The sequence below is a fragment of the Scleropages formosus genome, chromosome 25, assembly GCF_900964775.1.
Source record: "Scleropages formosus chromosome 25, fSclFor1.1, whole genome shotgun sequence".
Taxonomy (NCBI): Eukaryota; Metazoa; Chordata; class Actinopteri; order Osteoglossiformes; family Osteoglossidae; genus Scleropages; species Scleropages formosus.
In genome coordinates this window covers 54,510-126,598 of record NC_041830.1, presented here as the reverse complement: position 1 = coordinate 126,598, position 72,089 = coordinate 54,510, and positions in this window count along the sequence as shown.

The following is a 72,089-nucleotide window of genomic DNA, read 5'->3' as shown; positions in this document are numbered from 1 at the left end:
GTTGTATAGCAATGAGTTATCTGAAAGAAAAAATATGCACTGCAATCACTGAACTTAATTGATCGTGCCTCTCATTCACATCTGGCCAGAGAATTTCATCTACATCACAGCATCTATTCACGCGAGCCATGCATCGTGGGAAAAAACGTTGTGAATGTTGAATCCATGCTTTACAAGCTACTGCCTCAACATCTCCACAGGCCTCTTCCATTGCTTGAAAAAGGCTTACTTGACTGTAAGGGTTGCGATCATATACTTTCCATCTCCAACAGGAGAAAAACTCCTCAACTGGATTCAGGAAAGGAGAATATGGTGGAAGGAACACCATCTTGAAATGTGGGTGATGCTCAAACTACTCCTGCACCAATGCCGAATGGTGGAATGGCACATTGTCCCAAACAACTACAAAATTTTGCTCGATTTGCTTCTGGTCAATCTGCGGGAAGAGGATTTCATTGAGGGAGTTTAAAAAATTTTGCATCCTTTCGGCATTGTATGTGTCATGGTTGCGCGTAGCGATGACGGACTCAAGTGCAGAGTTCTCGTACCGAAGTTTAATGAAGCCGAATCAGAATCCAAAAAGCAAAGTCGAGGGGCAGGCGTGGGTCAGGCGATCAGCAAACGTAGTATAAAGGGTTAGGCAAAGAACGTGGTTGGGAAAATACAGGCAAAGGGTCGATGTTGGAGTAGGTTCTCTGAAACACGGCTCGCAGGGAAACAAGGAGGCAAAACAAGGTTCCGCGTCTGGGCTTCCTTGGTTTCCCTCTTTATTGCCGTTGTCGCCGATGTGCCGGCTTCGGGGGACGTGACAATACCCCCCCCCTCCACGGGCGGCCCCGGACGCCCTGGGCCAAGAAGGAGGACACCCTCGGGGGCGTGGGGCCGGGCACTCTGGATGGTCCCTGTGGAACGCGGCCACCAGGTCGGGGTCCAGGATGTCCGAAGCAGCTACCCAGGAACGCTCCTCCGGGCCGTACCCCTCCCAGTCTACCAGATATTGCAGCCGACCTCTCCGTTGGCAAGAGTTCAGCAGGGCCCGGACCGTATAGACATCGTCTCCTGCGAGGAGTGGCGTAGGCGGTGGTGTGGTTTCTACTGGTGGCTGATGCAAGGACACCCCTACCGGTTTCAGGAGGGAAACATGGAACGTTGGGTGCACTCGGAGGTCAGGAGGTAACTGAAGGCGGTAAGTAACTGGCGTGACGTGATGCACCATCTTGAAGGGGCCGATGTAGCGGGCCCCGAGTTTCTTTGAGGGGACCTTCAGGTTAAGGTCTCGGGTGGAGAGCCAAACTCTTTGCCTAGGCATGAACGAAAGGGTGCACCGGTGCCAGTCCGCCTGACGTTTGTGGCGTTCTGCACTGCGGAGCAGGTGGGACCGGACCGTCCTCCAGACGCGGGTGCTCTCGTCGTGCCAAGTTTCCACGGCCTGAAGAGGACACGGAGAGGTCTCTCTAGGGAACAAGACAGGTTGGTAGCCTAACACACACTGGAAGGGCGACATACCTGTGGATGTATGAGGCGCAGAGTTGTGGGCATACTCTGCCCACGCCAGGTAGCGAGCCCATTGGTGCGGTCTTTGGGAACAGTAGGCTCGGAGAAACCTTGAAACATCCTGCTGTAAGCGTTCTGCTTGGCCGTTGGCCTGCGGGTGGTATCCCAATGTAAGGCTGACCGTTACTCCGAGCCGGCCCCAAAAGGTCTTCCATACCTGAGAGGTGAACTGGGGCCCTCGATCGGAAACAATGTCTTTGGGGAGTCTGTAGAGTTTACATACTTGCTCGAATAGGATCTCCGATACCTCGAGAGCTGTAGGCAGCTTCGGAAGGGGCACCGGTCTACAGGCTTTGGAGATACGATCTATGACAGAGAGGATCACGGTCTTACCCTCTGAGACTGGTAGGTCCACTAGGAAATCCAGCGCCACATGGGTCGGGTCGGCGTAGGCAAGGGTTGTAGGAGACCAGCTGCCATTTTTGGTTACGGTCCTGGTCTGAGCGCAGGTGGCACAGGCCTGGACGAAGTCCCTGACGTCATCGGACAGTGAAGGCCACCAGAACCGTCCTTGGACCAGGGAGAGGGTATGTCGGATCCCGGGATGCCCTGCCTCCGGAGCCTCATGGGCCCATTTCATCACCGCTGTGCGGAAGGAACTGGGGACCTACACACGGTTGGCTGGTCTCCTGGGCGGTTCTGGCTCGCTGTCCTGGGCTTCTTGGATGTCCTGGAGGAGTTGCCAGTGGACCGGACCCACCACACATCCCTGGGGTAGGATCTCCTCTGGGTTGGGGGGCATTGGTTCTGGGTTATGAATCCACGATAAAGCATCGGCTTTCCCATTCTTGGTACCTGGTCGATAGAAAACAGTAAAGCGGAAACGGGTGAAGAACAGGGCCCATCGGGCCTGGCGGGAGTTCAACCGTTTTGCGGTCTCAAGGTATTCTAGGTTTCGGTGGCCCGTGAGTACCACAAAGGGATGGACAGCACCCTCCAGCCAGTGATGCCACTCCTCAAGCGCAAGCTTGATAGCAAGGAGTTCCCGGTTCCCAATGTCATAATTACGTTCGGCAGGGGTCATCTTCCTGGAGAAGAAGGCACAGGGGTACAACTTTGGAGGGTCCCCTTGCCTCTGGGACAGGACTGCACCCACCCCTACCGAGGAGGCGTCGACCTCCACCACAAACGGCAAGGAAGGGTCCGGCTGTTTCAGCACTGGGGCAGGGGTGAACCGTTTCTTTAAATCCTGGAAAGCCTTCTCCGCCTTCGCCCCCCCAAGGGAGTCTTCGATCCTTGTTAGCCGTTAATGCGGTAAGGGGTGCGGCTACTGTGCTAAAATTTCGTATGAATCGACGATAGAAATTGGTGAACCCAAGGAAGCGCTGGAGCGCCCTTACCATGGTGCGTCGAGGCCAGGAGGTCACTGTACCCACCGTCTTGGGGTCCATGGAGACTCCCTCCTGGCTCAGGACGTAGCCCAGGAAGGAGATTTGGCATTGGTGGAATTCACACTTCTCTGCCTTGACATACAGTCGATGTTGCAGGAGCCGCCTGAGGACCGCCCGGACCTGCTGGATATGCTGCTCTCGGGTCCTTCAGTAGATCAGTATATCGTCAAGGTAGACGATGACGCAGTGATGAAGGAAATCTCCCAACACATGGTTCAGAAAGGCCTGGAAAACCGAGGGGGCGTTAGCTAGGCCAAAAGGCATGACCCTGTACTCATAGTGACCTAGTGTAAAGGAGAAGGCCGTCTTCCATTCATCCCCCTCACGGATCCGGATAAGGTTATACGCACTGCGGAGGTCTAATTTGGAAAACCAGGTCGATCCATGAATCCCTTCCAGGGCCGAGGTGATCAACAGTAAGGGGTGTGGGTATTTGATGGTTATGGCGTTCAACCCCCGGTAATCTATGCACGGCCTCAGTCCCCCGTCCTTCTTACCAATAAAGAAGAACCCTGCTGCCGCTGGTGACGTCGACGGCCGGATCATACCAGCTTTGAGGGCCTCCCTGATGTACTCCTGCATAGCCTGTTGTTCCGGCAACGACAGGGGATACACCCGACCCCTAGGTGGTGTGGTACCTGGCAGGAGGTCGATAGCACAGTCCCAGGACCGGTGAGGAGGCAGTTCGGCGGCGCGGACCTTGCTGAAGACCTCTTGTAGATCCTCATAGTCCAGGGGTATGACCGGTGGGGGAAGGCCCTCTACCCCTTCCACCAACGTGGCCCGGCAAGGAAGCGTGAGGCAAGACGCGTGACAGGATCCTCCCCAAGAAACCATCTCATTGGTACTCCACCTGAAGATGGGGTCATGACGTGCCAACCAGGGGTAACCTAAAATGATTGGGGTGTCTGGAGCTCGGAGCAAAAAGAAGTGCCGGCTGCGGGGGACGTGACAGTATGGCCCAAATATAGCATTGTGTGCCACAACACCAGTAGTTGAAATTGCGGCAGACATGGTGATGTTGCCTCCCTGTTGTCCAGGGACATTGACTGTGGCATGATGGCCAATCACATTCCTCCCTCTTCTCCTTTTTTTGTTAAGACTGAAGCCAGCTTCATCAATATACAGGTACTCGAAATGAGTAGCACTGCTATCCAACTCCAGAATCCTCTAGAGTAAGAACACAAGGTACAATAAGTGTTTTTTAAAGTAATTCCATTGATTTCAAAGTTTATACTGTAACTGTTGCAGAACAGTCTGGGTTCCCCCTTTGACACAACACTATGCCCAGAGATGCCTGAATTTTTCCACTTACAGTGGAATAGTATATAGACAATATCTTTGTATTTACAGTAAAAGTGCAGTAATTGTGTGGCTTACACGAACTTGAACAAACTGGAATCACAACTCCTTCACTCTGATAGAGTTTCTCTCAAAGGGCACTTTGTATACCTACTTCATCCAGATGGCATTTCTCCTTACAACACGATCAGTTGTAGCAAGACTGCATTGCTGAATATTCTGGAATACTTGGTTGTCCTGTATTTTTCTTTGCTTTGAGGCGGATGGTGTTGTTCTGGACCACTGTGTCAACAATGGCATGCTCTTGTTCAATCGAAAAGAGTCTTGCTCGTCCACCTGAATGTCGTTGAACTTCCATTCTGACAAATGTTTGGATGAGTATGAACATTTATAGTCGAAAACTAGAGTACTAGAATCTAACCATAGCAGTACAACGGTATGGTTACTTATGAGTTTTCAGTCTGAAATGTGAGGATAATTGAAGTCACTGTGAATCTGTTTATGCTGGGCTGAATTCTCTGCCCAGCTTCTCCGAAGGAGAGACCATGATTTATGACCTGGTCAATTAGGGTGGCCCTCATTTCATTTGAAACCCATCTATACCCAGTCCTTCTGCCTCTCCTCCCTTCTCTTTCACCCTGCTGTCCCCTTCCTCTCTGCTCATGTCTTGTTACATCTTCTTCTCTTGCACTTTCCACTACACCATTGCCCTCCACTCTACCAATCTCTTCTCCCTCTACTCCTCTCCCTTCTCCTCTTCCTACATCCTCGCCTCCTCTCCCCTTATCTCCCTCTACCTCTTCCACTCTTCATCTTCTTCTATCCTCTCCACCACCTCTCACTCTTACATGTCTTCCTTTCCCCCTTCTCATTCTTGTTCTTATTCTTTGTCTTTTTTCTTTTCCCCTTTTATAGCTGTAGGAATTGTGATAACTGTGTAATCAATTTGGAAATTTGCATTTTCTGTGTTGTGTGTATTATTAAATCAGCAGATATCAAGTTGGGGCACATTGAGAACATATCATGTGTAACTGAGCATTGAACAAATGACAGAGTCTTGCTTGTTGTGGTTAGCAAAATGGTACATAAATGTTTGTAATTTGTGTTAAACCAATGAAAGACATGCAATTGCTTTTTTCCTGATATCTTACAGTTCTGGTTGGCTGTATGAACTGTTGTGCAAACATTGCAGAATTTTGTGCACAGTGTTTTGGGACAAGTATGCATGTCATTTGTAAGTAGTATGAGATAGACAAAAATTTACAGTCTATTTAGGACAATGAATGAAGTGTTCAGATGGCTGTGTTAATTGTTTTGAGAGCAGTCACCGGAGTTTGGAGTAATGTGTCAAATCGATCAAGAAAAATTGTAAGTTCATGTAAGGTGTTTAAATGTTCATGCGCTATAACTTTGAGAGCGTACCTGTTAAACAATGGATAAACCTTCACGTGGCTACTCCTGTAATGTAACAAATGTTAATAGTATATATATATCCACATATATATTTAATACTAGAAAGGTGATTAGGAATCATCAATACTCGGATGAAGTTTTGTGCAGCTATTTGTGTGATGTACATTAGTTTATATGGTGGAAAGAAACTAACTGTTCTTAAGAATCACGCATCTACATCTAAGTCTCTCTTTCTGCTAGTACAATGTGTACATAAGTAAGATGTGTCTCTTAGCTTGTGCCAAGCCCACACCATGGACACAAGGGGCACAGCAAGGGGAGAGGCATAAAAGGCTACAGAAGAGAAGTAGCAACTGCGGAACCTCGTTCAGCCAGTCTACTTGCTACTGTGCACTATTGCTTACCTTTCCTGTTCTCCCGTCCTCATCCTCGTCCCTGTTCCTTTGCCTCACTCGTGACTTCCCCCTCTTTGCTTAGTGTGTTTTGACCATTGCCTGTACTTCGACGACTTTGTATTACCCTGATAAGTGTTCTCACATTGACAACCTTGCCTGTCTTGAGACCACGATTCTTGGATTCCCCTCAAAAAAATCAGCTTCTCTGCAGTTGTGTCCGACCCTCTACATCCGGCTGGGAACATGGCAGCTTGAACAAATGCAGCTGCCTGGGAAAGTTCTGTAGAATGAGTGAAAACCTTCATTTTTTTTTAAATAAGGAAATCATTTCCCAGCTTTGGTTGGGAAAGTTGGTTTTTGTTCTGGCTACTGTTTTGTTTAGTGTGGGGTGTGTGGTATGAAGTGTGTGTCCATTATAAGACTGCTTGCCTCCCGCCATAGCCCTTTGTTGCACTAAACCATCAAATCTATTTTGCAAACTTACCATTTTTTACTATTATTAATAGTATTAATAAATATCAGTAAATGACACAATGTTGGGCCCAACTATTCAGAGTGGTAAAGACGGCAAGTATACAATCACATCAACAGTGAGAGACAATACAAAAAGTCGCCAGGTACAGAAGGACCCCAGTCTTACCCCCCCATCTCTGTTGCAGCCCCCAGAGGTTTTTATAACCCGCGAGAACCCACGGCTCTCCCTCGGCAGGTCCGTGTCAGTTTGTCCACCAGAAGAGATTGTAATCCTCGTGTGTCCAGGCATGCCTTCGCTGCCTCCTTCAATGCGTGGTCCCAAGCCGGTCTGTTCCGACCTGCGTCGGTCTCCAGGTTGTCCCTCGTCGATGCGTTGTCCGTCTGCTTGTCTCCGATCCCCGTCGGTGTCCCCCTTGCGTGCGGTGAGGAGCATGCACCTTTGCTTAAAAAGTGTTCCCGAGTTTTCCAGGTCCGTTGTTGGTGCAGCTTTGTGCGCAAGTGCTTGGTTCAAAGTCCCAGGCACAACTCCGCTGATGTAGTGTTCTTTCATCAGTATCAGGTTGTTTCCATTTGATGATGGCGGAACCTTGGTTTTTACACTGAGCACTTTGTTGGGTTGTTATTCAGAACAGATATTGATGTTCAGTGTACCTTTCATAAAGGTTAAGCAGGACTCCTGATGTTTTGCACCTAGCTGGTCCTTCAGAGGAGAATCTGCTGGCTAGGGGGCAATGCAGTCTTTCATATCCCAAGGGGTGTGTGTGTGTGTGTGTGTGTGTGTGTGTGTGTGTGTGTGTGTGAGACAGAGAGGTGTGAAAAAGGGCCATGTCCCACCTAAAGTGGGATAGGGAGCTGTGGGCCACCTTCTTTATTCCCGAGGAAGCTGTGTGTGTGTGTGTGTGTGTGTGTGTGTGTGTGTGTGTGTGTGTGTGTGCGCGCACATATGTGCAAGAGGTGTGAAGAAGAGCCCTGTCTCCCCAGGGGGGGGGGGAACAGAGAGCTGTGACTCTTTCCTTAGAGGTATGGGTTGCTTATGAATAGTGGCTGCCGTCTTCTTCTTTGGTTGATTCAGAAGTTTGTTTCTTTTTTGAGGGGCATGTTACTGGGGGGATTGTACCGTGGCTCTGGCAGGGTTAGACTGAGGAGCGTTATAGGCTTCGTACACATCGTTGTTTCGGTTGTTCTGGCAACACCGTGTTCTCCTCCAGATTGTAACATGTCCTTTTTGTTTTACATGTGTTTTTGTGTGGTGGAGTGATGCTGCTGAAGGAAGCATTGCTGGGAGGTATGTAAAAGCGTTATGTATGTGTGTGTTTGCCTATGGGGTGTCCAGTTGTGGGAGAGTGGTGGATCAAGACTCCCACGTGTTGTCAGACAATTTTTTAGTTTCTTTGTTGCGGAGTGATGGTTCCCCCTTGTGGGTCTACTGTGAAATTGCAGGTGGGGTTGAAATTTCTGTGGTGAATGTGATGTGGTTGAGGTTTAGGTGTCCAGGGCAGGTTTGTATGCTTGGATCGGAGTAGGTTGTATATGGGAAATTTTTTTTTTTTTTTTTTTTTTTAGGAAAAAAAAATTTTTTTGAGCGCGTATGAGTGATGTGTGGTCTGGGGAGAGGGTTAGGATGAGGACAGGGGTCAGGGTGAGGGCTAGGGCTAGGGTTGGAGCTTAGGTTAGGGTTGGAGCTAGGACCAGGCTTAGGGTTTCGAACTAGGCTTATGGTTGGAGCTAGGGTTAGGGGTGGAGTTAGGGTTGGGGTTGAATTCATGAATGGGATTGGATGTTCCTGGCCGGAAGCAAGAAAACGGGCATTGCTCCTTCACTGCTTCGGAACAGAAGATCAGAGACTGTTATACACATTGCTTAACACCAGTGATGATCTGGCTGCTGCAATTAAAGCTTGTTAAGACCACTTCATTCCAAAAAGAAATGTGGTTGTGGAACGACATGCTTTTAGAAAACGTGTGCAGGGAACTGGTGAATCTCTTCAAGCCTTCTGCTCACCCACACCTGTGCTATCGCCTGTGTTTCTGTTCCCTGACTCCTGTCCCTGTCCTGACAATTTCCCGGTGTTTTAAGCTTTCGCTTCATTTCATGGATTACGGTTTCGGATTTTTCCTTTGCTTCAACGTTTGCTCATCGGTGACCCCTGCCTGTGGTTGACAATTCTTTCCGCATGTCCCTTGTCAGTCCAACTGCAAAATAAAATGGTGCAACTGTACTTTGATCCGTGGTCTCTATGCAGCCATGACTGAAGGTTCCGCCTCACCTTTTGACCCAGCTATAATGAACAGCCTTCAGCATGCGCTCTCGTCTCAAAGGCACGCTGTTAGGCTCCCACGAGCAGACCTTTTTGAGGTGCCGAGGCGTTTCAGGGACTGGTTCAAGTCCTGCAGAAAAAGGGAGTGGTGGATCTTCAACCTCATACCCCCAGCCACCAATTTTGAAGGTCTAATCATCTCCATAGCCATGGTGAAAGCTAAAGGTGAGTGTGCATCCGGCCATTGTGCCGAACCCCAACCGCCGCCAAGATGTGGTGTACTGTTTGGTGCAAAAATAAAAATGAATGTCCGCAAAATACACCTTAACTATTCTTGTAATGGACTCTGGAACTTTAAAGCCAAACCAAATGCCTTCCACAAGAGAGCACGTGGCACTGAGCAAAAACATTTTCCAAATCCAAAAATATCATGTTCAGGTCTTTACCTTTTGTCTTAGATACCTTAGTCTGATGCCAGATCATACTGAAATGCTCTAGACATCTTGAAAATCCTGGGGTTCCTGCCTTCTGCACAATTACAGTTTTTCTCGAACGATTTGACACGTTACTCCAAACTCCGGTGACTGCTCTCAAAACAATTAACACAGCCATCTGAATACTTCATTCATTGTCCTAAATAGATTGTAAGTTCTTGTCTATCTCATACTACTTACGAATGACATGCATACTTGTCCCAAAACACTGTGCACAAAATTCTGCAATGTTTGCACAACAGTTCATACAGCCAATCAGAACTGTAAGATATCAGGAAAAAAGCAATTGCATGTCTTTCATTGGTTTAACATAAATTACAAACATTTATGTACCATTTTGCTAACCACAAAAAGCAAAACTGTCATTTGTTCAATGCTCAGTTGCACATGGTATGTTCTCAATGTGCCCCAACTTGATATCTGCTGATTTAGTAATACACACAACACAGGAAATGCAAATTTCCAAATTGATTACACAGTTATCACAATTCCTACAGCTATAAAAGGGGAAAAGAAAAAAGACAAAGAATAAGAACAAGAATGAGAAGGGGGAAAGGAAGACATGTAAGAGTGAGAGGTGGTGGAGAGGATAGAAGAAGATGAAGAGTGGAAGAGGTAGAGGGAAATGAGGGGAGAGGAGGCGAGGATGTAGGAAGAGGAGAAGGGAGAGGAGTAGAAGGAGGAGAGATGGGTAGTGTGGAGGGCAATGGTGTAGTGGAAAGAGGAAGAGAAGAAGATGTAACGACATGAGCAAAGATGAAGGGGACAGCAGGGTGGAAGAGGAAGGAGGAGAGGCAGAAGGTTTGGGTACAGATGGGTTTCAAATGAAATGAGGGCCACCCTAATTGACCAGGTCATAAATCATGGTCTCTTCTTCGGAGAAGCTGGGCAGAGAATTCAGCCCAACATAAACAGATCCACAGTGACTTCAATTATCCTCACATTTCAGAGTAAAAACTCGTAAGTAACCATACCATAGTACTGCTATGGTTAGACTCTAGTACTCTAGTTCTCTACTATAAATGTTCGTACTCATCCAAACATTTGTCAGAATGGAAGTTTGACAACATTCAAATGGACAAACAAGACTCTTTTCAATCAAACAAGAGCATGCCATTGTTGACACGGTGGTCCAGAACAACACCATCCACCTCAAAGCAAAGAGTAATACAGGAGAACCAAGTATTCCAGAATATTCAGCAATGCAGTCTTGCTACAACTGATCGTGTTGTAAGGAGAAATGCCATCTGGATGAAGTAGGTATACAAAGTGCCCTTTGAGAGAAACTCTATCAGAGTGAAGGAGTTGCGATTCCAGTTTGTTCAAGTTCGTGTAAGCCACACAATTACTGCACTTTTACTGTAAATACAAAGATATTGTCTATATACTATTCCACTGTAAGTGGAAAAATTCAGGCGTCTCTGGACATAGTGTTGTGTCAAAGGGGGAACCCAGACTGTTCTGCAACAGTTACAGTATAAACTTTAGAGTCAATGGTATTACTTTAAAAAACACTAACTTAATTGTACCGTGTGTTCTTACTCTAGAGGATTTTGGAGTTGGATAGGAGTGCTACTCATTTTAAGTACCAGTATATTGATGAAGCTGGCTTCAGTCTTAACAAAAAAAGGAGAAGAGGGAGGAATGTGATTGGCCATCGTGCCACAGTCAATTGCGGCAGACATGGTGATGTTGCCTCCTTGGACAGCGGGGAGGCAGCATCACCATGTCTGCCGCAATTTCAACTACTGGTGTTGTGGCACACAATGCTGTCTTGGGGGTCATACAAGACCAAAAGGATACAAATTTTTTTGAACTCCCTCAATGAAATCCTCTTCCCCCAGGTTGACCAGAAGCAAATGGATCAAGATTTTGTAGTTGTTTGAGACAATGTGCCATTCCACCATTCGGCGCTGGTGCGGGAGTGGTTTGAGCATCACCCACATTTCAGGATGGTGTTCCTTCCACCATATTCTCCTTTCCTGAATTCAGTTGAGGAGTTCTTCTCTTGTTGGAGATGGAAAGTGTATGATCGCTGTAATGTTTGTAGTTTAATGAGCAGTCCACACGTGGCTGACTTAACGTGGTTTCTTTATTTTGCCATCTTACATGAATATACCATTAATATGTCTTGCTATGCAATCAAGTTACTTACGTATTTTACATATTCTAATTCAATATATCACATCCTCTTTTTTAAGTCTAACCAAGTAAGCACAATTAGCTATTTAACATTCAACAAAGCATTCTATAAAGACATTCATTTTAAACTATGAATCCAGCATTTGTTTTTATACACAACAACAAGAATTATCTTACATATGTTACATGACTTCAGTCTCTGAATCTTGATAGCAATCTTATCACTCTACCAGATCTAGTAGTTTAAGTCAACTCTGTCTGCGCTTCTTCTTGTGGTGGAGTGTGATTCACCAGTGCAGATTCAGCTTGATCCTTGTTGCCTTCGTGTGTTTCTTCTTCTTTGTCTGAATCAGTATACATGTCTGTTTCTTTGTCAGACAGTGGAGATTCTTGTTCATTGGTCTTCATCAAATGTCTCCTGTTTCTTCTGTAGGTCTTCCCTCTGATGTGCGAACAATGAATGATCATGGGCATTCATGTTTGTTCAGAACAGTTGCTGGCTTCCAAACCTGTCCTTGTCATAGTCTAACATTGTCTCCTGGAGCTATTTCTGGCAGTTGTCTTGTGTGTCTGTCATAATAATATTTTTGTTTTGCTTGTCTGTGATTCAGCTTCTCTTTTATCTGCCAATTTCCTTCTGGAGTCAACAATGTTGTAGAGGTTGGCAATTTTGTCTTCAGTCTTCTTCCCATTAGTAGTTGTGCTGGAGACAGATCTAGTGGTGTGTTACAGTATTCTAACAATGCTATGTAAGGATCACCTTTCTCACTTTGTGATTTTGTCAGCATATTCTTGATTGTCTGCACAGCCTTTTCTGCTTGTCCATTGGATTGAGCATATCCAGGACTCGATGTTTTGTGGTCAAATTCCCAGCTTTCTGCAAAACATTTGAACTCTAGACTCACATACTGCGGTCCATTGTCAGATATCACTATATCTGGTATTCCATGTCTGGCAAACATAGATTTCATGGCAATGATGACATTTTGGGTAGTCATATCAGTTAACTTTCCAATTTCCGGAAACTTTGAGTAGTAGTCCACACACAGTAAGTATTCAGAACCATTGTGTTGAAATAAATCAGTACCTATTTTTGCCCAAGGTCTACCTGGCAATGTGTGCGGTATTAATGGTGCCTTTGCATTACTATTTCTATGTGTGTTGCACTTAGCACATTGAGATACCTTGTTCTCTATTTGAGTTGACATACCTGGCTAAAAGATGATATCTCTTGCTCTCTCTTTACATTTCACTATGCCCAGGTGTGATTCATGAATTTTGTCCAACATTTCTTCTCTCAGTTGACTTGGTACAATGAGTTTTGCCGCTTTAAACATCAGTCCTGATGTGTAACTGATTTCTTCTTTGGATGTCCAGTATGGTTGTAATTCTTTTGGAACAGCACTTCTTCCAGCAGGCCATCCATTCATGATGATGTTTCTCAGCATTATCATTTCAGGATCCTCTGCTGTGGCTTTCCTGAACTCTTGAAGTTTCTTGTCTGAGATAGGCAATTGAGGTGTTATCCAGTTTACCTCCAATTCCTCTTCAAGCAGTTCTTCTGTATATTCTTTGAGGTATGCACGACAATGTATCTGCTATGTGCATTTGTTTACCTGGTCTGTATGTAACTGTAAGGTTGTATTTTTGAAGTCTAAGCATCATTCTTTGTAGTCTAGAAGGAGTTTGATGGAGTGGTTTCTTGAAAATACTCTCAAGTGGTTTGTGATCACTTTCTACTAGAACCTCTCTTCCATATACATATTGATGAAATTTCTTACATCCATAGACAATTGCAAGTAGTTCTTTTTCAATTTGAGCATATTTACGTTGACAATCTGTGAGTGCTCGTGATCCATATGCTACTGGTCTTTGATTTTGCAATAAGACAGCTCCTATGCCTTCAGAACTAGCATCTACTGATAGGGTTAACGGTTTGCGGACATCATAGTACTTTAATGTTGGTGCATTTGTTGCTACTGTTTTCAGCTTTTGAAAACTTTTTTCTTGCTCAGTTTCCCAGTTCCATTCAGTGTCATTTTCAAGCAGCTTTCTCAGTGGTGCACTTACTTCCAACAAATTGGGAATGAACTTGGCTATATACTACAGCATACCCAGATATCTCTGTAGAGCTTGTTTGTCTTCTGGTGGCGGTAGTTGGATACAGCTCTCACCTTCTCATCATCTGGTTTGAGTCCATCAGCTGTGAGTACGTGACCAATGTACTTGATCTCTGATGTTCTAATTTGGCATTTCTTTCTGTTCAATTTAAGATTGTACTCTCTTATTCTTTGCAGGAGTTTTCTTAGTCTGCGATCATGTTCTTGTACGGTTTCTCCCCATACTAACAGATCATCTACTATGTTGATTACACCATCCAGATCTTCAATCATCTGTGCTATCGCTCTTTGAAATACCTCTGACGCCGATGATATTCCAAAAGGTAAACGCAGGAATCTGTATCTTCCTATTGGTGTGGAACTCTCGTTATCCAATTTAATCTGCCAAAACCCTTGGTTTGCATCTAGTACAGAGAAGACTTTGGCATTTGGCATGTTTGACACGACTTCTTCTACCGTAAGCAGTGGGTAGTACTCTCGTTTGATTGCCTTGTTTAAGTTTTGTGGGTCGAGACATATACGAATTTTGTTTGGCTTAACTATTGTTATCATACTACTGACCCAATCTGTTGGTTCTATTTGTCTGGTGATTACACTCATCTTTTCCATTCTGTGTGATTCCTCGATTATCTTGTCCTTCAAGGCAACTGGAACTTTTCGTGGTGCATGAACAACTGGTTTGACTGTTGAATCTGCTTGTATGCGTTGGTGTCCTGGCATACATCCTAAACCACAGAACAAATCTTCATAATCCTTCAGTATGTCATTGTCCTCATCTGTCACTTCGTGTATTCTTTTTATCATGCCTAATGTTTGACAAATGCTTCTTCCTAGTATTGCAGATGCATCTCTTTCAGTGATTTGAAATTCAATTCTGTGTTTTTGTCCTTTGTATTCACATGTAAGCAGTTTCTGTCCCAATGGCGACATCTGGTGTCCAGAGTAGGTTATCAACTTGCATGTGGATTCATTCAATTTCTCCTTTATGCCAAGTGATTTAAACGTTTTTAAGGATAGAACATTGCAGTCTGCACCCGTGTCTAGTTTGAATGTGACTACTTTGTTATTTATTTTGAGTTTCTCTGTCCACTTCTCTTTGCATTTCTGTTATAACGGCTTTTACGTTTTTTACTTCTTTAATCGTCTGAACTTCACTGTGCCTAGGAACATGCTAGTGTCACTGTCAGCTCCGTCGTTTGTTCAAGTGCATGCATTTTTCTCGATTATTTCCGTTCGTTTCTGCACATTTTTGGCGAAATGGTTCTTTATTGCATGATTTACACGTCTGTGCGTAGGCAGGGCATTTTCTTTGTTCATGTTTGTAACCACATCTATTACATTTTTTATGTGTTCTTTTGAATCGTTCTGCATTCCTTTCAACTCGTTCTTATTTGTTCTTTTTCGAGAGTTTTAATTTTGTGCAAGTCTACTTCTTCATTGAGTGTTTTTATTTGGCTAGATGTGATTTCACTGGCACGACGAATATCAACAGTTTTGTTAATGTGAGGTCTGCCTCCCTACTGAGGAGTTCTGTTGTTGAGGCAGTAGCTTCTGTTATACATCTCCACACAGGCCTCTTCCATTGCTTGAAGAAGACTGTAAGGGTTGCGATTGTGATATATTGAATTAGAATATGTAAAATACGTAAGTAACTTGATTGCGTAGCAAGACATATTAATGTGTGTGTACATCAGACTACGTTATACAATCAATAGACCACACAATTGTACGTTTGATGTTAGTATTTAATTTTAGTAAATGCATTAGTAGAAGAAAAGGCACTACTTCTTTATGCAGTGAAATGAACTGTTTGGTCAAGGTAAGAGTGAGTTTAGTTGGCTGTGTGTTAATTGTTTTGAGAACAATTACATTCATTTGGAGAAATGTGTCAAAACGATTGAGAAAAACTGTAATTTATGCGCTAACAAATATGCAGACAACCTCTGCTCCATTGCACTAAAAAATCTTTCCCTTAACATTAATAAGGCAAATTGGCCTGAATTGCCCTATCTCTGCAGCATCTATCTCTTTGGGTATAAATAACCCTCCTGCCCTCCTCCACACCTTCGGAATAATACCTTCCTTCCATGCGACCACCTACTGCTTCCATAAAAACTTAGGATGTTTTGTTGAAGTGAGTTCGTGCATACCTTAATGCTTACTTGTCTACCTGCTCAAAAGCGTGTAAACCAGTTCGAGTTTTTAATGTGTAATTTAATATGACCTATGTTTTTTATTAATTTAAAAATGTACTTACTATATTTAAAACAAGTTAATTTTATTCAATTAAAGGTAATGAGAAAAAAACATGTTCAATGAACTTTCCACATACTGTCCTCTCTGCGCATGTCTATACATGTTACCGCTTTCTCATGTCCTGGAGGTGGGGATCTTTTTCACTATGAAGGATTTGGAACAGTACTGGCTACTCTGTAAATTCGGTATAGCCTTGTGGAATGAAAATGTAAATTTGTTATCTTTGTTCCAGTTATTGTGCTTGTATTGAAACTTGTGCAAGGTCACTGTGACCCAGTGTATGTTCCTGTGTGATTATAGGATTGCGTCAAACTAAGTCTGTGTTTATGCTTATGCAGCTGCTTAAAGAATATATGTATGTGCAAGGAAGGAAGAAGAGAGGTCAGAGTGATATAGGAAGGTTCCCTAAGACTTATAGCTGTATTGTGAAACTGTCCTCACGGGGAGGGCTGCTTCCTGCTCTCCTTGAGAATCAGAATCAGAACGAGCTTTATTGCCAAGTATGTTCACACATACAAGGAATTTGTCTTGGTGACAGGAACTTCCACAGCACAGACAGAATGACAGTGATGAGAAGATAGAGTATGTGAATAAGGGATAAAAAATATATAAAAATATAAAGTACCCAATATACAAAAATAGTCACTAGATACAAATGCAAGGGAGTGTGAGTAAGCGATATGATGTGATAAATAGTTAAAAATATAACTAGCATTGTGTATTGCGCTGGTTTACTCTCTAGGGGGGGATTTAGCTGTTCATGAGGTAGATGGCCTGAGGAAAGAAACTTTTCTTGTGCCTGGCTGTCCTGGTGCTCAGTGCTCTGTAGCGCCGGCCAGATGGCAAAGGTTCAAAGAGGAAGTGGCCTGGATGTGAGGAGTCTAGAATGATTTTGCTAGCCCTTTTACTGACTCTGGACGAGTACAGTTCTTGGAGAGCTGGGGGCGGGGGGTGTGCCGATGATTCTTCGAGCAGTCCAAACTATCTGCTGATCTTCTGATGTCTGATTTCGTAGCTGAGCCGAACCAGACAGTTATAGAGGTGCAGAGGACAGACTGGATGACTGCGGAGTAGAATTGCATCAGTAGCTCCTGTGGCAGGTTGAACTTCCTCAGCTGGCGAAGGAAGTACAACCTCTGCTGGGCCTTCTTCACAATGGAGTCTATGTGGGGCTCCCACTTCAGGTCCTGTGAGATGGTGGTGCCCAGGAACCTGAATGACTCCACTATTTCCACAGTGCTGTTCATGATGGTGAGTGGGGATAATGCTGAGGCATTTCTCCTAAAGTCTACGATCATCTCCACTGTTTTGAACGTGTTCAGCTCCAGGTTGTTACGACTGCACCAGACAGCCAGCTCTTGGACCTCCTGTCTGTAAGCAGACTCGTCACCATCCCGGATGAGGCCGATGAGTGTGGTGTCGTCTGCAAACTTCAGGAGTTTGACAGAGGGGTCTTTAGCGGTGCAGTCGTTGGTATACAGGGAAAACAGCAGTGGGGAGAGCACACATCCCTGGGGGGCGCCAGTACTGATCATGCGAGTATTGGATGAGAATTTTCCCAGCCTCACTAGCTGCTGCCTGTCTGTCAGGAAGTTGGTGATCCACCGACAGCTGGAGGTGGGCACAGAAAGTTGGGTTAATTTGGACAGGAGGAGGTGTGGGATGATGGTGTTGAAGGCTGAGCTGAAGTCCACGAACAGGATTCTCGCATAAGTCCCTAGTTTGTCCAGATGTTGCAGGATGTAGTGCAGTCCCATGTTGACTGCATCATCCACAGACCTGTTTGCTCGGTAAGCAAACTGCAGGGGGTCCAGCAAGGGTCCAGTGATGTCCTCCAGGTAGCCCAACACCAGTCTTTCAAGTGACTTCATGACCATATACGTTAAGGCAACAGGTCTGTAGTCATTAAGTTCTGTGATTTTGGGTTTCTTCGGAATGGGGATGATGATGAGAAGAGGGGAGAAGCGGATTTGGTTTTGCCTAAAGGAAGGGGGCCCTGCCTGGTGTGCGTGACAAGAGCTGTATAAATATCTGCTTGCTTAGATGCTAAGGTGTGTGACTCTATTAGAGAGGCTCACCCGTGTGCATGCATTAGATAATAAAGCATTAAGTTTTTGTCTGATTATGTGGAGTGTTTGTTTATTTCTCCTACCACACCCTATCCAAGTATCCTCGTTTTTGGTAAGTAAGCAATTTGTAGCCATGGGTGTGTTATATGTATATTTTTACTTAAAAAGGGTTCTGTTTACACTTCAAAATGTTTTTCTGATTAAAAAGTAGTTAGCTAACAGTAACACTTTTGTGTGTTAGCTAGCATTAGCATTAACAGCGGAATTAAATTTTTACTTTACTTGTGAAGATGAATGGTTAATATTATAAGCTTTACATTAAATACAGCTGTACCAATGAGGAGATAACTAGCTATTTAATGGCTAAGTTGTAGCTTTTCCTTCACCACTGTCTTGGCTTATAATGTAAGCGCTGCTATATGCCCTTGTTAAAGTGGACGGGACAAGAGCAGCAGCCCTGCCACTACACGTAGGCTGCAGCAGTGAACTGCCTCAGTTGCTCTTCATTGAAAATAGAATGCGGAGCGGAAAAATACGGTGGTAGCAGCAACTTGCTTTCTGAAATGAATTTGTCTGTGTTCACCAGGAGTGCTTTTCAGAAAAGCAAAAATAACCACTACATTTAATTATGCTCTATCAAAAATGAGTAGCTTCGATAAGTGGCTTGATGTCGGCAGACAATGAATGTTGAAATAGTGGGTATATATCCAGTATTAATGGGAGGTCAGCAGGGTATCCCGCAGCTCTGCCGACCCGCTACTTCACCGTTTTGTCTGCAACTACAGTATCCTATCCTAGGCAGATACAAGACACTCGAGAGTTCCTTGAGGCCTGGTATTCTTCAAGCAACTCTATAAACAAACACGTCGATCTGGATCCCATCTATGAACCGATGCAACGCGAGGACCAATTAGGATCAAGCTAGTATCAAAGCGGTTTTTTTAAACCGGTTTAGGTCAAGACAACCGACCAATCAGAGACCAAAACAATTGCCAAGGTCGAAGGTCACCACAAACCAGCCAGTCACGTCAAACCTCCAGACAACTCCCACGCTCAAACTATATATAAAGAAAGAAGTCCAACACACTCCACACAATTTGTGCACTGATGATGACTCCTTGACTGGTGATGAAATGTTTGCAATCTAAATGCCAAGCTCGGCAGACTGCTGAACACCTCAATCAACAACCCGAGCTACGAAGACCACCAATCTTCTCGATAATTTCCAACTACAGTATATGTCTCAGCGTGGTTGGAGCTGCTACGAGTGAAGTGCACTGTTTCTCAGTTGCTTAACATGATGAACAGGAAAACTCAAAATGTGAAGGTGAGACCAAAAGGCTCAGAGAAAGTCTGTTGAACTCAGGAAAATAGCAGCATCCAAAAGGCTCAGTTCATAATAAAGTTTTTTGTTGAGCAGAGGCAGCTCTGACTGCAGGAGGTAGAATGTCCTGAGGAGCACAGACGCTGAGTCGTGGTAACACCAGTCAAGGTTGTGAAGTGGTGAGCACAAGAAAACAGGGATGAGATAATCTGACTTTAGTTAGTAAGTTAATGTTTTTTAGTTCTGTTTTGTGCTCTGCTTTCATCAGAAATTCTAATGTACTATCAAACCAAAGTACTACAAGTATTTTGTCTGTGTGATTAGTTTAGTTTTGAAAGCATAATTTCTAAATGCTGTAAAGTGATTTCATAATTGCTCATCAGTGAAATATTACACTTGCTAGAAAATATTCCACCAGTGAATTAAGAAATAAATTAATAAACAAAATAATAATTACTGAAAATTGTCTTCTCTCCTAAACTGGCATTTGTTGCATATTTCATATGTTAAATAATGAAAATTTGGACTTCACATCTTCACAGATAAGTTTGTAGTGACCTGATCTGAGTCACAGGCATGTGTTCTGTGTAGACACACAAGTTAGTCATGACTGGACAACTACATTTTCTTTGTGAACAGGCTTGCCATTTAGCTAATTCCTGTTCATTTTTAGTTTATTTTAATTGTAGGCTCTTCATGTCTGATCTTGGTATAAGGTGGAACAGAACTTAACTTTTTGGGGATCCCATAATGTTTTGGTAAGTGCATTTATCAAACACTTAAAAGCTATATTGATGGCAGCAGTATTTCAGCAGTCATTCAGTTTAAACAATGTTTTAAACCACAACTCCATAGATCTGCAACAGCTACGGACAAATTTCTGTAATTGTGTGGTATCAGTTTTTTTCTTTCTTTATTGATACCATGGTTATGGTACAGCAAATGACCATTAAAAAGAGCCAAATTGAAGAGAAAATATATAGGGAAGAAGGAAGAGCTCAACACGGGTAGGTCATCATCTTATAATTCACATTAAGAGCTGTTACATTCATGCTGAAAAAAGTACCGCTACACATTTCTTTCACCTTCTTCAACTTTCAGCTTCTTGCTAGATGTGGTTCTGTGTCTTTGTTTTTTTCTACAGTATAATAATGGCTAATTGCAGCACAGAAGCAGCTGAGAGGGCCGGGAGAGCAATAAAGAACAACTACAAGGAAGAGTGATTGGTGCAGTGAGCCGCTGTTTAAACTGGGCTAATTCCCATCAGCTGAGATGCCTAATCATAATCGAAACTATTCCAGCAATGGCGACCAAAACAAACAACCAAATGGACGCAATTAATCGATCGATCAGAGTCACGCCCACTCCACACTACAGGTCACAGAATTATTCAGAAGAACATGTGCCCTAACAAACCACAAAATACAGTTTAACAAACAAATTAGTAAAAATATCACCCACAACTACACAGACGCACAACTGATTGTGTCTATCTGCACAGCTACACGACAGGAAGGCGTGTCGGGGAAAAAGCGGTCGCAACACTACTGTGCTTACCTGAAACATCACGAACTGCAGCAACGGACCTCCAACGCAAACTATAATACACGAGTGTCGGTGCTTTTAAAGTAAGCCTTGGTCTTGAGTGTTTTAAAGCCGCTTTGAGGTTTATGTAAGGGACTGTGATGTCCAGGAAGTTTACTTCCTGTGCGCCCCAGTGTTGTTTTATTGTTATTTTGGGGTGGTGTGTGTTCATGAGTGTGGTGAATGTGTCAAAATCCTCGTGGCCATGGTGCCAGACCCTGAAGATGTCATTCAGGGATCTGTAGGAGTTCAGTGTCCGGTCTGTTGTGGTCTGGGTACCTTAGAAACGTTTCCTTTACTGCTCTCAGGCCCAGGTCTGTTGCAATGTTCGTGTATAGGCTGTTGATATCAATGGTGAACAGGAAGGAGTCCTCCGGCAAGCAATCAGAGATCCTACACCTCACAGCTGGCCTGTCTTCCTGTTGTGGTATATATAGGGTTCAGTACTATCCACGGCATGGGGGGTGCGGTGGCGCAGTGGGTTGGACTGGGTCCTGCTCTCCAGTGGATCTGGGGTTCGAGTCCTGCTTGGGGTGCCTTGCGACGGACCGGCGTCCCGTCCTGGGTGTGTCCCCTCCCCCTCCGGCCTTACGCCCTGTGTTGCTGGGTAGGCTCCGGTTCCCCGTGACCCCATATGGGACAAGTGGTTCAGACGGTGTGTGTGTGTGTGTGTGTGTGTGTGTGTGTGTGTGTGTGTGTGTGTGTGTGTGTGTGTGTGTGTACTATCCATGGTTTCAGGCATCTGCTGGGGGTCTTGGAACATATCTCCTGCGGATAAGAGGGGGGCTACTGTCTCTTTACTCACTATATTTGATTGTACAATTTTATAACTTATAGCAATTTATTGCACTTGTACGCTGTCTTTGGAACTGACTATCTGTGTGGCGGGGGGGCGCAGTGGGTTGGACCGGGCCCTGCTCTCCAGTGGGTCTGGGGTTCGAGTCCCGCTTGGGGTGCCTTGCGGTGGACTGGCGTCCCGTCCTGGGTGTGTCCCCTCCCCCTCCGGCCTTACGCCCTGAGTTGCTGGGTAGGCTCCGGTTCCCCGCGACCCCGTATGGGACAAGCGGTTCAGAAATGTGTGTGTGTGTGTGTGTGTGTGTATCTGTGTATCTGTGTGGTGTGTTTGTATTTTTTTTCTTTGGTTTAGTGTAGTATAGTTTTCATTATGTATATGGGTGTTTTCTTATTAATTTAAAATTGTTTTTTTTTTTTTTTTGTTTGGTGTATTTGGTTATTTGCATTGTTTATATATTGTATCAAAATGTGTAAATAGGAGTTCATGGATTTTGCAATGTAAATTGCTTTCTCACAGATTGTCAATTATGCAGGCTACTCTGATAAATTTAGCCATTTCTGTTGAATAAAGAAAAGGTTCAGGGAGGAGGGATGCTGATACTACTATGTACAAGGAGAGGGTTTTTTTTTTGTGAGATTATTTTGTACATGGTTGTGGATGTGTTGGTTTGTGTTGTGATGTTTTGATATATTTGATAAATAAAGTTTTTAAAAAAAAAAAGTGTAAATAGGGGAGATGATGTGAAAAGAGAAACAACCAAAGAAAATAGTAGGTAAGCTGAACAGCAATACCCTGGGAACAGGCCAGGGGACTACCCCTCTCGTGCGGTGGAGTTGCCGGACAAGACAGGGTTATGTTGCTGTGCATCCAAATGCGGACAAAAAGGGTGATTTTTTCAAAAGCAGAGTGAATATATCTTTGTGCACCATGCAAACAACGTGCCAAAGTGAGAGATCTAAAGCTAAAACTTCAAATGAGAGTTATCGAGATTTCTTGGGGTTATATATAGTCCATTAGAGAAGAATGATGACTTCACCTCCATGATGTACAGAATGACACACACACACACACACACACACACACACACACACACACACACACACACACACACATATATACAGGCTGAAACTGCTTGTCCCGAGCACGGTCGCAGCAAGCCAGAGCCTAACCTGGCAACACAGGGTGTACGGCTGGAAGGGGAGAGGACGCACCCAGGAAGGGACGCCAGTCCGTCACAAGGCACCCCAAGCAGGACTCAAACCCCGGACCTGCCAGAGAGCAGGACCTGGCCAAGCCCACTGCGCCCCCACACCCTCTTCTGTACAGAATGACATTTATGGAAATAATTATATCCATCTGGAATGGCTTCAATTAACAAAATCATATTGGAGTCACTGAGCCAGGTGTTGGTACAAAACACGTCTGGGCTTGTAACTTAGTATTAAATAATTTACAAAACCAGCTTTATTAGTTAGTGAGTGGATATTTAACAGACAGTATTTTAGACTACTAGACTAGTGTCTACTGTAGACTATGCCCCCCATAAACAGTTTAAGTAAAGGACCAGACATTATTAGATTTCAGTACTTCCTTCCAGTTTTATTACACAGAGAAATGAAGCAGCTCTTTAACACCTCAGACTGCTGATGACATATTTCATTACTGTTAATATGCAGCATTCGAGCAGACATGTTGTTGTCAGCCATAGAACTTACATGGGCTAACACTTCACTTTATACTTAGATTTCCATGCCCCCAAACATTCTGAAATGCCAGATCTCCAACAAGTAGCAGATTATTATTGCCGTTATTTCCAAGTTCATCAGCAAAACTGCTAAAAGACAAATATCCATTTTGGATATGGATGGGAGAATCAGAACCATGAACCTGCGGCCTAATCTTAGCTTTATCCGAGTTCCTCCTTAGGGTAACCCAGTTGCTATGAAAACGGTCTGTGGCACCAGGCCTATTGTTAACTGTACTAGGGCCTGTAAGGGCTGATGCCAAGTTTGACAAGAGGCACTGGGATAGATCGACTATAACCAGCTCGCTGTCTCTCTAATATAGATCAAATGTTTTAAGCGCCCATCTAGATTACAGACTTTTCACACTAAATCATTATTTGTAATGCATTTTGAGCATTTGAAATTGTCAACAATATCAGAACGTGCAACTAAGCAATACATATTACACACAACACAAGGGCAGCATGTGACAATATATTGTTGTGAAACTCATCAAATTGGAATTCCATCATCTCTTACACGCCAATGCTGACTTGGCTGACGGTGCTCGGCTTGCAATTGTCGTTTTGTGGGCACTCTGCTCTCGACTGCTCAGCCTTGCTATGCCTCCAGATTTGATTTAACCGTGTCTTCAGTAGCACAGCTCCTGGTCTCAACCTCTGCAAACTTTTCTTTAAACTTATACAGAAATTCTTCAAAATTTACACAATCAGTTAAGTCAAAAGTCTCATTTCCATGATAGAGACGGTGTTTGAAATCTTTTTAACAGATCACGTTTAACAATCTGTATCTTAACTTTAATTTAAATCTTAATATCAGCCAGATCCTGTCATTCCTTTTATGATGCTGAGGATTTAGTGTTTATTTGGTCCAGATCTCTCAGCTTTATGGGGTGAGCTCCTGTACTACTCACTTGGTCTTTGATTCATGAAATAGATCATTCATTGAATAAAGTGCTAGTGAAACTCAATGCACATGGTGCCATTTCTTCTTTTGAATCCAAAGCAACATCCATAGCTATGTTCTTATGAACCAAAACATGTCTTTATCGTTGGCAAATTTATGTCTCCTTGAGTGGGTTACTGTAATATTTTTCACTACCTTTGTAGCAGTACATACCTTTAATGTTTTAGAAGTGGTCTGTTAAAGTCATTTGGTGGTGGGGGGTCAAAATTGTGTGTTTCTGGAGCACAAACAGAAACTTAGTGGCCATCGTTCTTTCAGGCCACGTGACTTCTTACACCTACACATAAAGTAGGATTTAGAGTCTCCAGTTCGACTGAAAAATGTGTCCTTTGAATCTGGGAAAAACACAGGAAAATAGAGAAAGTCTGCAAATACTGAACAGGGACTGAACCCACATCAATCAGCATGGCCCAGTTTTTCCAAAACTGTACACTGAAGTTGTTAACGCTGCAAGCAGTTTAAGTTCACACTGTCATATCTGGAGGATATGGACGTATGGTGCTGCACATCTAAATGTGGACGAAAAGGGTGATGTTCTCAAAAGCAGAGTAAATATATTTTTGTGCACCGTGCAAAGAAAGAAAGTGCCAACGTGAGACGAGAAACACGAAACGAAGAGATGCAGAGCGAACTGTACAAAGACACGTGACCTAGCCTGGGCAGGGACATGGAACAAGAGCACAGAGGACAGATGCAGATGTAAATAGAGCTCTGCACTAGAACACAAACACACTGTGAACAGAACTTCAGTAGCATGTGAATAACCATGGAAGGAGAATCACTAAGCAATCACTAGGAAATGCAGTATAGAGCTGATCAAAAATCCATAACTACATGTTTGTCTGTCACTCCTTTTATGATGTTGGGGATTTAGTGTTTATTGGGTTCAGGGTATTGAGTGGCTCTGGGGTCAGCATCCGCAACGTTCATCCTGAGTCCGATTGTCAGGGATCGTGATTCACATTGTATAATTAATAATTCAAGAATATTGAGACAATTACGGAGAACGTTTGACTTCAGATAAGATTAATATCTAATATCAGAAGTTTTAATATATGAATCTCTTTTATCCTGGTGCTCACAGCCCCCATCTCCCTGTTCCAGCCATACATGTGGAGTGTTATTATTTTTCTAAGCAAGAGATGACAACATTGGTGAAGGACCCCAAATAGATTCAACTGGCCTATGGCTGACCGCGTGGTTTGGAACTTTTACAGACCTCAGAGGAGCACCAGAGGGCTTCCTCTCCATAATTATGGGCCCTTTTATGTGTCCAGAATAAGTGTGCTTTCAAAAGATGCTGGCTACAGAATTACACAGCAGAGTCTTGTCTGTATGCTTACTCTACAAATAGATTTTTGAAAATCTGATTCTGGAGTGAGTCACCGTCTGTCCTGGAAGTCCGCACTTCTTATTTCTGTGTTGTTTGATGTGTCTAGTCTAAAGAATTTTCTTGGCTGAACCTTGCTCACTTCAAATAAAGGTTGTACCTCGATTTTTCTCTAGTTCCCATGTGCATTTAATTTGTACATTTACTTTTACATGAGTATTGTTTCGAAAAACTTCACCTGCCTCTGACCAAGCTTCTCAGATTCCTCTAAAACTGGAGGAAACTTGAGTGAAGTTCAGGGAAATATGACAAACCTCTGTAAACATCATGCATGAATTCATTTTTGAATTCTCAGAGAATATGAATCTCTCTCTCTGGAGTCCACTCTTTGGACTCCTAGGAATCACCAGCTGCCCTCATCCATTATTAATTATACTGCTTAAACTAAATATGGGCATACTTCAGAAGAGCTGGAAGGGACTACTGGTAGTAAGCAATGCATTTAAATTTGATATGTTACTATGGAAACTATTAACATCTGATTTAAGGTTGCAGATTTCAAGAAGCTGTCAATCTCAAAAAACTAGAGAAAAATTGAGGCATAAAGGAAAAGTAGAGATTACAGATGGTCCCCGACTTATGATGGGGTTACGTTCCGAGAAACCCATCGTAAGCTGAAAATATTGCAAGTCAAAAACAAATACACCTAACCTCATCAAAAAAGTCATAGCATACGTGCAATGGCCATTACGGGCTTGTTGTCACGCACACCTCGCCCGCACCTGCCTCTCATCAAGACAGCATGGGATGAAAGGACCAGGATTCCACACCTGGTTGTGGAACCTCAACTGAGATACCACAACTGCTGTGTGTACACAAATTCCTATCCTTTCGAAGTTTCTGATCTCCTGACTGCCGACCTTTGCTTTGTCTTGTTGTTTATGTTCCTTGTCTGTCCCAAGAAACCCTGAACGCTCATCGTCTGCCCATGCCTGTCCCTGACTACTGGCCTTCGTCTTGCTCCTTGGCTTTGTTTGTTAATAAATGGAACCTGCAATTGGGTCCTACTCACCTTCACCCCAGCTTCCATTTTTCCAGCCTGACACTTGCTACCTTCAGGCTGGGCAATTATCTTGAGCTTCTCATCAAGAGTTATTGCCTTCCTCTTCTTCTTCTCCCCAGTAGCAGGAGAAACAGATGGACATTTTGTAGACATGATGGATGTATAAAACACAACATAGATATAGGGAGTATACAAAAATGCTGGCCACGCAGAACACTGTAGAGTATTGGTTGTGTACACTAGCGACATCATGGCAGACTGGGAGGTACGGATCGCTGCCACTGCCCAGCATCATGAGAGAATATCGTACCACATATTTCTGGCCCGGGAAAAAATTAAAATTTCAAAATCTGAAGTATTAACATGAATGCGTATCGCTATCGCACCATCGTAAAGTCAGAAAAATATAAGTTGGACCATCGTAACTCAGGGACCGTCTGTATACTCTGTACGTTTGGACAGTTTTCTCTGAACTGGCTTCCTATAGCTGCTCGAATCAAATTCAAAACCCTGGTTACTCTGTACAAATGCATCAATAGAACTGCTCCCAGCTATTTACAAGACTTAATCATCCGGTACACCACAGCCAGGCCCCTTCGCTCGTCTACTTCTGCTCACTTGGTGGCCCTGCGCACAAAAGGCGAAGCTCGGAGGTTCTCGGTTCTGGGTGCGTTGTGGTGGAATGACCTTCCCCTGTAACTCAGAACTGCGGAAAATGTCTATTTTCAAACATGGTCTGAAAACCCACCTTTTCCAGATCCACTTCGCCCAAGATCTCTCCAGCTCATTTACGGTGTAACTCTTCACGCATCGTAACTTCATAGGCGTCCCCAGATACATCCTTTATTCAACCATTACTCTGGCATTGTACTTGCTCATTTCTGTATCTTATATTTAAAAAAAAAAATTGGTGGGTGGGTATCGGAATTTGTTTATCCTGTGTCTTATGCACCTATTCGAACGATGAACTGCGGTGCAGCAAGTGGTAGGGAACACACTAGGTTTGCTTGAGACTTTCATGTCTCAGCTATGTCTCCTCTTAATGGAATGCATAAATTGTACTTTTGCTGTGCGTCGCTTTGGACAAAAGCATCTGCTAAATGAATAAATGTAAATGTAAGTAGGTAAGACTGTTGTACTGATATTTTTGAAAATTAACAAATGTTTGCAGTTAAATTAATGAAAAAGATAAATTGACAGATTAAAGATCCTAGACAGTAAAGATCACACACACACACTTTCTGAACCGCTTGTCCCACACAGGGTCGCAGGGAACCGGAGCCTAACCCAGCAACTCAGGGAGCAAGGCTGGAGGGGGAGAGGACACACCCAGGACGGGACGCCATTCCCTCGCAAGGCACCCCAAGTAGGACTCGAACCCCAGACCCACCGGAGAGCAGGACCCGGTCCAACCCACTGCACCACTGCACCACCGCACCCCCTGGTCAGTAAAGATCATAGCTTCCGAAATTGTAAAATATCTTAATGGTCACAATATATTTGAAAAATTTCAGTCTGGTTTCTGCACTGATCACAGCACCGAAACAGCACTCACATGTGTTGCTAATGATATTCTCATCTCTTCTGATCCTGGTCATATTGTTATGTTACTGAACTTGTGTGCTGCATTCGATACTGTATCGATACCATACTGATAGCATAGTATCCTACTGAGCAGGCTTGGAAACCTGACTGGACTAAGAGGTACCGTTCTGATGTGGTTTGAATCGTATTTAGCTAACTGTGAACAATTTGTACTGAAATCTGATGACTGCACCCCCTCCATCTCAACTACGTTTCAGTATGGTGTGCCACAGGGCTCTGTGTTGGGGCCATTACTGTTCTCACACTGTTACCATTGGGTGACATTATTCGCAAACGCAATGTGAATTTCCATTCATATGCCAGTGACACGCAGGTTTATGTATTGTTTAAGCCTGATGATCCATCACGTGGTGTCTTTAGCTAATTGCTTTACCAGTATAAAATTATGGATGAGTAAAAATTTATCTTTAAATGCCAGTAAAACAGAAGTACTTGTGGTGGGTGGTGATGCCAAAACTCTCGACATAATCACGCCAATCTTTACAACAAATGGTATTAGCTTTAAGCATACAGATTGTATCAAGGATTTGGGTGTCCTGCTGGATGGAAAGCTGTCATTTGTATCTCATGTAAATGCTTTGACCATGTCGTGCTTCCTTCAGTTAAGAAACATAGCTAAATTGCAGTGATTCCTATGTAGACGGGATGCTGAGAAACTGGTTCATGTTCTTGTTTCAAGCAGGCTGGACTACTGTAATGCTTTATTATCGGGTTGTCCATACCAGACTCTTATCCAGGCTACAGTTGGTACAAAATGCTGCTGTGAAAATTGTCACTAGAAGAAGGAAGTACGACCATCTAACACCGGTACTTAAAACATTTAGTCACATTTAGAGTTGACTATAAAATCCTTCTTTTGACCTTTAAGGCATTGCTCCAGCTTACCTTTGTGAGATTGATTCGTATATCCCAGGACAATATCTTTGCTCATTAGATGCAGGTTACCTTGAAGTACACACACATTTTCAGAACCGCTTGTCCCATACGGGGTTGCGGGGAACCGGAGCCTACCCGGCAACACAGGGCGTAAGGCCGGACGGGGAGGGGACACACCCAGGACGGGACGCCAGTCCGCCGCAAGGCACCCCAAGCAGGACTTGAACCCCAGACCCACTGGAGAGCAGGACCCGGTCCAACCCACTGCGCCCCCACATTACCTTAAAGTACCCATGATCAATAAGACTTCAGTAGGAGGTTGCGCCTTTAGTTATAGAGCACCTAAACTGTGAAATAGTCTACCAGTTACTGTCAGAAATGCCCCGTCTGTTTCTGTTTTCAAATCCCGACTAAAGACTTAAATGTTCACTCAGGCATTTCACCTCGAAATGTAATTCCACTAGCCTTGGTTGTTTTTTTACCACCATTATAAAAATGCATAATAAATTAAGTAAAGTAACAAATTACTAACTCTGTTCTTTCTTCTTGTTGAGCATTGCCTCGCTACATAAGACTTGAGGAGGCCAGCCAGTGGTGATAGACAAAACCCCTGCTGACTGAGCATGATGACCAACTGCCATGATGAAGGAGACGTTCCATGCTGAGCTGGGGATCCAAGATACCATTTAGCAACAATATCATTATTACTTGTTAAACTAGCATACAATTGTTGCTAAATCTAGAATGCCCAGGACGGGTGGGCAACCACTGGCCCATGGACCCCCAGAGGTTTTTTTCTCCCTCAACCTTCAGTTGGGAGTTTTTCTTTCTTTCCCCAGTGGTCAGTAGCCATACTTATAGCTCTATAAGAGTACTTTATTATGGTAGCCATTAATCAACTGTCTTTGTTTGTATCTGTTTTTCTTGCATTATTCCTGTGTTAAAGCCCTCTGTGTCACTGCATGAGAAGAGCATCCAATAAAAATGAATTCCCTTCACCTGTTTTCCCCAGTTCTTCTCTCTATCTCCCCCCCTGTGTTTCAGACCAGTTAGTTAAGTTGTCCATCAGTCTCATTTCACTGGTGAAATCTCACATGGGTTAAATTAAGGTTATTTCTAACCGGAAAATTACACCCACACATTCTTATACCACGTCATCTCTCTATCCTCTATATGTGGTGGTGGAGCAGTGACCAGAACAGATAGAAAATGGGTACCTGGACACATTTCACAAGCTGCATTGCAAATAATACAGCTGGGAACTAATTGTATGGTTACCATGCAAAAAATCAGTGTGTTTAAGATCATTTTCAATAATTGAAATGTTAAAGTAAAAATGTCAAAACATATTTCCATATATTTCTTTGTGAAAAAAAAATTGGCATTGTCAGTGATGATGGGTAGGGGTTGAACCCTAGAGATGTGGTCCAGAGCCCAAAAGGGGTGCTGTAGCTGTTGGATGTGGTTGGACACGTGCAGAGGGGGAGGGCAGGGTTCGGCTCTTGTTGTGTGTGGCAGCTGAGGAGTGCTACCCCAGAAGCAGACAAATGGCAGCTGGTTGTTGAGCAGGTCTGAGAGCAGGAAGAGAAGGCGAGTCGTGTGAAGGCATTAGTTAAGCTGGGTCAGTGGGGGAACTGGGAAGGTGTGGAGAAAAGGAAGCTATGCTGGCAAGATGTGTTGGCTATGGAGGCCAGTTGCATTAAATCATTAAGTTCGTTGTTGGACCGACTTATGACGTGTTGCCAGCGCCAAAGAATATTAACCAGTGGGCAGGTGGTGATGGTTGTTAGCGGTGTGGCAACGATGAGGCACATTTCATCAGGGTGTAAGGTTAATTTGCAGCAGGGGAGCTATATACTTGGCACCATAATAGCAGACCCACCCGAGTGATGGCCAAGACTTGACTGATGATGGTTTAGTTGATTTACTGAAACTAACTTGACAACCTCCACCAACGTAAGAGCTGGTGTTTAAAAAAAGGCACAAATATTTAACATTTAGCTTCCGTTCAGTCCTTCGGCAATTATCAGAGTACGTTATTAAAGAGAGCCGTAACATAACCATCTCATTTCCATGGACAAAACACACAAGTACAATTACATAAACAAAAGAGAAAACATTTACAACAATATACATGTACAAAGCTTGTGCCTCTTCGGAGGGTTGCGAATCCTTATATTAAACAAATTATTTAGTTCTTGCAGCACGCAGCTAACCACAAGCTGGGCTAAGTTATATCTGCGCGCCAACCGCATTAAACTAATTCGTCAAATCTAAATGCAGGGCTCTTGGGAGTACAAGACCGTGTCAAAATAAAAGCCCCCTTATAATGACCGTATGCCATTGCAGTTATATGACAAAATAAAAGTACAAATACAAAAGGAAAAATTTAACAAAGGTATTCACAAAGGAAGACAAATTTTAAACATCAACTGGGGTCCTTGACAATAATCAAGTTCTTAGATGTTTGGCAGGTGTTTCTTTACGGCAGCGGAGCTGAATGAGTCTATTAGAAAATGAGCTTCGCTGTCTCTGCAGTATGCTGTTAAGTGGGTGAGATGGAATGTCCAAAATGGAAAGCAGTTTGTTCAATGACCTCCTATTCCTCACCGACTCAAACGTCTCCATGTTTTGTCCAATGATGCTACCGGCCTTACGGATGAGTTTGTTCATCCTGCCTGCATCTCTGGCATTGATGCTGCTCCCGCAGCAGACCACGACAAAGTAGATGGCGCTCGCAACAATAGACTGGTAGAAGATCTCCAGCATCTTGCTGCACACATTGAAAGATCTGAGCTTCCTCAGAAAATAGAGGCTGCTCATTCCCTTCTTGTATACAGCATCAGTGTGGTCCCTCCAGTCCAGACTGCTGTTCAAGTGGACACTTAAGTACTTGTATTTCTGAACAGTCTCAACCTCCTCCCCCAGGACCTTTATGGGTCTGACTGCAGTTCTTGTCCTTCTAAAGTCGACGACCATCTCCTTGGTCTTCCTGACATTTAGGAGCAGATGATTCCTGCTGCACCACTCCACAAAGTTATCCACCAGGTGCCTATACTCCAACTCCTGTCCATCTCTAATACACCCCACCACTGCAGAGTCATCAGAGAACTTCTGCAAGTGGCATGATTCAGTATCACACTGAAAATCAGAGGTGTACAGAGTGAACAGGAATGGTGACAGAACAGTTCCCTGTGGCGCTCCTGTGTTGCTAACCAAAACATCAGACAGGAAGCTCCCCAGCCTTACAAACTGAGGCCTGTCTGACAGATAGTCAGAGATCCAGGAGACCGTAGATGCACCGACACCCATCCCCAGCAGCTTCTCACTCAACAAAAGAGGTTGGATGGTATTAAAGGCACTGGAGAAGTCAAAAAACATGATCCTCACAGTGCTGCCACTACCATCCAAGTGAGAATGAGCTTGCTGCAGCAGATAGGCGACGGCATCATCCACACCCACATGAGGCCGATAGGCAAACTGAAGAGGGTCCAGACTAGGTTTTACCTGTGGTCTCAGCTGCATCAGCACCAGTCTCTCCAGTACCTTCATAACATGTGACGTTAGGGCAACTGGTTTGAAGTCACTGGGGCCAGATGGGATGGCTATCTTTGGCACCGGTACTAAAAAAGATGTCTTCCATAGCACCAGAATCCTTTCCTGCAGCAGACCCAGGTTGAAGATGTGTTGCAGGATGCCAGACAGCTGGGCCGCACAGGACCTCAGGACCCGGGAGCTGATGTGATCCGGGCCTGCAGCCTTGCCTTGGTGGAGTCTCTCCAGCTGTCTTCTCACCTGGCCGATGGTCACAGTCATGGGGGTTGGAGTTGGGGGGTTGTGGTCAAACGTACACAGTGGGGGATGGGGGTGGGTACGATGCAAGGCATAAGAGGGTGTGAAAACCGGTCCAGTGCGGGGAGGGCCAGCAGGGGGTCCAGTGTTGAACCTGTTAAAGAACAGATTCAGCTCATTGGCTCTGTCCAGGCTTCCGTTCTGCTGGAGATCTTTGATGTTATAGCCTGTGATCTGCTTCATGCCCCTCCACACATCCCTCATGTTGTTCAGCTGGAGTTTATTCTCCAGCTTCTGTCTATAAGAGTCTTTACACTTCCTCAGTGCCACCTTCAGTTGGCGCTGTATCCTTCTCATCTCGTCCTTGTCACCAGACCTGAAGGCTCTCTTCTTTTGGTTCAGCAAACCCTTCAGGTCACTGGTAATCCAAGGCTTGTTATTAGGAAAACAGCGTACTGTCCGGGTTGGAATGATAGTATCCTCACAGAAATTAATATAGTCCGTGATGCAGTCAGTGATGTTATTGATGTCATCCCCATGTGGTCTGCAGAGCACATCCCAATCTGTTGTTTCAAAGCAGTCCTGCAGGGCCTCACAGGCCTCCTGAGTCCACCTCCTCACATTCCTTGTGGAAATAGGCTGCCTTTGAACTGCAGGGACATACTGAGGTGTTAACAGGATAAGATTGTGGTCTGATCTACCAAGTGGGGGCAGGGCAGTGGCAGTATATGCGTCCCCAACATTTGCATACAAAAGATCCAGTGTTTTGTTTTCCCGCGTAGTGCAATCAATGAACTGATGAAAAGTTGGAAAAACTGAGTCCAATCTAACATGATTAAAATCTCCAGTAACGGCCACAAAAGCATTGGGGTGCTGAGACTGTAGCCTAGCAACGGTGGTGTGTACCGCGTCACATGCCGATGCCTCATCAACTGATGGTGGAATGTAAACCCCGACCAGTATGACGGAGGAGAACTCCCATGGTAAATAATATGGACGCATACTCAAAGCTAGGAGTTCGGTGTCCGGCGAGCAGAAACGTTCCTTCACAGTAATATGTCCGGGATTGCACCACCGTTCATTCACAAACACTGCAATCCCACCGCCCTTCTTCTTACCGCTCAGCCTGACGTCTCTGTCCACCCGAACTGTCCTGAAGCCGGGTATGGAGGCACTGTGTTCCGGGAAGTCCGGTTGCAGCCATGTCTCTGTAAAGCACAAAATGCTGCTGTCCCGGTACTCCCTCTGGGTCCGAATCAGTGCCCACAACTTGTCCATCTTATTTCCCAAAGACCTCACGTTCCCGGTGATGATCGACAGGACAGATGGTTTAAATCTCCTCCTCTTTGCTCCGGCTCTGCACCTGCAGCGTCTCTTCCTGAGCTCCTCCAGGATAACAGGCCTAGATCCGGGCAGGTATCCTGTATAGGAGAGCGCTAGCAGCTGATCACGTGTGTACATAGACACAACGCCACTCCGCTCAGCACGGCCCCCCATTACAAAAAGTGAGGAAAACAGCGAGACGGTCATTAAAAAGTAATAAAAGTAATAAAAGAAATAAAAAAAGTAATTAAAAAAGTCATCGATCATAACAAACAACAAGTTGAAAAAAGAAAGATACACAATCGGTTGTGTCTCTGTGTAGTTGTGGGTGATATTTTTACTAATTTATTTGTTAAATTGTATTTTGTGGTTAGGGGTGTGGTGGCGCAGTGGGTTGGACCATGGTCCTGCTGTCCGGTGGGTCTGGGGTTTGAGTCCTGCTTGGGGTGCCTTGCGATGGACTGGAGTCCTGTCCTGGGTGTGTCCCCTCCCCCTCCGGCCTTACGCCCTGTGTTACCGGGTAGGCTCTGGTTCCCCGTGACCCCGTATGGGACAAGCGGTTCTGAAAGTGTGTGTGTGTGTGTGTGTGTGTGTGTGTGTGTGTGTGTGTGTGTGTATTTTGTGGTTTGTCAGGGCACATGTTCTTCTGAATAATTCTGTGTCCCATAGTGTGGAGTGGGCGTGACTCCGATTTGGTTTGGTTCCGTTTGGTTGTTTGTTTTCGTCACCACTGCTGGAATAGTTTCAATTTTGATTAGACATCTCAGCTGATGGGAATTAGCCCGGTTTAAATAGCGGCTGGTGACCCGTAGTGACAGCGGTTGCGGCAGCCTTTTGGTGCGAAGATTCGGGGTGCAAAGACAAGGGAGTCTACCTGTTGAAGTCCCCTGAGGAAGGCCACCGGTACTGTGTTCCATAAGAGATCCTGAGTCAAACATGTCGACCATCAAAGTTGTCTACAGCAACCGAGCCGTGCAACGTCACCACCCCCGGACACCTGAACGCTCTCGCTGCTACAGTAACCCAGTTTATTCTCACTTGTCAAGCCCTCCACCCTGCTTTAATTTCTCCATGGGACTCTGGAACTCTGAGAAAGCCTGACTTCATACAAGCCTACGCCTCCCATCTCTTACTGGACCTCCTGGCCACAACTGAAACCTGGATCACCCCAGACACTCAGCCACACCCAGCTCTCTCCACTAACTACTCCTTCTCTTACACCCCTCGTCCCTCCAGCAGAGGTGGAGGCACAGGCCTGCTCATCTCTCCCTGGTGGGAATATTCCATTCTTCCTCTTCACCTGCATGATCTGTGCTACTTTGAATGGCATGCTGTCTCTATCACTGCCCCAATCACTCTTCTTGTGGTTGTTCTTTACTGCTCTCCTGGCCCTCTCAGCTGCTTCTTGGATGACCTTGACATCTTGTTGAGCTCTCCGCCAGGGGACAATGCTCCGTTAATTCTCCTGGGTGACTTCAACCTGCATGTTGACGACATTCATGCAAGCGGCCTTCTGTTGCTCCTACAGTCCTTCGATTTCTCCCTGTCCCAATCCCCTGCTACTCACAAAGCAGGCAATTGTCTTGACCTTGTATTTTCCTGCAACTGTGGCTGTCCCATCCTCTCTGTCACTCCTCTGCATGTCTCTGATCACTTCTTCATTTCCTTTAAACCCTGCCTCACCACTAATTCCTCGCCTCTTTCTGCACCCGCTGTCACCTTCCGCCACAGCTTAAAATCTCTCTCGCCTTCCTGCTTTGCCTCTGCTACGCTGTCCGCTCTCACTTATGCCGCACAATTCTCGGATCTATCCACAAACTAACGTTTTCCTCTCTGCCCTACCTTGCACCCTTGACTCTCCCTGTCCGCTGTCTTCTAGACCAGCGTGCCACCCCATGGCTGACTGATACATTACGAGCTAACGGGACTAAACTCTGAGCTGCAGAGCGAAGATGGTGAAAAATCCAAGACTCGTTTGGACCTGAATGCTTACCAGTCACTCTTAGCTACTTTTTACTCTGCTGTCTCAACTAAAACCTCCTTCTACCACAACAAAATACAATCTAAAAAAAACCCACACAGACTCTATGCCACCTTCTCATCCGTTCTGTCTCCTCCACCTCCCTCTTCTCTCATTGCTGTTCACTTTGCTTTGTTTTTCAGACACAAAGTCTAAGCAATCTCTGACAAGTTCTCAGCATCACCCTGCCCGGTTTGTGCTGGACCTCCCTCCGAAGCTATGCTCTCCAAATTCAAGCTGCTCTCCGAATCTGAAATCTCCGACCTCCTGATATCGCACAGAGCCACCACCTGCTTGCTTGATCCGATCCCATCGTCACTCCTACAGAACATTTTCACACAACTCTCCACCTTCATCTGTAAGATCATCAACTCCTCACTCTCCTCTGGCTGTTTCCCAGCTGCCTTCAAAACCGCTCTCATTTCACTTCTGTTAAAGCAACCCTCCTTGGATCCCAATTTGGTCCAAAACTACAGACCGGTCTCCCTCCTCTCCTTCCTGTCTAAAACTCTAGAGCAGACGGACTGTGATCAACTGTCTGATTTCCTCACCCACCTTCCAAACCATCCTTCCAGCCTCAGGGCTGATGATCAACCCCATAACCGATGCACACAGTTCCCTCAATGGTTGTATACTCAAACATTCAAACTGCGTCCAAGAATGAAGACTACACAACTATTTAGCATTCACCACCCATTCTTGCCCCTGTGAAGGTGAAGCCCTTCATCAGCAGAATTTGGTCATCAGTACTACAATGCCTTTTAAAACTCTTACTTTTTACTTTGTGTACAAATTGTTTATTCATGTTGTCTGAATAGGTGTTCAAAATTGCAAGCATTTTAAAAACGAGTATAATTTTACCACAAGGTGGGAGTAAAACCTCTTAATTGATTTTTATGTGTGCCTTGGTTGAATCACTATCAAACTGACTAAAAACCTGTGGTAAAGGGTAATCTATAGATGGATTGTATAAGGTGGGTACGTGAAGGATACCATTATAACTGTAACTGAAATGTGTATGGTACTAAAATACTTAATGATGAATGGATGGTATAGTATAGGCCAGGTAAATTGACAGGAGTTAGTCATCTGTGGGTCTGGGGTTCGAGTCCTGCTTGGGGTGCCTTGCGGCGGATTGGTGTCCCATCTGTAGTGTGTCCCTTCCCCCTTCAGCCTTGCACCCTGTGTTGCCAGGTTAGACTCCGGTTTGCAGTGACCCTGCTTAGGACAAGCAGTTATAGCCATTGTGTGTGTGTGGGGTCACCTGTGAAAGTAAAACTAATCACCACTGTGAACATTTACATCACAGAGCAACTGTCAGTACAGAAGCCTCGGATCTAATTAACACCTTTACTATGGTCTTAACCTTCAATCCATATTATATTTTATAGATAGATAGGAGTTCCACACCGTTCCACACCGTTCCACAAAGGCATGCTGTTGCACTATAAAGGTTACCCTACATTTGCAATGACAATATATAAAATAAAAAATCTTCATCCAGGCTTGTTTATCATAGTCCATTTTTTCCCGATAGTATCTTGGATTTTTAACTGTTAAAATAAATACAGATGGACAATTCATTTAAACTATTAATAAGAACATTGAGAGTACTTCCCTTATCCGAATTTGCCACAAACAAGTCTATGGTATGCTCTATGAAAGAACATTTGATTGTTTCAGCAGAACATGAACCCACAAGTTGCTCGGAGTTCTGCACTAGCTCAATGTACGCATTAAAATAAAGTAAAAGAGCAGTGGAAACAAACTGCCTTTTAGACTCTGAACGTAGGTGTGGGAAGATCAGCTTCACATTGCAATGTAAGGCACTCGTCATAGAAACAAATGTATTTGCCTTTTCACGCATTGATTCATTCATTCATTCATCTTCCTCCGCCATCCGGGGCCGGGTCGCAGAGGCAGCAGTCCGAGCAGAGTCCTCCAGACTTCCCTCTCCCCGCACACCTCCTCCAGTTCCCCCGGGGAAACCCCAAGGCGTTCCCAGGCCAGCCGGGAGACATAGTCTCTCCAACGTGTCCTGGGTCTGCCCCGAGGCCTCCTCCCAGTGGGACAAGCCCAGAACACCTCCCCAGGGAGGCGTCCAGGAGGCATCTGGAACAGATGCCCAAGCCACCTCAATTGGCTCCTCTCGATGCGGAGGAGCAGCGGCTCTACTCCGAGCTCCTCCCGGGTGACAGAGCTCCTCACCCTATCCCTAAGGGTGCGCCCAGCCACTCTGCGGAGGAAACTCATTTCTGCCGCTTGTATCCGCGATCTCATTCTTTCGGTCATGATCCAGAGTTCATGACCATAGGTGAGGGTAGGAACGTAGATCGACCGGTAAATTGAGAGCTTCGCCTTACGACTCAGCTCCCTCTTCACCACAACAGACCGGTACAATGACCGCATTACTGCGGACGCCGCACCGATCCGTCTGTCAACCTGCCGCTCCATTTTTCCCTCACTTGTGAACAAGACCCCAAGATACTTAAACTCCTCCACTTGAGGGAGCAACTCCCCCCTAACCCGGAGGGGGCAATCCACCTTTTTCCGACTGAAAACCATGGCCTCAGATTTGGAGGTGCTGATTCTCATCCCCGCCGCTTCGCACTCGGCTGCAAACCTCCCTAGTGCACGCTGCAAGTCTTGACTTGATGAAGCCAGCAGGACCACATTGTCCGCGAAAAGCAGAGACGAGATCTCGCGGCCACCAAAACAGACACCCTCTGTTCCCTGGCTGCGCCTAGAAATTCTGTCCATGAAGATAATGAACAGAATCGGTGACAAAGGGCAGCCCTGGCGGAGTTCAACACGCACCCGGGAACAGGTCTGACTTACTGCCGGCAATGCGAACCAAGCTCCTGCTCCGGTCATACAGGGAACGAACAGCCCGTAGCAGCGAGTCCTGAACCCCATAATCCCAAAGTACCCCCCACAGGATGCCACGAGGGACACGGTCGAATGCCTTCTCCAGGTCCACAAAACACATATGGACTGGTTGGGCAAACTCCCATGAACCTTCCAACACCCTAGTGAGGGTATAGAGGTGGTCCAGTGTTCCACGGCCAGGGCGAAAACCGGATTGCTCCTCCTGAATCCGAGGTTCGACTATCGGTCGGATTCTCCTTTCCAGTACCCTGGCATAGACTTTCCCAGGGAGGCTAAGGAGTGTGATCCCCGGTAGTTGGAACACAATCTCCGGTCCCCCTTCTTAAAAAGAGGGACCACCACCCCGGTCTGCCAGTCCAGAGGCACCGTTCCTGAACTCCACGCGATGCTGCAGAGGCGTGTCAGCCAAGACAGCCCCACAACATCCAGAGACTTGAGAAACTCGGGGCGGATCTCATCCACCCCCGGAGCCTTGCCACCGAGGAGTTTTTTGACTACCTCAGCAACTTCAGCCAGAGTAATGGACGAGTCCCCCTCCAAGTCCCCAGCCTCAGCTTCCTCTACGGAAGGCGTGTCGGAGGGATTAAGGAGATCCTCAAAGTACTCCTTCCACCGCCCGAGGACATCCTCAGCTGAGGTCAGCAGCGCACCACTTCCACTGTAAACAGTGTTGGCGGAACACTGCTTCCCCCTTCTGAGTCGCCGGATGGTTTGCCAGAATCTCTTTGAGGCCGACCGAAAGTCTTCCTCCATGGCCTCACCGAACTCCTCCCAGGCCCGAGTTTTTGCCGCGGTGACTGCCAGAGCCATGTTCCGTCTGGCCCGCCGGTACCCGTCAGCTGCTTCAGGAGTCCCATGAGTCAACCAGGCCCGATAGAACTCCTTCTTCAGCTTGACGGCATCCATTACCTCCGGTGTCCACCACCGTGTTCGGGGACTGCCGCCGTGACAGGCGCCGGAGACCTTATGGCCGCAGCTCCGAACCGCCGCTCCGACAACGGAGGCGTGGAACATAGTCCATTCAGACTCAATGTCCCCCACCTCCCTCGGGACCTGGTTGAAGCTCTGTCGGAGGTGGGAGTTGAAGACCTCCAGGTGTGTCCAGCTTTTTCCCCCACCATCGAATCCAACTCACCACCAGGTGGTGATCAGTTGACAGCTCAGCCCCTCTCTTCACCCGAGTGTCCAAGACATATGGCCGAAGGTCAGAAGAAACGACTACAAAGTCGATCATCGACCTCCGACCTAGGGTGTCCTGGTGCCAAGTGCACTGGTGGACACCCTTATGCATGAACATGGTGTTCGTTATGGATAAACCGCGACTAGCACAGAAATCCAATAAGAACTCACCGCTCGGATTCAGATCAGGGAGGCTGTTCCTCCCAATCACGCCCCTCCAGGTGTCACTGTCGCTACCCACGTGGGCGTTAAAGTCCCTCAGTAGAACGACAGAGTCCCCAGTGGAAGCGCTTTCCAGCACGCCCTCCAGGGACTCCAAGAAGGCCAGGTACTCTACACTGCCATTAGGCGCATAAGCACAAATGACAGTGAGAGACCGTTCCCTGACCCGAAGGCGCAGGGAGATGACCCTCTCATTCACCGGGGTAGACTCCAACACATGGCGGCTGAACTGGGGGGCTATTAATAAGCCCACACCCGCCCGCCGCCTCTCACCCTGGGCAACGCCAGAATAGTGGAGAGTCCACCCTTGGTCGAGAAGAGTGGTTCCAGAACCCAAGCTGTGAGTGGAAGTGAGCCCGACTATATCTGGACGGTATCTCTCAACTTCCCGCACCAGCTCAGGCTCCTTCCCCGCCAATGAGGTGACATTCCAAGTCCCAAAAACCAGAGTTGGCGCCCGAGGTTTGGGTCGGCTGGGCACTCGGCCCCGACCACCGCCCAAATCACAATGCACCGGCCCCTTACAGTCTCTCTGGCAGGTGGTGAGCCCACCGAAGAGCAGCTCCACGTTATGGCTTCGGGCTGAGCCCTGCCAGGCCCCGTGGGCATAGACCTGGCCACCAGGCGCTCGCATGCAAGCCCCCCCGCCAGGCCTGGCTCCAGGGTGGGGCCCCGGTGACCCCATACCGGGCAGGGTAAACAAAAGCCTCGATTTTATTTTCTTCATAAGGGGTTTTTGAACCGCACTTTGTCTCGTCTGTCATCCAGGACCTGTTTGCCATGGGAGACCCTACCAGGGGCATATAGCCCCAGGCAACATAGCTCCCGGACTCATTCAGGTACTCAAACCCCTCCACCATGGTAAGGTGGCTTTTCACGCATTGATTGAGATGGAATTTATCTGTGATTACAAAAAGAAGCTATTGACTGTAACCCTGTGCTTTTCCAGCATTAAGACCCCAGGATCAATGAAAAGACTGAGCTGCACCGAGCCGCCACGCCTTACAGTCCCCGCGCAGACGGGGCACAAAGGACACCCCGAAGGCGCCGTCTAAAATAATTTTATCGCATCAATCTTCCAGCCTCCCATTGTCCTCATGGATTTTTTACTTCAGAGTTCTGCAGGTGGGGGGTGTGGTAGCGCAGTGGGTTGGACCACAGTCCTGCTCTCCGGTGGGTCTGGGGTTCGAGTCCTGCTTGGGGTGCCTTGCAACGGACTGGCGTCCCGTCCTAGGTGTGTCCCCTCCCCCTCCGGCCTTCTGCCCTGTGTTGCCGGGTAGGCTCCGGTTCCCTGCGACCCCATCTGGGACAAGCGGTTCAGAAAATGTGTGTGTGTGTGTGTGTGTGCGTGTGTGCGTGTGTGAGTGTGAGAGAGAGTTCTGCAGGTCCACGCCGGCCTTCCACGTACTCCTAAGCTGTCCACTGTATAATGTACATGTTCTTGCATCTGCCAAATGACTTTTACCTCGGTTTTGATTTTGCCTTGAAAACTGAAAATGAAAAAAATGTTCTTGCTTTTCTCACCTCAGGAGTGACTGTGTATGAATGAAGATATTTTGGATTACCTATACTTTCAGTAGCTTTTAAAATTAATTTCATGGGTGGGTATGATTCCTATAAATTGACATTATGGCTCTTGTAATGGGCACATAAAATGATAAATATAAATAATGTGTCAGTAGAAGGATACTTCAGCTCCTTTTCCAAAAAACATTATGCTCAATTACAGTTGTATGCCCAACGCAAACCAAATGTGCATCTCAAGGGTGAAACATTATTTTTGATGAACACGAGTTTACCTTGATTGATTACGTCAGGAGTCCTGCTTAACCTTTACGAAAGCTACACTGAACATTAATATCTGTTATCTGTTCTGAATAACAACCCAACAAAGTGCTCAGTGTAAAAACCAAGGATCCGCCATCACCAAATGGAAACAACTCGATATTGATGAAAGAACAGGGGTGCGGTGGTGCAGTGGCGCAGTGGGTTGGTCTGCAGTTTTGCTCTCCAGTGGGTCTGGGGTTCGAGTCTCGCTTGGGGTGCCTTGCGACGGACTGGCGTCCCGTCCTGGGTGTGTCCCCTCCCCCTCCGGCCTTACGCCCTGTGTTACCGGGTAGGCTCCGGTTCCCCGTGACCCCGTATGGGACAAGCGGTTCTGAAAATGTGTGTGTGTCTGAAACACTACATCAGCGGAGTTGTGCCTGGGACTTTGAACCGAGCACTTGCGCACAAAGCGGCACCAACAACGGACCTGGAAAACTCGGGAACGCTTTTTAAGCAAAGGTGCATGCTTCTCACCGCACGCAAGGGGGACACCGACGGGGATCGGAGACAAGCAGACGGACGACGCATCGACGAGCGACGACCTGGAGACCGACCGGCACGGGACCACGCATTGAAGGAGGCAGCGAAGGCACGCCTGGACACACGGGGATTACAATCTCTTCTGGTGGACAAACCGACACGGACCTGCCGAGGGAGAGCCCCGGGTTCTCGCGGGTTATAAAAAAACCTCCGGGAGCTGCAACAGAGACGCAGGGGGAGGGGGGTAAGACTGGGGTCCTTCTGTACCTGCCTGGCGACTTTCTGTATTGTCTCTCACTGTTGATGTGATTGTGTACATTGCTGTCTGTACCACTCTGACTACTTGTGTCACGTCCCACGGGGTCACTGCCCCTCCTGGTCAGAAGCGGCGCCACTCAGTGCCGCTAGGTAACGCTCACGTATCACCTCACAGTCTCATAGGACACGGAGGTATGAAAGGAGCCAGCGGAGCAGAACTACTTGCGGATTCTTAATCAGCGGTTCTATTGTGCTCTCTTGGCGATTCGTAGTCTCTTGTTCCCTAGGTGTTCATGTTCCAGTCCCGAGTGCCCGTCCCGTCAGTTCCTGCCTCTTGTTCTCCAGTCCTGGTCCATCGTTCCAGTCCAGTATTTCGTCACATCTCGGGGTTGCGGTCATACTCACAGAGTAGCGTTTCACTGTTCACCGTAGTTCAAACATCGTGTGTGTTTCCTGGTCTCGTGTTTCCTGTTTCACTTCCACCGAGTGTCTTACAATACGCACAGTGCACTTTTAACATCACACTGCATGTGAGGTCATTTTGTATTTCGTCTGTGTTTGGACGTAATAGCAACGCGCGTCCGTGTCGGACTCCCGTCCGGACGCTACAACTTGGGCCCAACATTGTGTTACTTACTGACTGAAATTTATTATTACTATTATTAACAGTATAATAATAAAAAAATGGTAAGTTTGCAGAAGAGATTTGATGTTTGAGCGCAACATGGCGGCAGCAAGCAGTCTTAAAGATAATAATGGACAACCACTTCACACCACACACCACACACTAAACAAAACATTAACCAAAACATACTGCAAATTAATACAGTCCGTGCACCACTTAATCATAAGAGAGGGATGCCTTTAAAAGGGAGATTTTCCAAAAGGCATGATGAGACAGGTGAACAAATTAACCCAATTCATCCCCTAACAACATCACATCACAGAAAGTGCAAAAACACGTGAAGGCCTGGATGAAAAACAACATGTATATACTCCAGGCCCATCATGAAGGCATAATACACACACAGAAACCCACGTCTGACTTAGCCAGTAAGGCAGAATGGGAGGTGGCGGTGAAGTGGGCAAAAAGTAGATACAGACACAAATTAAAAGAAGAAACATTGATCAGAACGAAACCTACGTAACCCCAACCCTAACTCTTGCCCTAACCATCACCCCGACCCCTGCCCTCATCCTGACCCCTGCCCTCATCCTAACCCTTTCCTCAGACCACACATCACTCATACACGCGCAAAAATTTTTTTTCCTAAAAAAAGATCTCCCATCTACAGCCTACCCCAATCCAAGAATACAAACCTGCCCTGGATACCTAAACCCCAACCACATCACAGATTTCAAACCCACCTGCAATTCCACACAACACCCACAAGGCAGAGCCATCACTCCACAATGAACATTACACACACACACACACATTTTCAGAACCGCTTGTCCCATACAGGGTCACGGGGAACCGGAGCCTACCCGGCAACACAGGGCGCAAGGCTGGAGGGGGAGGGGACACACCCAGGACGGGACGCCAGCCTGTTGCAAGGCACCCCAAGCAGGATTCAAACCCCAGACCCACCGGAGAGCAGGACTGTGGTCCAACCCACTGCGCCACCGCACCCCCCGCCTGAACATTACACACACCCCTGAAATCACTTGTCCCATATAGCATTGCAGGGAGCCGGAGTATAACCCAGCAACACAGGGCGCAAGGCAGGAGGGGGAGGGGACACACCCAGCAGGGGATTCCAGCCTGTCGCAAGGCACCCCAAGCAGGATTCAAACCCCAGACCCACCGGAGAGCAGGACCCGGTCCAACCCACTACGCCACCACACCCCCCATACAACAGCACCAGAACTCTGTTCCGAGCTCTTAGACCTATGTACAGTATGTACAGTAGCTGTTGCTAATATGTGGTTCATTTTATCCATCACACTGTATCATATGTATATGCTGCACCTGTACGTTGTTTGGAAAGCAAGGAATAGAGAACTCACGTGGTCATGCACACCACAACTCCATAGATCTGCAACAGCTGCGGATAAATTTCTGTAATTGTGTGGTATCAGTTTTTTTCTTTCTTTATTGTTACCATGGTTATGGTACAGCAAATGACCATTTAAAAAAAAGCGAATTTGAAGGAAAAATAGGGTAGAAGGAGGAGCTCAACACCGGTAGGTCGTCATCTTATAATTCACATTGAAGAGCTGTTACATTCATGCTGAAAAAAGTACCGGTACACATTTCTTTCACCTTCTTCAACTTTCAGCTTCTTGCTAGATGTGGTTCTGTGTCTTTGTTTTTTCTATAGTATAATAATGGCTAATTGCAGCACAGAGTTAATCTACACACAGGTCATGTGTAGACAGCTAAACTCTTCATGTTCTGAGTGAACTGTGAAAATGTTATACTGAAGTAACAACATTACCAAATATTGATTTAACAACATTTTAACGGCACAGCATATGAAGCTCAGAGTCATCGTGGACAATGATGGCTTTAAAATTGCTTCTTCTAATGGCTTCTCCATTCGGAGAGGCCAGAAACTTTAAAGGAGTTTCACAGTACAGTTTGCCAAGCATTTGGAATTGGACTTTCGTATTCAGTTTGTGGATCCTGACTTCAATAATGAATTCATGAATGTTGCATCAGTATAAGACATACAGGACAGAAGTACAATCAAGTTAGTGTACATGCTGAGTGATGTGGGTGTGAGTCCATCTTCTTCATTGCAAAATGCTCCCAGCACTTCTGGAGCACCTAAAAGAGGCCCAACATCTCCCAGTGTGTCCTCATTGTCTTCAACAGGCTATGATTCTGCCACATTCAGAGACTGAACTGAGAGTGTGTGCATGACCATGTGAGTTCTCTATTCCTTGCTTTCCAAACAATGTACAGGTGCAGCATATACATATGATACAGTGTGATGGATAAAATGAACCACATATTAGCAACAGCTACTGTACATATTCAAAATAACATTTCAGTTTCACCAAAGGGGGGGTATTCAAAATGAAACTACAAAAGTAATAAATGTAAAAAGTAGTCTTAAAGCATTGGACATATGATATGTTTTCAGATAAAGTATATAGGGACATATAAGCTATGTTAAAAGTTTGTAAGATACAGTGAAAACCTATAAGCTCTAGTAAGCAAGCTGCTTTTCTCTGATAGTCCAAGGGCTGGTTTAACGAAAAATGAATATGTTTTGCTGATGTTGAAAGCTCATATTAAAGATTACATTATCATAGTCTACATGGGTTTATATTTGTGGAAAGTTCAGACTTACCAGTGTCCTGGCGTGGTGTCTGCAGCTGCCTGTTTATAATGCCCGTATTGCTTGTATGAGTTGCTGTAGGTGTATTCTGACTTTGTGGGGTAGGCCCCCGGGCCCCCCATTCCGTTCGGGTTAAACTGGTGGTACGAGTAGGGGTTCATAGATTGTGAGTAGGTCTGGCTCTGATAGTACTCATGTTGGCTGTGCCCCGTCTGTCCTCTGTAGAAACCCATATCTGTGGCTGAGGACTCGGGCAAGGTTGGAGAGTCTTTGGATGCAGGGTGGCAGCTCATAGAGTTCGGGATGTCAGTCAAAATGCTGGCGAGCTGCTTTTCAAAAGCTGGTCCACTCATTATTGGTCGCACAGCATCTCCTCCTTCCTGAAAGCAGACGGTCCGAGTGTGCAGTAGATAGAGAAGGGAAAAGAACAGTAAAGCAGGACCAAATCCTTCAAAAAACTTCTCTGGTGAAATTCTCTCCGCAGAACTGCATGCACTGGGGCAGCACCCAGCCGAGTTAAACTCTTAGTTATCGAACACTGGGTGGATTCTCTCTTCCTATTGGCCCAGAAGAAGGTCCCCTCCCTGCAAACTGCCCCCAGGGTAAAACAGCTCTGTGTCTCCTCCCCTGCTTCAAGCACACAGCACACAGCACACACAGCAGCACACAACACACACCATCTTGCTGGTGCAATAATTTACTGGAAGCCTTTCTATCCCAGGTCAGTAATCAGTCAAGGTAAACTCGTGTTCATCAAAAATAACGTTTCACCCTTAAGATGCACATTTGGTTTGCGTTGAGCATGCAACTGTAATTGAGCATAACGCTTTTTGGAAAAGGAGCCAAAGTATCATTCTACTGACACATTATTTATATTAGTGGGATGACCTTTTCAGTGTGAGTCACCCTGCTACCATGGCCTTCCTATGTTGAGTTCATTGTCTGTGATTTTGATATGTCTCCGGAACCTATTCCCTCGGTCTAAGAGCTCGGAACAGAGTTCTGGTGCTGTTGTATGGGGGGTGTGGTGGCGTAGTGGGTTGGACCGGGTCCTGCTCTCCGGTGGGTCTGGGGTTTGAATCCTGCTTGGGGTGCCTTGCGACAGGCTGGAGTCCCCTGCTGGGTGTGTCCCCTCCCCCTCCTGCCTTACGCCCTGTGTTGCTGGGTAGGCTCTGGTTCCCCATGACCCCGTATGGGACAAGTGGTTCTGAAAGTGTGTGTGTGTGTGTGTTTTCTTACTAATTTAAAATTGTTTTTTATTTGGTTATTTGCATTGTTTATATATTGTATCAAAATGTGTAAGTGGGGGAGATGATGTGAAAAGAGAAACATGCAAAGAAAATGATAGGTAAGGTGTACAGCAACACCCTGGGAACAGGCCAGGGGACTGCCTCTCTTGTGCAGTAGAGTTGCCGGACAAGTTTATTTGTGTCTTTTTGCCGTGGGGTATGTTTTTTTTTTTTTTTTTTTTTTTTTTTTTTTTTGTGTTTTAAAGATTCCAAATTATAATTCACTTCTTCCAGACTCACTTTGCCAGTTCTCTCAAGTTCATGTAAGCTGTGTAAATGTTCATGTGCTATAACTTTGAGATCACACAGCTATTCATGCAGCTACTGCTGTACTGTAACAAATGTTTATATTAAAAATATATTGTGTGTATATATAAAACTAGAAGGTGATTAGGAATCATCGATATTCAGATAAAGTTTTATGCGGCTATTTGTGCAATGTACATTATTTTATATGGTGGAAAGAAACTGTTAAGAATCACATCTACATGTGTATCTCTTTCTGCTAATACAGTATGTGTATAAGTAAAACTTAGCTTGAACAAATGCAGCTACATGGGAAACTTCTGCAGAATGAGTGAAAACCTTTTTTTTAAAAAAAAAAAAAAAAGGAAATCATTTCCCAGATTTGGTTGGGAAACTTGGATTTTGTTTTGGCTACTGTTTTGTTTAGTGTGTGGTATGAGGGGGTGCGGTGGCGCAGTGGGTTGGACCACAGTCCTGCTCTCTGGTGGGTCTTGGACTGGCGTCCCTTCCTGGGTGTGTCCCCTCCCTCTCCGGCCTTACGCCCTGTGTTACCGGGTTAGGCTCCGGTTCCCCGCGACCCTGTATGGGACAAGCGGTTCTGAAAATGTGTGTGTGTGTGGTATGAAGTGTGGAATTGCAGGTGGTGTTGAAGTTTTAAAATTGGGTTATAATTTGTTCACCTGTCTAGTCATGCCTTTGGCAGTGTACTGTATACAACCACATCAACAATCAGAGCATGTTATAGTTGCTTTCTTGTGGTGTGACAACTCTCCTCTCATGGCTTCATTGTGGAATTGCAGGTGGCGTTGAAATTTTAAAATTAGGTTAACTTCTTAACCTGACTCAACATGCTTTTAGGTAAATCTCTCTTTTTAAGGCATCCCTCTCTTGTGATTAAGCGGTGCACGGACTGTATTAATTTGTAATATGTTTTGGCTAATGTTTTCTTTAGTGTGGGGTTTGTGCTATGAACTGTGTGCATTTTAAGACTGCTTGCTGCCATCATGTCCCTTTGTTGCACTCAAACATCAAATCTATTCTGCAAACTTACCATTTTTCACCTTTTTTTTTCTTTTTTAAATACAAATAGTATTAATAAATATCAGGAAGTAACACAATGTTGGGCTCAACTATTCAGAGTGGTAGAGACAACAACATACACAATCACATCAACACTGAGAGACAATACAGACAGTTGCCCGGTATAGATGAAGCCCAGTCTTACCTCCCTGTCTCTGTTGCAGCACCTGGACGTTTTTGTAGTCCGCGAGAACCCAGAGCCGGCCCTCAGCAGGTGCGCGTCAGTTTCTTCACCAGCAGCGATTGCAATCCCTGTTTGTCTAGGGCCGCCTTCTCTGCCTCCTTCAACGTGTGGTCCCGTGCCGGTCCGTGCGATGCTGGTGACGGATGCATTGCTGGGAGGTACGTAAAAGCGTTATGTGTGCTTGTGTTTGCCTATGGGGTATCTAGTTGTGGGGGGAGAGGTGGAGCAAGAGTCCCACCTGCTGTCATGTTATAGTTGCTTTGTTGTGGTGTGATGGCTCCCCTTCGTGGCTTCATTGTGGAATTGCAGGTAGGGTTAAAATTTTAAAATTGGGTTAATTTGTTCACCTGTCTCGTCACGCATTAAGGCAGTGTACTGTACCCAATTTTAAAATTTTAACCCTACCTTCAATTCCACAATAAAGCCATGAGGGGGAGCCATCACACCACAAGAAAGCAACTATAACATGCTCTGATTGTTGATGTTGTTGTATATAGTACACTGCCTAAATGCGTGACGAGACAGGTAAACAAATTAACCCAATCACATGAACAGTCAGAGTATGTTTTAGTTGCTTTGTTGTGGTGTGATGACTCCCCCCTCGTGGCTTCATTGTGGAATTGCAGGGGGTGTTGAAATTTTTAAAATTGGGTTATAATTTGTTCACCTGTCTCAACACGCTTTTAGGTAAATCTCCCTTTTTAAGGCATCCCTCTCTTGTGATTAAGCGGTGCACGGACTGTGTTAATTTGTAATATGTTTTGGCTAATGTTTTCTTTAGTGTGGGGTTTGTGCTGTGAACTGTGTGTCCATTTTAAGACTGCTTGCTGCCATCATGTCCCTTTGTTGCACTCAAACATCAAATCTGTTCTAGCTGTTTGGGTTCGAATAGACCTAAGCCGTTTTGCAGATGGCAGGGAAGAGAAAAATGCCCGTGTGGGGTGACTATGATCTCTTATGGTGCGCATCGTCTTTCTGAGGCAGCGTGTGGTGTGTCCTCGACTGCTGGTAGCTGTGTACCGATTTCTGTAGCTGTTTTGACCACCCTCTGTAGGGCTTTCTTGTCCTGTATGGAGCAGCTGCCACCCCAGGATGTAATACACCCTGTGAGGACAGACTCCATAGCACACCTGTAGAAAGTGGTGAGGACTATAGTGGACATCCTGGCTTTCTTCAGACGCCTGAGGAAGTGGAGGCGTTGATGGGCCTTTTTGATGGTCGATGCTGTGTGCTCAGTCCATGTGAGTTTGGCAGTGAGAGTGACCCCCGAGGAATTTGAAGCTGTTGACCCTCTCTACATTGTCCCCTCCTACATAGATGGGTGCCTGAACCGTATCCTGTTTCCTAAAGTCAATCACCAGCTCCTTAGTTTTACTGACATTTAGAGACAGGTTGTTGTCCTGGCACCACTCTGCCAGGAGCCTCACCTCCTCTCTGTAGGCCATCTCATCGTTGTTGGTGATCAGACCCACAATGGTGTTATCGTCAGCAAACTTTGATGGTGTTGGAGCTGTGACTGGCCACACAGTCATGCGTGAACAAGGAGTACAGCACTGGGCTCAGGACACTTCCCTGTGGAGTGCCAGTGTTGAGGATCAGTGGGGAGGAGGTATTACTAGATGGTGAGAGTACAGATTGGACCACACATTGAAGGAGGCAGCAAAGGCACGCCTGGCCACACAGGGATTACAATCTCTTCTGGTGGACAAACTGACGCGGACCTGCCGAGGGAGAGCCCCAGGTTCTCTCTCTCACACACACACACACACACACACACACACACACACACACACACACACACACACACACACACACACACATTTTCAGAACCGCTTGTCCCATACGGGGTCATGGGGAGCCGGAGCCTAACCCAGCAACACAGGGCGTAAGGCCAGAGGGGGAGGGGACACACCCAGGACAGGATGCCAGTCCGTCACAAGGCACCCCAAGCAGGACTCGAACCCCAGACCCACCAGAGAGGAGGACTGTGGTCCAACCCACTGCACCACTGCACCACCACACCCCCTCAGAGCCCCGGGTTCTCGCGGGTTATAAAAACGTCCAGGCGCTGCAACAGACGGGGGGGGGGGGTGTAAAACTGGGGTCCTTCTGTACCTGCCTGGCGACTTTCTGTATTGTCTCTCACTGTTGATGTGATTGTGTACTAGATAGATAGAAAGATATACTTTATTGATCCCACAAGGGAAATTGTTACAGCAACAGAATACAAGTCTGAAAATACTTGCAGTAAAAAACAAAAACAATATAAAAATATAAAAACATATTAAAAACAAGTGGGAAAAATTCAAGATAAAAATATATACAATTATATATACAGTTGGAGGAATAATAAGTATATTAAAATAAATCAAAACAGTATATAGTGCAAGTTGTGCAGAATGGTAATATAATCATTATGAGTAGTAACAAAATGAACTAACAATAGTGCTGAATAGTTCATCTGTCACACAGAGGTGAGCTGTTGTACAGTGTAATTGTGAACGGTAGGAATGATTTCCTGAACCATTCTTGCGACAGCGGAGCTGAATGAGTCTATTAGAGAATGAGCTTCGCTGTCTCTGCAGTATGCTGTGAAGTGAGTGGGATGAAATGTCCATGATGGAGAGCAGTTTGTTCAGTGACCTCCTATTCCTCACCGACTCAAACGTCTCCATGTTTTGTCTAATGATGCTACCGGCCTTACAGATGAGTTTGTTCATTCTGCCTGCATCTCTGGCATTGATGCTTGCTCCCCCAGCAGACCACAGCAAAGTAGATAGCACTCGCAACAACAGACTGGTAGAAGATCTCCAGCATTAGTACTAGGGCTGTCACTATTGATTATTTTGGTAATCAAGTAATCAGACAATTTTGGCGAGTCCTCGAGTAATTGTTTTTTTTATTCACAATAAAAATAGAATCAAGTGAACAATAACATATCATGCTTTGCAATTCAAAATTGAAAATACTTTACTAGAAAACTACTAAGAAGCCTTTAAAAAGACTTCAGATACAAACATAACAAGCCTTTTAATCCTGCATCAAAAACATATGTCATAATATTAACCAATACTGTTAACAGTATGTGCGAAAATGCTGACAAGTTTTTCTAACAAATTTCATAAATTCAACAGAATGCAGAATTCTCGGACTCTGTATAACTGAATTATTTTGAGTTCTGAAATTCATAATAATTCACAGTTCCCATTTAGGAATGTAAGCATATCATCATGCTCAGGGCTTAAACTTGCTCGACATCTGGATACAATATTTCCTGCCGTTGAAAACATGTGCTCTGAGGGTGTGGAGGTTGCTGGGATGCAAAGGAAAGATTTTGCCAACATGGCAAGTCCTGGGAAGCGACTTGCATTCAACTTCCGCCACAACAAGGGGTTATCTTTTTTGTTAATGGGCTTTTCCCCAAAATACACAAGCATTTCACTGCGTATAACTTTGTCATGCTGATCTTGCTGATCACTTGTGCTGGAATCTGACCCAAGTAAACTGGTAAAAAGGGATGTGTTGTTCTGTGCTGAAGAGCTGCTGCTGTGGGGTGACTCATTTTTGTTTTGCACATCATACCTTCCCTTGCCCTCCACTGCATGTGTCTGTATTTATCCTCTGCACGTTTAACATTTCCTTAGTAGATAAGAACTTCATTCTTCTGAATCTGGGATCCAGAGCAGTAGCAATGAGTACAATGTTTGGTTCTGAGGAGTCGGTCTTAAGATTTTTGACCCCCTCCCATCTGTTGTTGAGTTGTTCTATAGCACTGTTGTGGAATGCCTGAACTGCAGCCATGTCAAATGTCACACTGTTCATTGTCTTCTGAAGTCCTCTCTCTAATGGAGGAAGTGAAGAAACTGTGACATACTGTTCCCCACTCATAAAATCTGTGGCCAATACAAAGGGCTCAAGAGCCTGTTTCAGTTCATCAAGAAGGTGCCACTGCCCCGGCTTGAGATCAAGATGGTGCTTTCCCTTCTGTATTACCATTGGGTCTGAAAGCACTGCAGTCACAGGCCAATGCTGCTCTAGCAGTCTGGCTATCATTAGATTATGTGCTGGTCCAGCGGGTACTTACATCTTCGACCAGCATGTTCTGAGCTGTTTCCATTTGCTGCAGTTTCAGCTTCAGCTTGCTGCATGCCAGTTCACTTTAAGAAAAGTGCTCAACAATGTTTCGAGCACCAGCCGAACACTTGCTGATAGTCTGGTTCTTTAATGCATGGTGGACCACCAACTGTAGTGTGTGGCCTACACATCGCACTGAGGCCCATCCACACTTCTCCTTTAAAATCTTCATTGCCGCAACAATATTGGAACCATTATCGTGAACAACAGCTTTAATCTTTTGAGGAGGCAAGTCCAAACTTGGCTATGACTTCCTCCAGCCACTCAGCAATATTTGTAGCGGTGTGTCTGTCTTCAAGAGGCTTTGTAGTTAGTGTAGGATTTCATTTCCCAATTCTCTCCAAGAAAATGACATGTCACTCCTAGGTATGACTCTTGCTATGCTGGTCCAGACATCAGTGGTAAGAGCTACATTGTTGGTTTCCTTCAGGACTTCTTTAATCTTTTCTTTTACTACTTCATACTTTTGCTCAATTGGTTTCATGACATGTGCTCTTGATGGAAGCTTATAACCAGCATTGAATGATGCAACCATCTTCTGGAAGCCTTTATCTTCCACCACTGAGACTGGACGCATATCTGTGATTATCATGTTTAAAATACTGTCTGTCAGCATCTTTGATTGCTGGGATGAACACGAAAACACTCTGTTCACATGCGTGTCCATCAGGCTCTGCTTTATACTGTAAGAGACAAATTAGACAATATGCATTAATGTCATGTTTAATATGCATTAATTAGTTATAATTTGAAATCATTACTTTTTATAGAGAATATTATGATTTTTGAAACCTCTTAAGTTTACATTTATCATTTAGCAGAGGTTTTTATCCAAATCAACTTACAACTACAAGTGCTTTCAACATTTTGCCTTAAAATACTGCTCTTAACGTGCAGAGGGCGCCAAGGGTCTCGCGATTTATACGTTACTGCATGTCATTTTCATTAGATAATTATTTACCTATAACATAAATCAAAAGGCTTTATCAATAAATATTCAAAATTTTGCCATTTGTTTGATACAGATATTCCCTTAGGAAAATTAACTGTGGATTTATTATAGTAGTGTAGTAATCATGTTTTTTGGCAGATTAACTGTATTACCATAGTTTTAGTACAAGTATCATCGTTATGCTATGGTTACTAAGACCATAGTAAATTTGTGGTTATCGCGATTTTACAGCAAATACCATAAACTACGTTTACTGTAGTAAAGCCATGGTTAATTTTTGTAAGGGTTATATAATTCCTTGTGTAACCATCAAACATGCTAACCAAGCTGGAGTTTGAGTTATGAAATCGCGATGAAAAGTAATGTGAACATTTTGAAACATGGATATACATATAGTCATGCCTTAACTTCACATTTCGTCAGAGTTTCATCTACATTCCATTAAATTGTGCTCTCTGACGGGTGTTTAAGTGGTGAAACTCTTTATAATGCTAATATATCATACATATATCATGTTCGGTCTTGTGTTTAAAACGGTATGCAAATTAAGAGTATTCAAAATGATTAAAGCTAGTAGTGAACTTACTGTGCTGGCAGAGCATCTGTTACGCCTGGATGTCGTCTTTTCAGGTGATGTAGCATTGCAGATGTGCTGTTATTATATTTAAGTTGGTTTTTGCACAGACTGCAGGCAACTTTTTTTTTTTTTTTCTACTAACGTGAAGTGTTCCCACACTGTTGACATTTTTTACCGTTTTTTTGCACGGACCCTCATCTGTGCACCACTGCCTTTCTGCCATTTTGCCAAGTACTCGACACGGCAAATTGTACTCGAGAATTTTTTTAAACTGGATACTCGAAATTAATCGAGTAATCGTAACATCCCTATTGTGTACATTGCTGCCTGTGCCACTCTGAATACTTGGGCCCAACATTGTGTTACTTACTGACTGATATTTTATTAGTTATTTGATATTTGTTACTGTTATCAGAACGAGCTTTATTGCCAAGTATGTTCACACATACAAGGAGTTTGTCTTGGTGACAAACTTCCACAGCACAGACAGAATGACAGTGACAAGACAGATGAGAAGATAGAGTATGTTAATGAAGGATAAAAAAAATATAAAGTACACAATATACAAAAAATAGTCACTAGACATTATATGCATGTACAGGTATGTTCTATACAAATGCAAGGGAATGTGAGTAAGGCATATGATGTGATAAATAGATATAAATAGCATTGTGTATTGCACTGGTTTACACTCTCTAGGGGGGATTTAGCTGTTCATGAGGTAGATGGCCTGAGGAAAGAAACTTTTCTTGTGCCTGGCTGTCCTGGTGCTCAGTGCTCTGTAACGCCGGCCAGATGGCAAAGATTCGAAGAGGAAGTGGCCTGGATGTGAGGGGTCTACAATGATTTTGTTAGCCCTTTTACTGACTCTGGACGAGTACAGTTTTTGGAGAGCTGGGGGGGATGTGCCGATGATTCTTCCAGCAGTCCGAACTATCTGCTGTAATCTTCTGATGTCTGATTTCGGAGCTGAGCCGAACCAGACAGTTATAGAAGTGCAGAGGACAGACTCGATGACTGCAGAGTAGAATTGCATCAGTAGCTCCTGTGGCAGGTTGAACTTCCTCAGCTGGCAAAGGAAGTACAACCTCTGCTGGGCCTTCTTCACAATGGAGTCTATGTGGGGCTCCCACTTCAGGTCCTGTGAGATGGTGGTGCCCAGGAACCTGAATGACTCCACTGTTGCCACAGTGCTGTTCATGATGGTGAGTGGGGATAATGCTGAGGTGTTTCTCCTGAAGTCCACAATCATCTCCACTGTTTTGAGCGTGTTCAGCTCCAGGTTATGACTGCATCAGACAGCCAGGTCTTTAACCTCCTGTCTGTAAGCAAACTTGTCACCATCCCGGATGAGGCTGATGAGTGTGGTGTCGTCTGCGAACTTCAGGAGCTTGAGAGGGGTCTTTTGCGGTGCAGTCGTTGGTGTACAAGGAGTAGTGGGGAGAGCACACATCCCTGGGGGGCGCCAGTACTGATCGTGCGAGTATTGGATGAGAATTTTCCCAGCCTCACTAGCTGCTGCCTGTCTGTCAGAAAGTTGGTGATCCACCAACAGATGGAGGGGGGCACAGAAAGTTGGGTTAATTTGGACAGGAGGAGGTGTGGGATGATGGCGTTGAAGGCCTAACTGAAGTCTACGAACAGGATCCTCACATAAGTCCCTGGTTTGTCCAGATGTTGCAGGATGTAGTGCAGTCCCATGTTGACTGCATATTCCACAGACCTGTTTGCTCAATAAGCAAACTTCAGGGGGTCCAGCAAGGGTCCAGTGATGTCCTTCAGGTAGGCCAGCACCAGTCTTTCCAATTCCTTCATGACCACAGACGTTGGGGCAAGAGGTCTGTAGTCGTTCAGTCCTGTGATTTTGGGTTTCTTCGGGATGGGGATGATGGTGGAGCATTTGAAGCAGGAAGGGACTTCGCACAGCTCCAGTGATCTGTTGAAGATCTTTGTGAAGATACGGGCCAGCTGCTTTCCTTGTCTTCTGTTTGCGGAAGACCCGACACACCTCCTCTTCACAGATCAAAGGTGCAGGAGGGGGGAAGGTGGGAGTTACTGGAGGTGTTAATCGATGTGTGGAGAGAGGGTCAGAATGGGTGTGGGGTGTGGGACAGGGTTTTTCAAACCTGCAATAAAATTCATTCAAATCGGGGGATGGTGTCTTGTAATTGGTGATGTCTTTCAGGCCTTTCCACACTGATGCTGGGTCGTTTGCTGAAAACTGTTTCTTCAGCTTTTCAGAGTAGTTTCTCTTAGCCACTCTGATCTCTTTTGCCAGTGTGTTTTTGGCCTGTTTATACAAGACTCCGTCCCCGTTCTTGTAGGCATCTTCTTTGGCCTGACGAAGCTGTCTGAGTTTTGCAGTGAACCACGGTTTGTCATTGTTGTATGTTAAACAAGTCCTGGTAGGGATGCACATATCCTCGCAGAAACTGACATATGATGTTACAGAGTCTGTGAGCTCATCTAGATCGCTAGCAGCAGCCTCAAAAACACTCCAATCGGTGCACTCGAAGCAGGCTTGTAAGTCCTGCTCTGCTTCCCCAGTCCAACTTTTAACAGTCCTTATTACAGGTTTAGCTGATTTCAGTTTCTGCCTGTAGGTCAGTATAAGATGAACCAGACAGTGATCAGAGAGCCCCAAAGCTGCCCATGGAACAGAGTGATATGCATCCTTTACTGTGGTGTAGCAGTGGTCCAAAATATTACTGTCTCTGGTGGGACATGTAATATGCTGTCTGTATTTTGGCAGTTCACGGGAGAGATTTGCTTTATTAAAGTCCCCGAGAATGATTATAACAGAGTCCGGGTGTTGTTGCTCTGTGTCAGTGATCTGGTCGCCCAGCTGTTACAGCGCTGCGTTCACACACGCTTGTGGTGGAATGTAAACACTTACGAGGATGAATGAGGAAAACTCCCGCGGCAAGTAGAAAGGCACACACCACTTTTCGTTGATGTAGAAGCATGTCCCACCGCCACGCGATTTCCCCGCTGATTCTGCATCGCAATCCGCTCTGAACAGCTGGAAGCCTGGCAGATGTAGCGCGCTGTCCGGAATTGCTTCATTCAGCCAAGTTTCTGTGAAACACAGAGCAGCAGAGTTTAAGAAGTCCTTGTTTTTTTGGGACAGGAGGAGAAGTTCGTCCATTTTGTTGGGTAGGGAGCGGAGATTCGCCAGATGGATACTAGACAGCGCTGTTCTAAAGCCGCGCTTTCGGAGCTTTACTAGCGCGCCAGCTCGCTTTCCATGCTTGCGCATCTTGGAGCGCTTGAGCAGCGCCGCTGCACCACCAACTACAATGTCCAGCAAAACGTCAGAATAATCAAAAACCGGTAAAATATTGGGTGGTGTGTACTGCCGATTGTTCAGCAGTTCTTCCCTGGTAAAACTGATTGTAGGACTATAACTAAAGACAGGACAAACTAACAAAAACAGCTAAAACTGTGGAGCTCCACACCGAGGCAGCCATTCGTGGCGCCATTCCTGTATTGACTTCAGCATGTGGAGATTAATGATATTGGTGCTAAGGGTGTCTTGGATCCCCAGCTAAGCATTGAACATTTTGTTCATTATGCCAGTTGGTCATCATCCTCAGTCAGCATGGGATTCGTCTGTCACCAACAGTCAGCCTCCTCAACTATTATGTAGCGAGGCAATGCTCAACAAGAAGAAAGAACAGAGTTAATTTAATTTATTATGCATTTTTATAACGGTGGTAAACAACCAAGGCAAGTGGAATTACATTTCGAGGTGGAATGCCTGAGTGAACATGTAAGTCTTTAATCGAGATTTGAAAACAGAAACAGAAGGGGCATTTCTGACAGTAACTGGTAGACTATTCCACAGTTTTAGATTTGTTGGATGAATAGTCACGAACCTATCACTTACTCCTCGTGCTGTCTTTCCTGGCACGAGAAACACCATTTCTGCAAACTGGGCCTGTGTTCCTGTTTTATGAAATGGATATTGAGGATGCCACAGAGACAATAAGACTATATTAGCTTTTGTATGGACACAGTTGTTGAAAAGAAAACTGTATTTCCTAATAACAAAAATTATATAACAAGGGAAGTCAAGGAGTGTTTAAGCAGTAAGTTAGCTTTTATCAATCAAGATAAAATGGAATTAAAATGAGTCCAAAAGGAATTAAATGCTTTGTTGAAAGGGGCAAGGAAAAAACAGATATTATAGAACAGAATTTTAATTCAAGGGACTCCAAAAAACTTTGGGTTACTATGATAGTAGTAACTAATATGGAACCCCCTCGAAAAAGGCTCATAACTAGCAATGACCAACAAAGAGCAGATGACTTAAATGACTATTTTCTTATGGTTGAGTCACCTTTGGTGCGAATGGTAGATCAGGACTCTGTCATATGTAATTCAGATCAGAGATTAGAGGTAGCCCCAGACATAGTTAGTTTATTTAGAGGCATACGAACCAAAAAAATCCACAGGTTCTGATGGAATTTCTGCGTTTTTGCTAAAAACTTGTGCCAATGACCTTACTCCAGCATTCTGCCTTATTTTCCAGAAATCATTTGACTCGCATACCATTCCATCTTTGTGGAAAAAACTATAATTATGCCAGTTCCCAAGAAAAATTGCCCAGTTGAGAATTGTGATTTTAGATCTGTGCCTTTGATTTCAAATGTTTTATGAAATGTTTTGAAAGACTTTTTGTAACTTTTAATGGACGAGGTTAAATTATCCCTTGACCCGTTTCAGTTCGTCTTTAAGGCTGGATGGGGCACTGAGATCGCCATTAATTGTATTACTCATTTGGTGAATAGGCATTTAGAAGATACACAAGTATATGCACGTTTGCTTTTTATAGATTTTAGTTCGGCTTTTAACGCACTTCAACCCCAGCTACTAATTAGGAAGCTGACAGTTAAAAGTGAATCCCTCTTGCATTAAGTGGTTTTATTCGTTTTTAACAAATCGAATGCAACAAGTCAGGGTCAACAATTCTTATTCTGAGGTGAAGACTACCAATATAGGGGCCCCGCAAGGTTGTGTTATCTCACCCATTTTATTTATGTTATACACTGAGTGTGTAACTAGTCAGGATAACACTTTCATCAAATTTTCTGATACAGCAGTATTGAGTTTATTGAACAGAAACACCATACCTTCGCAGTACTTTTCTGAAGTTGCCAGGTTTGTGGGGTGGTGTGACGATAATTCCTTGATTTTAAATTAAATGAAGACTGAAATTCTTCCTCGCGGCACACAGGTCAGTCCCGTTAGAAGGTCGTGATCCCGGATGAGCCCCCAGAACTGTGGTAGGAAAAATGAGAATTGTCATACAAATAGATCACTCGGTCACTCGAGTTGCAGAAAACCTGCTTTATTCATGTGCGCACATGGGTGAGCCTCCTGCGGAGAGTCACACCGGAACAGCAAGGCAAGCAGATATTTATACACATTCTAGGGCGGATCATCGTAAGCATAGGCAGAATACATGTTATCGTTTGAACATTCCAGGCGTGTCACTGTGCCCCTCAATTGCTCATCCTCTCGTAAACACACCTCCACTGTCACCAGTTTATCTCCTTTCTTACATAAAACAGTTACACATCCTCTGGGCTTTACGTGAGTCTGCGTAAGCCACATTTCTCTGTCTCATAGGAACAGGCTGACACAAAAGGGGACAAACAGACACCAAACTATAGCCTGGAATGTGGCGCTTTCTTCCATAGGCTCTTCAGCAGTTAAACATTCTTAAACATTCTATTACAGAAGCATGTAGGCATAGCAAAGCTTTTAAAATAAAATTTTCATTCCACATGGTCCATTCAGACTCCATGTCCTCTACCTTCTTCGGGACATGGAAGGCGTTCTCACAGAGGTGGGAGTTAAAATCATTACAGATAGGGTCCTCTAACACTCGTTCCTAGCATGCCCTCACTATACGCTTAAGTCTACTGGATCTGTCTGTCAGTTTTCCCCACTGTTTGATCCAGCTCACCACCAGATGGTGATTGGTTGACAGCTCAGCACCTCTCTTCACCCGAGTTTTCCAGAACGTTTTCCTCAAGCCGGATGAAACGACTACAAAGTCGATTGCTGGCCTTTGGCCCAAGGAGCTCTGGTACCAAGTACACTTATGAGCATGCTTGTGTTCGAACATGGTATTTGTTTCACCACAGCACTGTGTAGCAAAAAGCAGAAGGCTGCGTCATCTTGGGTGCACGGGAGCTGCAACCCACAGAGCGCTCAGCATGGGGGCTTTTGCCTGCTCCGTCACCGGCCTGGATTGTTTCACCTCTCCCCAAGAAGCACCGTGTCAACACTGGCCGTCACCAGGACTCCCGTTCGCCATAGCACATGCAAATACCGGAACCCCCGACTCAAGCAGTCCAGCAACCTCAGTCTACCAGATGCAGAGATTACAGCCGTGCACCACCAAGCCCAGCCGAAAGCCTGCCCTCTATATGGAGGTTTGCGCGTCACCCGGCCACTCGTGTACTTTTCCTTATTAAATAAATGGATAGAGGGAGATGAAGGAAGAGCAGAAGGCAGATTTTGGGAGAGTACCTCAAGCAACACTGCATGAAAACACCAGCCACTTGCAGGGTGTATTCAGCAGGACTGCACAGGGAGACCCTAATGGATTTCTAGTTTATTGCCTTAACCACTCAGCCACAACTACCTGGGAAGCTGGACACCCCCTGCTTCACTGTATAACCCAGTTAATTTATCCAACGGAGCCACAAAGAACTGGCCAAAAACCTTTTCACGAGCTGTCAGAAGTGGGATTCAAACCCACACCTCTAGGGGAGACTGTGATCTGAATGCAGCACCTTAGTCTGCTTGGCCACCCTGGCCCACACAGCAGGGCTTGTCTTGTGGCTTGGGGAGGCTGACATGCTCTCAGGGAATGCTTTCAAGTGGCACAGAGAAAGAGAAGAGCTGTGCACAGCTGCCTCCTTGTTTGGTATAGTGGCAAGTATCCCTGCCTGTCACATAAGAGACCTGGGTTTTATTCCCCTTTGGGTATGTTCCTAGCGATGCTGCTGCAGTGCACTGTATTCCCACCAGCTGTTTTCTTGCACACTTGTCCTTCTAGGGTCACGGTGGCAATAAGGAGAGCAGGGGAGAGCAGACATCCCTGTCCCTTGCAACTTCCTTCATCTCATCCCAGGGGATCCCCAGCCGCTTCCAGGACAACTGTGAGATACCACCTCTTCAGCGGGTCCTGGGCCGACCTCAGAGTCTCACCCCAGTTGACCGTGCCTTATATAGCCCCAAAGGGGAGGCGCCCAGGAGACACCCTTAGCAGACTCCCGAACCACCTCAACAGACTCCTCTCAAGGTGGAGGAGTAGTGGCTTCTACACTGAGTTCCTCCCGGATAGCCGAACTCCTCACCCTGTCATGGAGAGTGAGTCCCACCACCCTGGGGGGAAAACTCATTTCAGCCACCTGTATCCGTGATCTTATTCTTTTCGCCATTACCCAGAGTTCATGAGCATAGGTGAGGGTAGGCACATAGACCGACCGACTGGTAAATAGAGACCTTTGCCTTATGGCTCAGCTCCCCGTTCACCACTACAGTCTGCTACGGCGACCGCATTACTGCTGCCGCCGCTCCCACTCTACATCCGATCTCACGCTCCCTTCTCACCCTTGCCCGTGAATAAGACCCCAAGATACTTAAACTCCTCCACCTGGGGCAAATTTTCTCCCCTCACCTGAAGGGGGGGGCATGGATTCAGACTTGGAGGTGCTGATCCTCATACCAACCAGTTCACGCTCGGCTGCACACCATTCCAGCGCATACTGGAGGCCGATGTCAAAAGGATGACATCATCCGCAAAAAGTGGAGACATCACCTTCCGGCCCCCACGCATATGCCCTCTTGACCTTGGCTGCACCTTGATATGCTGCCCATGAAGACCACAAACGGGAGTGGGCACAAGGCGCAAGTTCGGCGGAGTCCAACAGCCACGTTAAATGGGCTTGACTTGATGCCAAGTGTGTGGACGCAGCTCTCGCTCCGTGCGTTAGAGGCCGATCGCCCCGCAGCAGTGGCCCCGGCACCCCATGCTCCCGAAGCAACTCCCACGGAATTTCTCGGCGAACGCAGGCCTCCTCCAAGTCCACAGAACACACGTAGACTTGATTATTTATTTACTTAGTTGATGCTGTTCTCCAAAGCAACTTATGTTAAAGTTACAATTATTTACCCATTTATACAGCTGGGTAATTTTACTGAAGCAATTGAGGGTAAGTACCTTGCTCAAGGGTACTACAGCTGGAGGTTGGGCTCAAACCTGCAACCTGTGGGTCCAAAGGCAGTAGGCAGTTTCTTTGTAACTTTCATCGCTTAAGGGGAAAGAGGAAAAAAAAAAAAAAAAAAAAGGGAGCTTCCATGTCAACACATCCACCACCTCTTTTTTTTAAATTATTTTTTCTTTTGCCATCCATCCATCCATCCATCTTCCTCCGCTTATCTGGGACCGGGTTGCGGGGGCAGTAGTCCAAGCAGAGCCCCCCAGACTTCCCTCTCCCCACACACCTCCTCCAGCTCCTCTGGGGGAACCCCAAGGCATTCCAGGGCCAGCTGGGAGACATAGTCTCTCCAACGTGTCCTGGGTCTGCCCCGAGGCCTCCTCCCAGTGGGACAAGCCCGGAACACCTCCCCAGGGAGGCGTCCAGGAGGCATCCGGAACAGATGCCCGAGCCACCTCAACTGGCTCCTCTCGATGCGGAGGAGCAGCGGCTCTACTCCGAGCTCCTCCCGGGTGACTGAGCTCCTCACCCTATCCCTAAGGGTGCGCCCAGCCACTCTGCGGAGGAAACTCATTTCTGCCGCTTGTATCCGCGATCTCATTCTTTCGGTCATGATCCAGAGTTCATGACCATAGGTGAGGGTAGGAACGTAGATTGCCCGGTAAATTGAGAGCTTCGCCTTACGACTCAGCTCCTTCTTCACCACAACAGACCGGTACAATGACCGCATTACTGCGGACGCCGCACCGATCCGTCCGTCAACCTGCCGCTCCATTTTTCCCTCACTCGTGAACAAGACCCCGAGATACTTAAACTCCTCCACTTGAGGGAGGAGCTCCCCCCTAACCCGGAGGGGGCAATCCACCTTTTTACGACTGAGGACCATGGTCTCGGATTTGGAGGTGCTGATTCTCATTCCCGCCGCTTCGCACTCGGCTGCAAACCTCCCCAGTGCACGCGGCAAGTCTTCACTTGATGAAGCCAGCAGGACCACATCGTCCGCAAAAAACAGAGACGAGATCTCGCGGCCACCAAAACAGACACCCTCTGTTCCCTGGCTGCGCCTAGAAATTCCCATGAACTCCCATGAACCTTCCAACACCCTAGTGAGGGTATAGAGGTGGTCCAGTGTTCCACGGCCAGGGCGAAAACAGCATTGCTCCTCCTGAATCCGAGGTTCGACTATCGGTCGGATTCTCCTCTCCAGTACCCCGGCATAGACTTTCCCAGGGAGGCTAAGGAGTGTGATCCCCCTATAGTTGGAACACAATCTCCGGTCCCCCTTCTTAAAAAGAGGAACCACCACCCTGGTCCGCCAGTCCAGAGGCACCGTTCCCGAGCTCCACGCAATGCTGCAGAGGCGTGTCAGCCAAGACAGCCCCACAACATCCAGAAACTTGAGAAACTCGGGGCGGATCTCATCCACCCCCGGAGCCTTGCCACCAAGGAGTTTTTTGACTACCTCAGCAACTTCAGCCAGGGGGTAATGGACGAGTCCCCCTCCGAGTCCCCAGCCTCAGCTTCTTCTAAGGAAGGCGTGTCGGAGGGATTGAGGAGATCCTCAAAGTACTCCTTCCACCGCCCGAGGACATCCTCAGCTGAGGTCAGCAACGCACCACTTCCACTGTAAACAGTGTTGGCGGAACACTGCTTCCCCCTTCTGAGTCGCCGGATGGTTTGCCAGAATCTCTTTGAGGCCGACCGAAAGTCTTCCTCCATGGCCTCACCGAACTCCTCCCAGGCCTGAGTTTTTGCCGCGGTGACTGCCAGAGCCATGTTCCGTCTGGCCCGCCGGTACCCGTCAGCTGCTTCAGGAGTCCCATGAGCCAGCCAGGCCCGATAGAACTCCTTCTTCAGCTTGACGGCATCCCTTACCTCTGGCGTCCACCACTGTGGTCGGGGATTGCCGCCGCGACAGGTGCCGGAGACTTTATGGCCGCAGCTCCAAACCGCTGCCCCAACAATGGAGGTGTGGAACATAGTCCATTCGGATTCAATGTCCCTATTCTCCCTCGGGACCCGGTTGAAGCTCTGTCGGAGGTGGGAGTTGAAGACCTCTCTGACAGGGGCCTCCGCCAAACGTGCCCAACAGACCCTCACTATGCGTTTCGGCCTGCCAGGTCTGTCCAGCTTTTTCCCCCGCCATCGAATCCAACTCACCACCAGGTGGTGATCAGTTGACAGCTCAGCCCCTCTCTTCACCCGAGTGTCCAAGACATATGGCCGAAGATCAGAAGAAACGACTACAAAGTCGATCATCGACCTCCGACCTAGGGTGTCCTGGTGCCAAGTGCACTGATGGACACCCTTATGCACGAACATGGTGTTTGTTATGGACAAACCATGACAAGCACAGAAATCCAATAAGAACTCACCACTCGGGTTCAGATCAGGGAGGCCGTTCCACCCAAGCACACCCCTCAGGTGTCACTGTCGCTGCCCACGTGGGCGTTAAAGTCCCCCAGTAGAATGACAGAGTCCCCAGTGGGAGCGCTTTCCAGCACGCCCCCCAGGGACTCTAAAAAGGCGCTTAAGCACAAACGACAGTGAGAGACCGTTCTCTGACCCGGAGGCGCAGGGAGACGACCCTCTCGTTCACCAGGGTAGACTCCAACACATGGCGGCTGAACTGGGGGGCTATTAATAAGCCCACACCCGCCCGCCGCCTGGGCAACACCAGAATAGTGGAGAGTCCACCCTTGGTCGAGAAGAGTGGTTCTAGAACCCAAGCTGTGAGTGGAAGTGAGCCCGACTATAGCTCGACGCTATCTCTCAACCTCCTGCACTAGCTCAGGCTCCTTCCCCGCCAGTGAGGTGACATTCCAAGTCCCAAAAGCCAGAGTTGGCGCCCGAGGTTTGGGTCGGCCGGGCACTCGGCCCCAACCACTGCCCAAATCACAATGCACCAGCCCCTTACGGCCTCTCCGGCAGGTGGTGAGCCTACCGAAGAGTGGCTCCACGTCTTGGCTTCGGGCTAAGCCCAGCCAGGCCCCGTGGGCATAGACCTGGCCATGCCAGGCCTGGCTCCAGGGTGGGGCCCCGGTGACCCCATACCAGGCGGGGTAAACGAGAGCCTTGATTTTATAGTCATAAGGGGGTTTTGAACCACGCTTTGTCTCATCTGTCACCCAGGACCTGTTTGCCATGGGAGACCCTACCAGGGGCATATAGCCTCAGGCAACATAGCTCCTGAGGTCATTCAGGCACTCAAACTCCTCCACCACGTTAAGGTGGTGGTTTGCGGAGGGGCAAACCGTGAACAATTTGTATTGAAATCCGACGACAGCACCCCGTCCATCTCTACTACGGTTCAGTATGGTGTGCCACAGGACTCCGTGTTGGGTCCATTGCTTTTCTCACTTTATATGTTACCACTGGGTGATATTTTTCGCAAGCACAATGTTAATTTCCATTCGTATGCTGATGACACACAGCTTTATGTATCGTTCAAGCCCGATGATCCATCACATGTGGTGTCAACTAGTTGTTTTACCAGTATAAAATTATGGATGAGTAATAATTTTTTATCTCTAAATGCCAGTAAAACAGAGGTACTTGTGGTGGGTGGTAATGCTAAAACTCTCGACACAATCACGTCAAGCTTTACAACAAATGGTATTACCTTCAAGCGTACCGATTGTGTCAAGGATTTGGGTGTGCTGCTGGATGGAAAGCTGTCATTTGTATCACATGTAAATGCTTTGACTAAGTCGTGCTTCCTTCAATTAAGAAGCATAGCTAAAATGAGGCGATTCCTTCGTAGGTGGGATTCTGAGAAACTGGTTCATGCTTTTGTTTCCAGCAGGCTGGATTACTGTAATGCTTTATTGTTGGGTTATCCATACCAGACTGTATCCAGGCTACAGTTGGTACAAAATGCTGCTGCAGAATTGTTACTAGAACTAGGAAGTACGACTATATAACACCGGTACTTAAATCCTTGCATTGGCTCCCAGTCTCTTACAGAGTTGATTATAAAATCCTATTTTTGACCTATAAGGCAATACATGGCATTGCTCTGGCTTACCTTTGTGAGATCATTAATCTTTATATCCCAGGACGATATCTCCGTTCATTAGATGCAGGTTACCTTGAAGTACCTGTGACCAATAAGACCTCAGTAGGAGGTCGCGCCTTTAGCTATAGAAACTAAACTGTGGAATAGTCTACCAGTTACTGTCAGAAATGCCCCGTCTATTTCTGTTTTCAAATCCCGATTTAAGACTTATATGTTCACTCAGGCATTCCACCTCGTAATGTAATTCAACCTGCCTTGGTTATTTATTTTATCACCTTTACAAAATGCATTTTAAATTTACTTAAGTAACAAATTACTAACTCTGTCCTATCTTCTCGTTGAGCACTACCTCGCTACATAAGACCTGAGGAGGCTGGCCAGTGGTGACAGACGAATCCCATGCTGACAGAGGATGATGTCCATCTGCCGTGACGATCGAGATGTTCCATGCCGAGTCAGGGATCCAAGATGCCATTCACCAACATTATAATTACTTGTTAAACACTGGCTTACAAATTGTTATTTTCTAGAATGCCCAGGAGGGGTGGGCTACCACTGGCCCGTGGACCCCCAGAGGTTTTTTTCTCCCTCAACTTTCAGTTGGGAGTTTTTGTTCCTTTCCCTGGTGGCCAGTAGGTATACTTATAGCTCTATAATAAGTGCTTCATTATGGTAGTCATTAGTTGACCGTCTTCTTTGTTTGTATCTGTTTTTCTTGCCTTTGTATGTGTTAAAGCACTCTGTGTCACGGCATGAAAAGAGCGCTCTATAAAAAAATAAAATAATAATAATAATAATAATAATAATAATAATAAAAAAAAATAATAATTTAAAAAACCCAGGTATGAAGTGTCCACTCTCCGTAGTTGAGAATACTGTAATGTTTAGGTGTGAATTATGAGTTCTTATATTAAATGTTCTTTGGTTTTGTATTAACTGTCATGTGATATTCTGTGTGTTTGTAATGTTTTTTGGGAAAGGAAAAGGCTGTGGTTGCTAAGTGTGATGCATGGGAGGTCTAATCTCACAATATAACAGTACAGCTTTGCACTGCGCTAACTGGGTCTCTCCTCACCATAGCAAGAGTCATATACTTCAGATTGGAAAGTAACAGCAAACGCATCCCAGAGTTATGTTGTCGTAGACACCACCAATTCACCTCCCATGCTAATACTGAAAATCCAGAATTGAGTGGGTGGGCTACAACTATTTGATTTGTTTTTTTTTCATAGATAGGTGAAGAAAGACTTTGTTTTGGGTTATGGTCCCTTTTTGCTTCCAGGTTTTCAGTTAGAAAGTTGCTTGCCTTAAAGGGTTAAGTTAGTCTTTTTCTTTGTGAATACTCTTCACTTGCATAAGTTTTTCTTGTTGTCTCTTTATTTTGTGCACTCTGATTGTTCTCTCTTTTACATGAACATTAAACACACTCCTTTTTGTGCACACTACTTGCTGTCTTGTCAATTCATAACTCATAACTTGGTAGAAAACATTATTTTACACTGCTCTACACCCTAGACAACCTTGGGGTTGTAAAATAATCCTTTCCCCACACTTGTTTTCCCAAAAGCAGAAGAAAAAAGGTTTTTGGACATCCCTGTGGACATGACGTGATACAACAAGGAAAGCACAGGAGAGAAACTAATACATACAGTACACTGTATTTCTTTGTTGTTTGATTATTATATTTCACTATATACATTATAATTATACATAAAACATTTTTACATTAAGGGGGGTGCGGTGGCGCAGTGGGTTGGACCGGGTCCTGCTCTCCAGTGGGTCTGGGGTTCGAGTCCCGCTTGGGGTGCCTTGCGACGGACTGGCGTCCCGTCCTGGGTGTGTCCCCTCCCCCTCTGGCCTTACGCCCTGTGTTGCCGGGTTAGGCTCCGGTTCCCCGTGACCCTGTATGGGACAAGCGGTTCTGAAAATGTGTGTGTGTGTGTGTGTGTGTGTGTGTGTGTGTGTGTGTGTGTGTGTGTGTGTGTGTAAATTATCATACACACACTGTCTGAAATTGCTTGTACACAGGGTGCAAGACTGGAGGGGGAGGGAACACACGCCAGACAGGATGCCAGTCCACTGCAAGGTACCCCATTGTGGGACTCAAACCCCAGACCCGCCACACAGCGGGACCGGGCCAAGCCCACTGCTGTCACACCACCACACACCCCTGGAAATAATCATGTCAATTCAATTTGTTTCTATAACACTGAAGTCATTAAAAAACAAACAAAATGCTTATTAAACATCAATGAATGACTGGAAATATATGATATCCACCACTATGGAAAATTAAAAGGCAAAAGGAGAAGTAGAGGAGATCTTCATCAAATAGTGTGTACAGTTTCTAGTGTGAAATGAGATGGAAGTAGTGTGTAGCGTTCATTTCTACAGGAGCAGCAGAGAAGGAAGTGGGTGAGAAACTGAACTTCTGGGCTCTGACTCTGGTCATTCAAACAGGCAAGAACATTATTCGTCCATATCAAATGTAACAATATAGGTAGCACAGTCTTACAGCAGCTGGGTGATGCAAGAGAATGTGAGTTTGATCCCTGGTTGGTCTGTGTGGAGTTTGCATGTTTTCCCTGTGTCTGTGTGGGTTTCCTCCCACAGTCCGAAGACATGCTGGTCAAGTTCCCCCATAGTGTGTGAGTGACACAGAGAGTGTGTTTCACTGATGTATGGATGAGTGACCCAGTAAGTAGTGTCTCTAGCAGTGTAAGTCACCTTGGTGAATAAGGTGTGTGGGCTAGTAACACTACATAGTATCCATTGTAAGCTGCTTTGCAGAAAAGTGTCTGCTAAGTGAACAAATGTACTGTTGACCATGTCTGCACCTCAACCAGCAGCACCTGGTATTAATCAAAACACTTTGCTATAAAACACCCCTCAGTCTCTTCCCAGTTGCAGAATCTTATTAGAGACAACCGTCCCCTCTATGGCCTACCTTGCCTTGGTTTTCCTATGTCCTGTTCCTCTTCGTTCCCCAGCCGCGCTCCATGTCTCTTCAGTAACGACCACCTGCTATATTCTCTGGCCATGACTACTGATCCTCGCTCCCACTCTGACTGCTGCTCGACCAACTCTTTGCCCCAGACAACAACAACATGCCCAATCCCTTGGTTCTAAATAAACAATCCTGCACTTAGGCCCAGTCCCCTCCACGTGACAAATACTTCAATGAAATAATAATTGCACAACAAATAAAACATGAATGTGTCTATAAAAAAAGTTACATTTACCTTGAAATGCTTTTGAAAAATGCATAATTATTTTTTTCTCTGTGTGTTTTATAAAGAGGAATGACTATACAGCCAGTTATGGAACTTATGATCTGTACACCCCTCCAAAATAAGTTGCACCATCAATGTACACATTTTCTAAGAAAAAAGTTACCCACACTAAAAAAGGAAGATCACCCTCTCTAACCCCTGGTTCTCTATTTTATTACCTATAGTTCCCTGCACATTGCATGTGGTTGAAGTTTTACAAGCAAAAAAGTACAATGTGTCTTCATACGACATATTGAGAATTTTTTGGAATTTTTATATCACAAGATATACAACATGAAGAATCAACAGAATAAAAGAGTGAAAAGACTTGCTCACATCAGCAGAGTAACAGGAGTATCAGAGATGGGAGCTGGAGAGACACGGAACTTCTGGACTCTGACTCTGCTCATCTTACCTGGTGAGAACTACAGTAACATTAGCAATTCATATATTTTCATTATAAGAAATGTGAAACATAACGATTTACTGTGATGTTTAGCATTACATGGTTAAGAGGATAAAGCATTTTTAAGTATTTTGTCAGGAGTGTTTATTTTCAAGATTGTCATTATGTGGCACATTGGTTAAAAAAAATTAGATCAGATGTATTTCTTTCTTATTTGATTTTCACCATTTCCTATAAGTAGGTATGATAACAGTAGAAATCTAAATATGCATATGATTGTTTAATTACTCAATTGATGTTTGATCTTAAGGGGGGTGCGGTGGTGCAGTGGGTTGGACTGCAGTCCTGCTGTCTGGTGGGTCTGGGGTTTGAGTCCCACTTGGGGTACCTTGCGATGGCCTGGCGTCCTGTCCTGGGTGTGTCCCCTCCCCCTCCGGCCTTATGCCCTGTGTTGCCGGGTAGGCTCTGGTTCCCCGTGACCCTGTATGGGACAAGCGGTTCTGAAAATGTGTGTGTGTGTGTGTGTGTGTGTGTGTGTGTGTGTGTGTGTGTGTGTGTGTGTGTGTTTGATCTTACTACTTTTAATTACAGCTGGGGAGTGAGGTGGCATAGTGGGTTTGGCCTCTGTCTGCTCTCTGGTGGGTCTGGAGTTCGAGTCCTGCTTGGGGTGCCTTGCGATGGACTGGAATCCCGTCCTGGGTGTGTCCCCTACCCCTTGGCCTTGCGCCCTGTGTTGCTGGGTTACGCTCCAGCTTGCCGTGACCCTGCTTTGGACAAGCAGTTTCAGTCAGTGCGTGTGTGTGTGTGTGTGTGTGTGTGTGTGTGTGTGTGTGTGTGTGTGTGTGTGTGTAATTACAGCTGAATATACTGTAAAGGTGGTTCTGAAGGGTACAGTAGTAGAGGCCATATTGTTCATTGATGCTAAAGATTTCCAAGGCACATCGGAGGAGGAGGAAGTCAGTTATGCTTCTTTTTGGTTTAAAAAGAAGAAACCACCAAAGAAGTGAGTGCAGAATTTGGCTCATACTGGCTCATTTACATCTATAAAATAACATCAATAACATAGGGGCCAAAGCATAGAATATTGCTTGGAAAAAATGAGACAGTATCAGAAATAAATTGTGGACACATTAGACTGTTACATGACAGGTGATTTTGGGATAAAAAGATCCTGTTAAACAAGTACATTAAAATAGTTCATTAAATAATTATTGTTGCCTAAAGAGCATGATGTTCATGCTGGTCTGTGGTTCTG